This window comes from Erinaceus europaeus, chromosome 2 (assembly GCF_950295315.1).
Source record: "Erinaceus europaeus chromosome 2, mEriEur2.1, whole genome shotgun sequence".
Classification (NCBI taxonomy): Eukaryota; Metazoa; Chordata; class Mammalia; order Eulipotyphla; family Erinaceidae; genus Erinaceus; species Erinaceus europaeus.
The window spans coordinates 185780672-185852760 of NC_080163.1; the positions used below are offsets into that span (position 1 = coordinate 185780672).

General features: G+C 42.4%; 1 protein-coding gene and 1 pseudogene across 1 annotated transcript; both read left to right on the forward strand.

Moving 5' to 3' along the window:
• The first annotated feature begins 17942 nt into the window (after nt 1-17942).
• On the forward strand, nt 17943-19523 carry LOC132537040 (parafibromin-like; annotated as a pseudogene).
• Nucleotides 19524-43361: 23838 nt separating this feature from the next.
• Nucleotides 43362-44980, forward strand: LOC132537041 (parafibromin-like). Its single transcript, XM_060186475.1, is given in 2 exon segments — nt 43362-44784; nt 44787-44980. Coding segments are annotated over 2 exon segments (1617 nt in total).
• The last annotated feature ends 27109 nt before the right edge of the window (nt 44981-72089 follow it).

The following is a 72089-nucleotide window of genomic DNA, read 5'->3' on the forward strand; positions in this document are numbered from 1 at the left end:
TCCTGTGTCCCACTTCAACATACCCATGTCTCCCCCCATGTTATTCCCATATATATCTTTTCTGAGAGCATCATCATTCAGGAGAGTGCTGAGGAAGGGGAGGAGATAATAGATTCCTGGGAGGGAGTAAGGTGGAGGTTGAGCCCTGGTTGAGCACATGTTACAGTGTGAATGATCACACTGGCTCATGGGATGTGTGGAGATGAAACTGGAAATTGTTCTGTTTTTGTCCTATATTTTAACCATGAAAAAAATTCCTTACTGCAAAAAAAAGAGAGAGAGAGAGATTTAAAAAATTATTATTATATTAACAGGGCAGCATATTTCCTGTTTGCACAAGAAAAGCTCCTGGGTTACAGGAGCTTGTTGGGTTTCTTTCTAAGTCCCACCTGGGTGTTAACCAGAAAAAGAAGAATGAATGTCAAAGGACCTCTACCACATTCTGTACAATTTCATTCTCAGCTCTAGCTTCTAGTGGGGCCTGGGAATAAACCTGGCACCTCTGTGCCTTAGGTGGGCATGCCTGTAGCACTCCTGATGCTACAACCACAGGCCTACCCTCCAGCTTGAAGATTTTCCTTTTTTTTTTTTTTTTTTTTTTGTTTGTGCCGCTGCTTTGTGTACTTTTTCACAGGCTGAGGCAGTCATAAGCCATGGGCATGTTCCAGGAGGTGGAATTGTGTACCTTTCCTTCTCCCAGCAACCCATTGTCCCCTGGGTGACCTTCAGATTACAGGGTGCATCCTCTCAGCTCCAGTGTGCCCTTTTTCCTCCAGGTGGAGTGCACAGCAGCTAATCTACTTTAGTCATTAAGCCTAAACTGTGCTACTGGTTCTTCCTCAATGACAAAAAAAATATTTCTTTGAACTGGAGGATCTCTCACCTCTGACCCAGGGGCTACTGAGGACAGAACCTGAAAATCACTGCCTCAGGTATGAAAGTTATTTCTGTAAGGAGTGGGCGATCGCAGCCTTGTGATGGATTCCTCCTGGGCATGAATGAAGATTATACAGACTTCTCAAGGTCTAGTCCATACTCAAACGACAACAGTGCCGTTTTCAAAATCATTGTTGGAGTCAAGAGCTCCAGTACTATTGTTTCATGTGGGGAAAAAGAAGAGAGAGAAACCCTGGTATCAAAATGGCGTGCAGGTGGGCGTGAACCCAACAAAGGGCTGCCTTCTTGAGGACCAAGAATTCTGCCCCTAAGAGACCCCGCAGGCTCGGCAGTGTCATCTAGGCACTGACAGCTTAGTCAGTGGATTCTCAGAGGGCAGAGGCTGTTCTGGATTATTGCCCCTGCTGTTGTTGTTATTGCTGCCATTGCTGTTGTTGGATAGGACAGAGAGAAATCAAGAGAGGAGGGGAAAACAGAGAGGTGGAGAGAAGGATAGACACCTGTGGTCCTGCTTCACCCCTTGTGAAAGACTCCCCTGCAGCTGTAATGCTGGGGGTTTGAAATGGGATCCTAATGTTGGTCCTTGTGCTTCCTGACCTACATGCTTAGTCCACTGTACTACCAACCAGCGCCCCCCCTCAGTGTCAGTTTTAATCTACCCCTTCCCCATCACTACCATAAACCAGAGCGGAGTAGTGCTCTGGTTAAAAATAAAATAAAAATGAACAAATGACAAGAAGGACACAAGTCAAATTTCTAGAGATGAAAACGACAATCTGAAAAAATGATCCATTCACTGGCTATTACTGATGGCAAGACAGAAGAATTTGCAGATTAGTTAAATTGAGAACTTGGTCATACGAAGTTTCCAGGGCAGGGAAGAGAGCATAACGTATGCAAAAGTCTTTTCATGGCTGAGGCACTGAAGCCCCAGCACCTCCTTATATTCTGGGGCGGGGGAAAGAAAGAAAATTCTGAGGTTGTGGGGTCAAAGGAACCTCCTGCACTGCTGGTGGGAATGTAAATTGGCTCAACCTCTGTGGAGAACAGTCTGGAGAACTCTCACAAGGCTAGAAATGGACCTACCCTATGACGCTGCAATTCCCCTCCTGGGGATATATCCTAAGGAACCCAACACACCCATCCAAAAAGATCTGTGTACACATATGTTCTTGGCAGCACAATTTGTAATAGCCAAAACCTGGAAGTAACCCAGGTCTCCAACAATAGATGAGTGGCTGAGCAAGTTGTGGTATATATATGGTATATAATGGAATACTACTCAGGTATAAAATATGGTGACTTCACCATTTTCAGCCGATCTTGGATGGACCTTGAAAAATTCCTGTTAAGTGAAATAAGTCAGAAACAGAAGGATGAATATGGGATGATCTCACTCTCAGGCAGATGTTGAAAAACAAGATCAGAAAAGAAAACACAAGTAGAACTTGAACGGGAATTGGCGTATTGCACCAGAGTAAAAGACACTGGGGTGGGTGGGTGGGGAGAATACAGGTCCAAGAAAGGTGACAGAGGACCTAGTGGAGGTTGTATTGTTATATGAATAAATGGGAAATGTTATGCATGTACAAACTATTATATTTACTGTTGAATGTAAAACATTAATTCCCCAACAAAGAAATTTAAAAAACAAGAAAGAAAAATCTTCCAGAGGGCCAGGAGAGAGCTCAGTGGCACAGCACAAGTCACCATGCACCAGAACCTAGATTTCAGCCCCCAGTCCCCACATAGGCAACTGTGCAAATGGACAGCAGACAGGCCAGCTTCTGAGCAGCTATTTAAGAATGCACCCACCCCCCACCTTCTTCATCCTCCTTCCCTACCTCCCCCTCCCCCCCAGACACATCTCGTGGACATTGTAAAGGCCAGGCCAAGAGTTCAGGTGTTTGGAATTAGGAGGTAAAGAGAAGTAAATAAGGCTTGGTCTACTTTAGGGCAGCAGGCTTTGAAATGGCTGCCTCCAGAAGAAATTGCAACCTAGTCACAGATACAGGACTTGGGGTGAGTGACAGCCTTGCCACAGGAGTTTATGATGTTTGTAAGACTCAGAACTCCCTCTTTGTCCACCATCGATGTTTCTGAGGATCTTGTGAGCTGCAGAACTGAGCACATAGGACCAGAGCTTTTAGATGCAGTGTTTTCTGACTCGTCTGTAGCCTTGAATACCAGCAGCACCAGCAGGTGATAGCTCGGCTGTAGGTGGGTTTCTGGGTCTGGTGTGTGCCGTGGAGGTGTTTTTGCTTTGTGGATGTCTGGAGATCCCTGACTGAGCAAGTGGATGAGAATTACAGCTGAGGGTTTGTGGTGGGCCTGTGCTCCAGAGGTCTCTGAGGTGGGGGCTCCTATGTGTGTCTCTGTTTGGAACTGCTATTGGGAGTTTCCTATTCCTTGCTGATTGATGTTTGTTTGTTCATAATTTTGATAGCTTTTATTGCTATTTTTATTTCTTTATTGGGGAATTAATGTTTTACATTCAACAGTAAATGCAATAGTTTGCACATGCCTAACATTCCCCAGTTTCCCATATAACAATACAACACCCACTAGGTCCTCTATCATCCTTCATGGACCTCTGTTCTCCCCACCCACCCACCCCAGAGTCTTTTACTTTGGTGCGATATGCCAATTCCATTTCAGGTTCTACTTGTGTTTTATTTTCTGATCTTGTTTTTCAACTTCTGCCTGAGAGTGAGATCATCCCATATTCATCCTTCTGTTTCTGACTTATTTCGCTTAACAGGAATTTTTTAAGGTCCATCCAAGATTGGCTTAAAACGGTGAAGTCACCATTTTTTACAGCTGAGTAGTATTCCATTGTGTATCTAGACCACAACTTGCTCAGCCACTCGTCTGTTGTTGGAGACCTGGGTTGCTTCCAGGTTTTGGCTATTACAAATTGTGCTGCCAAGAACATATGTGTACACAATCTTTTTGAATGGATGTGTTGGGTTCCTTAGGATATATCCCCAGGAGAGGAATTCCAGGATCATAGGGTAGGTCCATTTCTAGCCTTGTGAGAGTTCTCCAGACTGTTCTCCACAGAGGTTGGACCAATTGACATTTCCACCAGCAGTGTAGGAGGGTTCCTTTGACCCCACACCCTCTCCAGCATTTGCTGCTGTTACCTTTTCTGATGTATGACATTCACACAGGAGTGAAGTGGTATCTCATTGTTGTCTTTACTTGTATTTCTCTGACAATCAGAGACTTGGAGCATTTTTTCATGTGTTTCATGTGTTTCTTGGGCTTTTGGATCTCTTCTGTGGTGAATATTCTGTCCAAGTCCTCCCCCCATTTTTGGATGGGGTTATTTGTTGTCTTGTTGTTGAGTTTGGCAAGCTCTTTATATATGTTGGCTATTAAACTCTTATCTGATGTATGGCATGTAAAGATCTTCTCCCATTCTTTGAGGGGTCTCTTGGTTTGGGTAGTGGTTTCTTTTGCTGTACAGAAGCTTTTTAATTTGATGTAGTCCCATAGGTTTATACTTCCCTTAGTCTTCTTTGTAATTGGATTTGTTTCATTGAAGATGTCTTTAAAATTTATGTGGAAAAGAGTTCTGCCAATATTTTCCTCTAAGTATTTGATAGTTTCTGGTCTAACATTGAAGTCCTTGATCCACTTGGAATTTACTTTTGTATTTGGTGAAATACAGTGATTCAGTTTCATTCTTCTGCATGTTTCAACCCATTGTTTCCAACACCATTTGTTGAAGAGACTCATTTGCCCCATTTAATAGTCTGGGCACCTTTGTCAAAGATTAGGTGTCCATAGGTGTGGGGCCTCACTTCTGGGCTCTCAATTCTATTCCACTGGTCAGTGTGTCTATTGATGTTCCAGTACCAAGCAGTTTTGATGAAAATGGCCCTATAATACAGTTTGAAATCTTGGAGTGTGATGCCTCCGGTTCTGTTCTTTTTTCTGAAGATTGTTTTGGCAATTCTAGGTCTTTTCTGGTTCCAGATAAACATTTGTAGCATTTTTTTCTATTCTCTTAAAAAATGTGCTTGGGATCTTGATGGAGATAGCATTAAATTTGTAGATGACTCTGGGTAGTATATTCATTTTGATGATGTTAATTCTGCCAACCCATGAACATGGAATGTCTTTCCACTTCTTTGTGTCTTTTTCAATTTCTTTGAGGAGTGAGTCATAATTTTCAGTATACAAGTCTTTCACTTCTTTGGTTAGATTTACTCCTAGATATTTTATTGTTTTTGTTGCTATAGTAAAAGGAATTGATTTCTGGATTTCAATTTCTTCTAACTTAGTGTTTGCATAGAGGAATGCCACTGACTTTTGAATGTTAATTTTATAGCCTGATACCTTACTGTATTGCTTGATGATTTCCAAAAGCTTCTTGCTGGATTCCTTAGGTTTTTCCATGTATACTATCATGTCATCTGCAAATAAGGAGAGTTTGGCTTCTTCTCTTCCAATCTGTATGCCTTTAATTCCTTGCTCCTGCCTGATTGCTATGGCAAGAGCTTCCAACACTATGTTGAATAGTAATGGTAATAGTGGGCAGCCCTGTCTAGTACCTGATCTGAGGGGAAATGCTTCCAGTTTTTCACCATTGAGTATGAGGTTGGCTGTAGGTTTGCTATATATAGACTCCACTATCTTCAGGAATTTTACATCTATTCCCATTTTTTGTAGTGTTTTGATCATAAAGGGATGATGGATTTTGTCAAAGGCTTTCTCTGCATCTATTGATATGACCATATGGTTTTTGGTCTTGCTTTTGTTGATGTGGTGGATCACATTAATTGATTTACATATATTAAACCAACCTTGCATGCCTTGGATAAACCCCACTTGGTCATGATGAAAAATCTTTTTAATATACTGGTGTATCTGGTTGGCTAGAATTTTGTTCAATATTTTAGCATTTATGTTCATCAGAGATACTGGTCTGTAGTTTTCTTTTTTGGTTGTGTCCCTGTCTGCTTTTGGTATCAGAGTGATGTTGGCTTCATAGAAGCTGGCAGGGAGTATTCCAGTGTCTTCAATCTTCTGGAAGACTATTAAAAGTAGAGGTATTAGTTCTTATATAAAGGTTTTGTAGAATTCATTTGTAAAACCATCTGGTCCAGGACTTTTATTTTTGGGGAGATTTTTTATAACTGTTTCAATTTCATTAGCTGTGATGGGCCTGTTTATGTTATCTACTTCCTCTTTACTTAGTTTTGGAAGTTAGTAGGTATCTAGGAAATCTTCCATTTCTTCCAGGTTCTTTAGCTTGGTGGCATATAGTTGTTCCTAGAAGCCTCACATGATATGTTGAATTTCTGCAGTGTCTGTTGTGGTAACTCCTTTTCCATTTAGTATCTGATTTATTTGAGTCTTCTCCCTTTTTTGTTTTGTGGGTCTGGCTAAAGGTTTGTTGATTTTGTTCACTCTTTCGAAGAACCAAGATTTACTTTCATTGATCTTTTGTATGGTTTTCTTATTCTCAATGTTATTTATTTCTGCCCTAACTTTAGTGATTTCTGACCTTCTCATTGCTTTAGGGTTCCTTTGTTCTTCTTCTTCTAGGTCTTTAAGATGTGCAATCAGGCTGTTTATTTGTGCTTTTTCTTGTTTCCTAATGTGTGCTTGTATAGCTATGAACTTCCCTCTTAGGACTGCCTTCGCTGTGTCCCAAATATTTTGATATCTTGTGTCTTCATTTTCATTGAATTCTCGAAACATTTTGATTTCTTCCTTTATTTCCTCTTTGATCCAGAAGTTGTTAACAAGTGTACTGTTGAGCTTCCATATTTTGGGACTATTACTAATCTTTTGTTGATTGTTAAGTGTTAGTTTAATTCCACTGTGGTCTGAGAGGATGCTTGGGATGATTTCAATGCTCTTGAATTTGCTGATGCTGTCTTTGTGGCCTAACATATAGTCTATCCTTGAGAATGACCCATGTGGATTTGAGTAAAATGTGTATTCTAGTTTCTTGGGATGAATGACTCTGAAAATGTCCAATAGTTGTAGTTTATCTGTCTCCTCTGAAAATGTCCAATTGTTCTAGTTTATCTATCTCCTCATTTAGCTCCCTTATGTCTTTATTGATTTTCTTCCTGGATGATCTGTCAAGTTGAGAGAATGGCATGTTGAAGTCCTCTACTATGATTGTGTTGCTGTTAATATATTGCTGTAGCTCTTTCAGTAAAAGTTTGATGTATTTAGATGGCTTCTCATTGGGTGCATAGATATTAATAATTGTTAAGTCCTCTTGATTGACTGATCCTCTGAGCATTAAGTAGTGTCCATTCCTATCTTTTTTAATCTTATCTATTTTAAAGTCTATCATGTCAGATATGAGAATAGCTGTTCCTGCCCTTTTTTGTGGGCCATTGGCTTGTATGATAGTTTTCCATCCTTTCACTTTAAGTCTGTGTTTGTCTTGTTGAGTTAGGTGGGTTTCCTGTAGACAGCATATTGTTGGGTTGTATTTTCTGATCCATCTTCCTACTCTGTGTCTTTTAATAGGTGAATTCAGGCCATTGACATTTATTGACATTTATTGATATCAAAGATTGAAGATATTTTAACGCCATTCTTGTAGAGTTTTAGAGTGTTCTGATATATGTCCTATTTATGGTGGTCTGATTGTTTATAGGAGACCTTTCAGAACTTCTTTCAGGGCAGGCTTGGTGATAGTTGATTCCTTCAACTGTTGCTTGTCTGAGAAGGTTTTGATGCCTCCATCTAGTCTGAATGACAGTCTAGCAGGATATAGTATTCTTGGCTGAAAGCCTTTCTCATTGAGCACTCGACAGATATCTTGCCATTCTCTTCTGGCCTGTAGTGTTTGTATGGAGAAGTCTGCTGCTAATCTTATGGGTTTTCCTTTGTAGGTGACTCTTTGTTTTTCTCTTGTAGCCTTCAGGATCCTTTCTTTATCCTTATTCCTTTCCATTCTAAGTATAATATGTCTTGGTGTCTTTAGGTCTGGGTTTATTCTGTTTGGGACCCTCTGGGCTTCTTGAATCTTTATGTCTTTGATGTTGTCTAGACTAGAGAAGTTTTCAGCTATTATGGCCAGGAAAATGCTTTCTTCCTCTCCTTCTCTTTCTTCCTCTGGTATGTCAATAATGCATATATTGTTTCTTTTGAAGTCATCCCATAGGACTCTGTTGTTGTTCTCAGCATCTCTTAATCTCTTTTTGAGATCTCTTACTTCTTTTTTAGTTGTCTCTAATTCGTCCTCGATCTTGCTAATTCTGTCTTCAGCCTCATTGATTCTATTCTCTCTGCCCTCTACTGTTTTCTGGAGTTTATCTATTTTGTTGCCCTGTTCTGATACTGTTTTAGCTTGTTCAGTTAGTTGAATTCTTAGCTCAGCGATGTCATCTTTCAGCTCTCTAATAACGATGAGATAATTAGTATTTTCTTCCATAGTCTCATTTGTTGTTCCTGTATTTCTGATTACAATTTTTTCAAATTCTTTACTCACTCCTGTGATTATTTCCTTAGCTGGTGTTTGGATGTTGAACTCATTATTTTGTGCTTCACCCTCTGGGGAACTTTTAGCTGGACTCTTGTCCTGGTTCGTTTCTCCAATATTTCTTCTTGTTATTTTAACCATTTTATATATTATGTTATGAGTTCCCTCTCTCAGTACTTTTCAAATTACGGATCACTACTGCCTGGATTGACTTATGTCTAAGTAAGTTAATTAAAGGGTTCACAGTGGTGGAAGTTAACAGTTGTTTCACTAGTATTTTAATCCCTGAGTTGGAGCTCATTGGTTTAAAAGCCTCTTTTTTTTCTTCTTCCCTGTAGGCTATGGGAGCCTGAGGGCTTTTAAACTATCAATAGGCTTCTTAGCTTAATCACTGACTCCTGACCAAGAGATAAGGCAGAGTGTGGCAGAGATAATCCAGTGGTTATGCAAAGAGACTCTCACAGCCCCACCACTAGGCCACAGAGGTATAGGTCTTCTCCTGAGTTTCCTGGTTAGATCTCTGTCCCCTGGTGTCCCTCCCTGTCGCTGCTCCAGATCTCAGGGCAGTGGCGATGGAGACTCAGAGTTGCACTTGGTGAGTCTCTGGGGAGTCCTACTCCTCCCTTCAGCTGTCCCTTTGTTGGTGGAGCAGACTGGAGGTGGTGTTTCAACTGGTAAACTGCTGGACTGTTAGCAGTCACTTAATCTCTCCCTACACTCATCTCAGTCACCAGCCACACGTGTTTGTACTCAGCAGTGATTTAGTGGGTTCCTGTGGTCATTCTAGTCCTGTCTTGTTTTGATCCCGGGTGGTCTCCTTTGGTATTCCTAGTTGATCTGGGAGAGGAGAGGAGAGGAGAGGAGAGAAAGAGATCTGCTGCTGCTCGTAGCTCCGCCTCCGGAAGTCTCCCGGTACACCCGCTTTTATTGCTATTAATTTAATTGTAAGTTGCAAAATGATAAGATGTCAAAGGGTATATAGTAACATGCATACATGGTGTGTGTAAGTCACACATTCTCCACCAACATCCTGTGCCTAACCCCCTCCTTAAAACCATGATGTACTTACACACTCTAAGAGACAGTTTAATTCTCTTTTGTGTTGTAGATTTGTATGCTTTGGTCATATAAGTTCCCTACAAGCAACACTATCGAGTGTTTGTCTCTCACCTCTTACTGGCTTAGCATAGTCATCTCCAGTTTATCTATTTTTGTTTTAAATGATGCTGCCTCATCATTTTAAATGTCAGGCTTATATTCCATTGTATCTCTGCAGATTTTATTTTTACTTTAATAGAGACCAAGAGACAGAAAGAGAGACAGGGGAAGGTGAAAGAGAGGGAGAGTAACCACAGCACAGCAAAGCAGCACACTAGTCAAGTGAGCTATTTCAACAGCTCTCCTTATTGATTTTAAAATCACACTTTATTGTTTTATTTTATTATATCCCCCACCCGCAGCAAATACAAATTGACATTTTTTTAAATTTTATTTTCACTTCTGATTTTACTAGGGTACTGCTCAGCTCTACCCTACCTTATGGTGGTGTGAGGGCCTGGGTCTGAGACTTGGGAGCCTCAGGCAGCACCATTTACTTGCATTTGCATAACCATTATATTAACTTCTCTACCCCAAACTTGTTCTTTTCTAAAACTGTGATTTTGGAGGTGGAGAAGACTCATTGCTAAAGCATTCAGAGACCTGAGTTCAACTCCTCTCACATCTTCCCCCACCCCCACCCCATGTAATATTTCTGTATCTCAGGAGGTTCCCAAGCAGTGCTGTGAATTCTGCCCCCCTCCCCCATCTTTGTCTCTCTCTCTCTCTCTCCCCCCTCTAAAATAAGATTCCACTGGGAGTATAGAAGTCACAGTAATACACATTATTTTTTATAAATTTCACTGTTTTATATTTGGTAGGGCAGAGAGAAATATAGGAGACGTTAGAGGAGGATAGAGACATTTGCAGCACTGTTCCACCACTCATAAAGCTACCCCTTGCTAAAGGGTCCCAGGAGCTTGAATCCAGGCCACTGTGCTTGATAACATGTCCTCTCTACCAGATGTGCCACCACCCAGCCCCCACATATTATTTCTTATAGTTCACTGTTATCTATGGGTGCGTTTAGGTTAACAAAATCATTTTTATTTTCCATCTCCTATTCTACCACTTAAAATATTTATTGGAGACCTGGCATTAGCACACCTGGTTAAGCACACAATTACCCTGTGCAAGGACCCAGATTCAAGCCCCTTTCCCCACCTGCTGTGGGGACATTTCACGAGTGGTAAAGCAGGTCTGCAGCTACTTCTCTTTCTCTCCTTCTAGGTTCCCCTCCTTTATCATTCTCTCTCCTTCCTAGCCAATAACAGATAGAAAAATAGGGGAAATGGCAGCAAGGAGCTGTGGATTTACTGTGCTGGTACTGAGCCCCAGCAGCAACCCTGGCGGCAATTAAAAAATAGTTCTGAAATGTTGTAAATGACCTCCAATTAAAATTACTTGTCAAGGCAAAACATAAGGAGTTGAAGCTAGACATTTATTCTTTTGCAAAAAGGGGTTCCGCCAACCACAGCAGTCAGGCAGCAGCACACCCCACTCACCCTTTCACCCTTTTCCCATCTTTAATACCTGATGCAGAATTGTCTCCTCCACCCCTGGGCTGGACTTCAGAGTTCACAATCTCCCCGTTGTCTAAATAAGGAAAGGAAGAGAATCTGTGGGTCTCTGCTGGAGGATTAGTGAGCACTGCAAGGAACCATTATCTGACTTAAATAATACAAAACTACTGGCCACAGGTGGTCATAGATAACAGTTTATAAAAAGAATTTTTGTACTAAACAGTTGTTCTAGTCATGTTCCATTGAAGAGAAGACCTAACCAAATCGCACATGAAAGAAATAGCAGAGAAACCAAAAGCACCACTCACCACATGCTTTGCCAGGGACCAAACTGGGGACCTCATGATTGAGTGTCAAATACTCTGTTCACTGCACCACCTCCCTGACTACCACAACACATTTTTCCTTATACCAAAACACTGCTGCCCTTGAGTATATGGATTGAACCTGGGGCCAAGGAGCCTGAGGCAAGAAAATTTTTTGTAGAACCCCAGCCCTTAATCTACTATTTGAAACCTTCTTTCTGGGAAGTGGGTTTTATTTGTGCTGGTGTGGTTATTTCTTCCATTACTTGAAGACACACTGGACCTGTTTTCACAGGAAGAATGGAGAGAACAAATGCAGTCTTTTTTTTTCCTGGGCCAGGTCATCTGTTATCCTGACTCTTGCCTCCCACTCATGTACAATTTGACTGGTTTAGATTTAATGATGACCAGGGTAATGATGTATTTATTTTACTTTATTTTTTGATTTATTTATTGGGGAATTAATGTTTTACACTTGACAGTAAATACAATAGTTTGTACATGCATAACATTTCTCAGTTTTCCACTTAACAATACAACCCCCACTAGGTCCTCTGTCATCCTTTTTGGACCTGTATTCCCCCAGACTCACCCCAGAGTCTTTTACTTTGGTGGAATACACCAACTCCAGTCCAGATTCTACTGAGTTGTCTCTTCTGTTCTTGTTTTTCAATTTCTGCTTGAGAGTGTTATCATCCCATAGTCATCCTTCTATTTCTGACTTATTTCACTTCACATGATTTCTTCAAGCTCCATCCAAGATGGACTGAAAATGATGAAGTCACTGTTTTTAATAGCTGAGTAGTATATTTATCACAACTTGTTCAGCCACTCATCGGTTGTTGGACACCTGAGTTGCTTCTAGGTTTTGGCTACTACAAATTGTGCTGCTAAGAACATATGTGTACACAGATCATTTTGGATGGGTGTGTTGGGTTCTTTAGGATGTATCCCCAGGAGAGGAATTGCAGGGTCATAGAGTAGGTTCATTTCTAGCCTTCTGAGAGTTCTCCAGACTGTTCTCCACAGGGGTTGGACCAATTGACATTCGCACCAGCAGTGCAGGAGGGTGCCTTTGTCCCCACAACCTCTCCAGAATTTGTTGTTGCTACCTTTTCTAATGTATGACAGTCTCACAGGAGTGAAGTGGTATCTTATGGTTATCTTTATTTGCATTTGTCTGACAATCAAAGACTTGGAGCATTTTTCATGTGTTTCTCAGCCTTTGGATCTCTTCTGTGGTGAATATTCTGTCCATGTCCTCTCCCCATTTTTGGATGGGGTTATTTGTTTTCTTGTGGTTGAATATGGCAAACTCTTTATATATTTTGGTTATTAAACTCTTGTCTGATGTATGGCATGTAAAGATCTTCTCCAATTCTGTGAGGGGTCTCTTGGTTTGGGTATATACAGAGGGGATGGGACACAGGACTCTGATGTTGGGAACCGTGTAGAACTGTACTCCTTTTCTCTTACAATCTTATTAATCATCATTAAATAATTATATATATATATATATATGTATGTCCAGTGCTCATTTATTGGAAAAATGAACACTGTCAAAATCATCATCGGGAGAGAGAAATTTTTAGAGAAAGTCCTCAGCACTAAGGAGGGTCTACAAGAAATCCATTCCAGGAGCAGGGGAGGGGTGCATGGAGCACCCTTAAGCAGGAGGATCTGAGACCCATCCCCAGCTTTGCATGTGCTAAAGTGATGCTCTGGTTCTTTTTCTGCCACTCCCAGTAACTCAGTAAAGCTTTTCCTTTAAAAAGTAGAAGTCGCCCAAAGGATTAAATGGAAAAGGAGGCTCTCTTCAATAAATGGTGCTGGGAAAACTGGGTTGAAACATGCAGAAGAATGAAATTGAACCACTTTATCTCACCAGAAACAAAAATCAACTCCAAATGGATCAAAGACCTAGATGTCAGACCAGAAACAATCAAATACTTAGAGGAAAACATTGGTAAAACACTTTCCCACCTACACCTCAAGGACATCTTTGATGAATCAAACCCAATTGCAAGGAAGACTAAAGCAGAAACAAACCAATGGGACTACATCAAATTGAAAAGCTTCTGCATATCCAAAGGAACTAGTAAACAAACAAAGAGACCCCTCACAGAATGGGAGAAGATCTTCACATGCCAGACATCAGACAAGAAACTAATCACCAAAATATATAAAGAGCTCAGCAAACTTAGCCACAAAAAAGCAAATGACTCCATCCAAAAATGGGCAGAGGATATGAACAAAACATTCACCTCAGAGGAGATCCAAAAGGCTAACAAACATATGAAAAACTGCTCTAGGTCACTGATTGTCAGAGAAATGCAAATTAAGACAACACTAAGATACCACCTCACTCCTGTAAGAATGGCATACATCAAAAAGGACAGCAGCAACAAATGCTGGAGAGGATGTGGGGACAGAGGAACCCTTTTACATTGCTGGTGGGATTGTAAATTGGTACAGCCTATGTGGAGAGCAGTCTGGAAAACTCTCAGAAGGCTAGACATGGACCTTCCATATGATCCAGTAATTCCTCTCCTGGGGTTATACCCCAAGGACTCCATAACACCCAACCAAAAAGAGGTGTGTACTCCTATGTTCATAGCAGCACAATTCATAATAGCTAAAACCTGGAAGCAACCCAGGTGCCCAACAACAGATGAGTGGCTGAGAAAGCTGTGGTATATATACACAATGGAATACTATGCAGCTATCAAGAACAATGAACCCACCTTCTCTGACCCATCTTGGACAGAGCTAGAAGGAATTATGTTAAGTGAACTAAGTCAGAAAGATAAAGATGAGTATGGGATGATCCCACTCATCAACAGAAGTTGATTAAGAAGATCTGAAAGGGAAACTAAAAGCAGGACCTGATCAAATTGTAAGTAGGGCACCAAAGTAAAAACCCCGTGGTGAGGGGTAGACATGCAGCTCCCTGGGCCAGTGGGGGGTGGAAGTGGGCGGGAGGGATGGGTCACAGTCCTTTGGTGGTGGGAATGGTGTTTATGTACACTCCTAGCAAAATGTAGACATATAAATCAGTAGTTAATTAATATGAGAGGGGGAAAATTTATTGTATGTCTCAAAGTTTCTCAAAACACAAACTGAATCCTTTTAATATATAGGCTGTGTATTTGATATGCAGACTCTCTCAAAAGCCTAGGCCAAGTAGATTAGAAGCATCCAATAGCACAGCTATATACAAGATACTGGGTACTGTACAGCAAACCATAACAAAAGGACTTTTCAAAGTTAACCCAATTAACAAATAATGTGATGATAAAATTAACTATCAATTGTCTTTTTGAACCCTAAGACAGCAGGAACCTCACATCTCCACTATAGAGCCCCTACTTCCCCCAGTCCTGGAACCCTTGGATAGGGCCCACTTTCCCGTATGCATCTCCCAATCCAAACCAAATAATATTGCATCCGCCGATTACAACCTAACCAACGCAACGATTGCCACCTCAACATGCTTCACCTCAGACTGTGTCCAGAGACTTCATGTGTGGAATGACAACCCTTCAGCTTCATTACTCGGGTTCCAGATGCCACCAGGATGCTGGACTTCCCTGGATTGAAGACCCCACCAATGTGTCCTGGAGCTCAGCTTCCCCAGAGACACACCTTACTAGGGAAAGAGAGAGGCAGACTGGGAGTATGGACCGACCAGTCAACGCCCATGTTCAGCAGGGAAGCAATTACAGAAGCCAGACCTTCTACCTTCTGCAACCCTCAACGACCCTGGGTCCATGCTCCCAGAGGGCTAGAGAATGGGAAAGCTATCATGGGAGGGGGTGGGTTATGGAGATTGGGTGGTGGGAATTGTGTGGAGTTGTACCCCTCCTACCTTATGTTTTTGTTATTTAATCCTTTCTTAAATAAAAAATAAATAAATAATAAAAAAAAATTTTTAAAAAAAGTAGAAGTCAGGGGGCTTCTGCTGGAAGGTGGTGCACCCACTGAGCAAGGATCAGGGTCTGTGCCCTTCTCCCCAGCTGAATGGGAATGCGCCACACGCAGTGAAGCAGGTCTGCATGTGTTGCTAGCTGTCTCTCCTGCTCTGCATCCCCCCTTCGATTTCTCTTTCTTATCTAATAGAATGGTGGAAGGGGGGAGGAAAAATTAAGTGTCTCCAGTGTCTGTGGATTTTTTTTAGTGCAGGCCCCTAACCACAGCAGTATACTGGTTACAATTCTTTCTACTTAAAGGAAGGAATTCTCACACTTCTTTGGCCTCAGTTATAAGAGGTGTCACTTCAACACATAAATTCTTAGCACTCAAAACTCACTATGTGTATGTGGTCTCAGCTGACTTCAGGTTTGAATAATTAGAGCAGTGTAGTTCTGGGTGGGGAGGCAGACAGCATGGTGGTTATTATGCAAAGAGACTCTTGTACCTGAAGCTCTGGAGTCCCAAATCAATCCCCTGCACCACCATAGAGCAGAGCTAATCAGGGCTCTGTTAAAAAAAAAAAGTAGTTCTGAGGAGACGGCATAATGGCTATGCAGATGACTGACGTGCTTCAGACTCTGAGCTCCCAGGTTCTACCCCAAGCACCAGAATAGGATAGTGAGAGCAGTGCTGTGTCTTTATATCTCTTCTTTATCTTCATCTCTATACCTCTCACGATAAAATAAGTAGATAAACCAACAAAGAAATGAAGAACAGATTTTCTTTAAAAATAAGATAAAAAAAAAACACTCTTTAGGGTATATACCCCCAGGAAGATAAGAACGCTACTTCTAGAAACATATGTTCCCCTCTCTTCCTAGTTGTGCTGTTCTCTGTAGCCAAGAAGATGAAGTCTTGAATTAATCAATAGTCTGAGCATGTTCCCTGCATGATTCCAATACTCTTGTAGACATTGTAAACAAGTTACCATTTTTGCAAAATGTTATGGTTATTTTGTAAGTGCAAGGTAGTGTTCCACTTAACCCCTTCCTCGCTGCCCCTTCACATTTCTATGGCCTTGATTCTAAAGGGTGTCACTTCAAACGCCATGTAAGTTCTTTTGACTCAAGATTTACTATGTGGTGGCCACAGAGGACCTCAGGTTTGAATAATTAAAAATGTAGTTATGAGGAGACAGCTTAATGCTTATGCAAATGACTTTCATGCCTGAGACGCTGAGCTCCCAGGTTCTCCTCAGCCCAGCATTAGAGAAAAATAGGCCCTCAGCTTCCCCAGAGCCCCGCCCCACTAGGGAAAGAGACAGGTAGGGAGTATGGATCGACCTGTCAATACCCATGTTCAGCGGGGAAGCAATTACAGAAGCCAGACCTTCCACCATCTGTACCCCACAATGGCCTTGGGTTCATATTCCAGAGGGATAAAGAATAGGAAAGTTATCAGGGGAGCATATGGGAATTGTGTGGAGTTGTGCCCCTCTAATCCTGTGGTTTTGTCAGTGTCTCCTTTATATAAATAAAAAATAAATAAAAATAATTTTAAAATAGGCCTTCTATAACATCCCTGAGAAGCTGAGATTTCTGTGGTTGCTGTCACTTCCCCATCTCATCCTTTGTGTACTTTGGGGAAGAATAGGCCTCCCTGGGTGTTAGGCCCTGAGGGTGCATCTCTTCGTGCCTGCAGGTCCTGCATTCTACAACAGTCTCCCTTGAGTTCCAGCCAGAGCCTCTCCTGCTGCCTCCCTGTCAGTGCCTGGCCCCCTGCCTCCTTCATACCCATCATCCTATTTCCACTCATTTATATCGATAATCCTAATCACAACAAAAATATGCACAGGTATAAAAGGCTACTGACAAAAATAAAATGGGCGCAAGTAACAGACTTCAATAAACAAAGGATCAGTATGTATTTATTGGGTTTGATGGAATTTATAAAAAGTCTCAACTGAGCTCCAATATGAAACTATGAAGAGGTAATAAGGATGCAGTACTAAGCACAGAAAGGGGGTAATTGTGGCAAACTTTCAAAGTTTAATTCAGGGTGGGGTGGATATCACGATGCTTATGCAAACACACTCTCATGCCTTAGGCTCCAAAGTCCTAGATTCAATCCTCTGCACCACCATAAGCCTGAGCTGATCAGTGCTTTGGTTAAAAATAATGATAATAGTGGTCCGGGAGGTGGCACAGTGATAAAGCCTTGGACTGTCAAGCATGAGGTCCTGAGTTCAGTCCTCAGCAGCACATGTGCCAGAGTGATGTCTGGTTCTTTCTCTCTCCTCCTATCTTTCTCATAAATAAATAAAAGGTCTTAAAATTTTTTTAACTAGAATAATAAATTATAAGAAATAAATAATAATAATAAAAGGGGGTTGCATTGTTATGTGGAAGACAGAGAAATGTTATGCATGTACAAACTATTGTATTCAGTGTCAAAAGTAAAACATTAACCCCCCAATGAAGTAAAAAATGTTCAAAAAAAAAAAGAAAGAAAGAACGTGAACCATCAGGACAAGGACCACTTTAGGGTGGGGCAGAGTTGTCTTCAGTAAGAACTGGGTGAGGATTAATCTTCCATAGGACTCCTGGTGCCTGATTGGATTTGCAGACACCTCTTCAGATTGGCTGAAACCAGAGCTCAGGGTGGGAAGTAGTGGGGGTGAAGGGTATAAAAAGCTTCAGAAGCAGTGGGAGGATGCATTGGAGTTGCAGAGGACTGGAGTTGAAGATGGCAGACGTGCTGGGCATCCTGCAGCAATTCCACATCGAGCAGAAGGTGATTGTGGTAAGAGGAGATTATGTGACTTTTGGAGAATTCTCATGGCCCAAGAGCGTGCAGACCAACTATGTGGCCTGGGGAAGTGGCAAGGATGGAGAAGCCAGAGAGTACTACATGCTGGAGTGCCTGCTATTCTTTCTGATGCATGCCCAACTGCCTCACGTTGTGTATGTGAGAAAGGCAGCCAGTGAACACATTCCTGTGGTGAGAAGACCTGACAGAAAGGATCTGCTGAGCTACCTGAATGGGGAAGTATCCACATGCATGGGCCTAGAGCGCACTGGCCCTGTGCAAATGCATCTTGGGCAGGTGGCTCCAGTCAAGCGAGGTGCAGAGGCAGTCCTCCCAGAAGCCAAGAAGGCACGAGTGGAGGATGAAGAGGCTGTGAGGCAGGACAGGAGAGACTGGCTGCTCTTCTGCAGGCTCCTAAGGAAGCCAGTGTCTGCACTGAACGCCTCAAGCCACTGTCTGAAGCCGTGTCCGTGGACAAGATTGCTGAGATTAAGGCCAAGAGGATGGCTAAGAAGAAGACTGCCATCAAGGTGGATATTGAGGGGCCTGGAGGAGCTGCCCTGACAGCCAGGAGATTCGTGGATGCTGATGTGGAAGCCACCCGAGAGATTGTCAGCAGAGAGAGGCTGGGAAGGACACGCACCACCATCCTACAGAGCACAGGCAAGACTTTCAGAGACAGCATCTTTGCCATCCTGGACTCTGTCAAAGCCAGAGAAGCATGCCAGGCCCCTGAACAGCCAGCAGCTCCAAAGGTGGCAGCAGCCAGGCCTCCAGCTGCCTATGACAGATATGACCAAGAGAGATTAAGACACAAAAGGACACCGGAGACTTCCACATTGACACCAGAGGTACCTACCGTGGCCTGAGTCTCCCTTCCATACAGCCTCTGTCTGCCTTCCTCAGCCTCAGGCTCAGCCTCCATCTCAGACTCCAGGAGGCCAGGCTGTGCCAAGACCCCTTGTCCAAGCCAGGCCTCCCCCACAGCAGAGCAACAGAGGCTCTGGCACACCCATCATCCTTATTCCGGCAGCACCCACCTCTTTAATCACCATGCTGAATGCCACAGACCTTCTCCAGGACCTGAGCTTCGTGCCTTCTGAGGCCAAGAAGAGACAAGGCTGCCGGCCCGCCAAGGAAACTCTCATCCAGAGAAGCAAGAGCCCGAGGCCAGCGTGGGACTCTGCCAGCACTGTCAGGGTTCACTACCGAGTCGTGGACCAGCCCCTGAGACTCAGCCCTGGAGACTGGGATCGAGTTGTAGCCGTGTTTGTGCAAGGCCCCACCTGGCAGTTCAAGGGCTGGCCCTGGCGCCTGCCTGATGGCTCTCCAGACCACATCTTTGCTCACATGAAGGCCTTCCACCTCAAGTATGACCATCTTCCTCTCGAGCCCAATGTGCACAAGTGGGACATCACAGTCTTGGAGGTCAGCACTCACCAGCGCCATTCCAACAGACCCGTTTTCCTGCGCTTCTGGGAAACACTGGACAGCTATGTAGCTCACTTGCAATTCTGAAGCACGGCCTTGACCCAGGAATTCTGGATGGAGAAACTTGTCTGGCTAAGGCAGACAGATAAAAGCCATTTGGATGGTGTCTTTCCAGCAGTGACAGAGACTGGGCACTGTTAGAGGCAGTAACTCTAGCATAGTTTTAAGTGTAGTTTTAAGTATAGTTGCTTTTTGCCCTCCTGCCCAGTGAGGTGGAAACATTCCCTGCCCTCGACAAAAAGGACCTAAACAGTGAAGGCCATCAGTTATTTTGCAAGCTGCTTGAAAGACCCTGCATCTGGCAAGCCTTATCAGGGCCTTTGCATAGGGTTTGAGAAATGCTGTTACCGAATAGTTACAGCAGATGGCTGGATAAAATTGCAAACAGATGGCTGGGTGGTCCCAGCAGATAACAAAAGAATGTGGTGACCACCACTTTGGCCAAGTCTTATTGGTCTGGTTCATGGTGTGATGTTTAGAACTAGCTCATGCTTTGCTCTGAATGGATCATGCTTTTGCTGAGTTTGAAATGATTGGATTTTGCGTTTTCTTTTTTTTAAATTTTTTAAAATATTTATTTTATTTATTCCCTTTTGTTGCCCTTGTTGTTTTATTGTTGTAGTTATTATTGTTGTTGTCGTTGTTGGATAGGACAGAGAGAAATGGAGAGAGGAGGGGAAGACAGAGAGGAGGAGAGAAAGATAGACACCTGCAGACCTGCTTCACCGCCTGTGAAGCGACTCCCCTGCAGGTGGGGAGCCACGGTTTGAACCGGGATCCTTATGCCGGTCCTTGTGCTTTGCGCCACCTGCGCCTAACCCACTGCGCTACAGCTGGACTCCCGGATTTTGCGTTTTCTATAGCATGTTATTGGATATAGGCTGATAAGGTGATGTGTTCCCCCTCCCTGAGTGTAGTCTGAATTCCTATAAATTGTGTGGTTTGAGCCTTGTTTAGGGTCAAGCTGGTGGGCTGCTGCCAGTTGCCACTCGGCCCGGATTCGAATTCGTTAATAAAATCTTTTGCTTCCTTGCAGTGGATGGTGGTTTGATTTTGCTTGCTAACAGGCACCAGACTCCTGGTGTGGGCTCTCCCCCTCTGTATAATGTACTGACTACATTGTTCCCTTTATCTTGTATGGGATGCAGTGAATGACTGAATAAAGCATCTAAAAGGCAAATCTCTCATGTCATCCGATATCATTGTATTTATTTATTTTTATGTGAACCATAACTCACGGAAACCTACCAATGTTCTTGATAGTTCTTTTTTAATTCATGTAGATTAGTGGTTTACAGTAAATACATTTTTTGATAAATGTATAAAATTTCTGTTTTCTAAAAACACTCTCAACCCCAGCCTAGGTATTCCTCCACCATCATTACACCATGGCCTGAGCTCCACCCACCTCTGCCTGAACCCTTTACTTTGGTACAATATACCAAACGCAGTGTAAATTCTACTTTGTGCTTCCCCGTTCTGTTCTTCACACTGAAATTTCTGGATCTCTGACGTGGCCTCAGAACATGGGGACAGTTGATTTTGGGGGAGCCTGAAATGTGGGCCCTCCCAGACCTGCACAGGTGCTCTTCGTGTCCCGACTTGGTCTCCCATAGCCTGTTTTTAGCCTGTTTTTCTAAAAAAAAAAAAAATTAAAGAATATATATTATATTTGTATGGAGACAAAGCCAAATACAGAGGGCACAAGAAATACAGGTGAAAACAGATGTGAGGGAAGGAGGGAGAGAGAACAAAGAAGTGAGATACACATGCAGGCATGCTTCATGCTGATGAAGCTTCCCACCCCTGCAGGACTGAGGCCTTGAACCCATGTCTGTAAGACTGCAATGTGGGTCCTAACACAGGTCCTAAAACCAGAGCTGAACAGTGTTCTAGTCTCTCTCTCTTTCTCTCTGTGTGTATCTTTTTCTCTGTACCCGTCTCACTGAAATAAATAAAATATATTAAAAGCAACAGCTCCTGGGAAGACTGAGTTTGTGCCCAGAGCATATTGCCCTGATAACCCTGATGACAACAAAAATATCTAATGTGTGCATAGGTATTAAAGGACAAGTGATAAACTTCAATAAAGGATCAGCTTGAATTTATTGGGTTTGATGGAATTTATAAAAACTCAGAAATGAGCTCCACTATGAGACGAATATAGAGTCAATCAGAATGCTGTGCTAGGCACATAAAGAGGTAATTATGGCACACTTTTAAAGTTGAATTGGTGTGGAGTTGTATCCCTCTTATCCTATGGTTTTTGTCAGTGTTCCCTTTTTATAAATAAAAAGTAAAAAAAAACTCAGTTGAGAACTTGCTATAGTAGTTAATATATACAGATGGTGTTTTATAATGATGAACACCTGAGACCTATACACCACTATAATGCAGTGCTGTTATGATAAAATTTACAAAAATGTCAAGCTAATTATTTTGATGGAATGAAAATAGTAATAAATGAAAAACAATCTTTTAAAGACTAAAAATTAATTTTTATTGATGTGAGAGATAAAAGAGGAGCTAGTGAGAAGCAGAACTTCCCATAAGATATCAAATTCTAGATTTCGGAGCTTATTCAGATAGTGTGCTTGCTCCAAGTGGCTTTGTATGATTCTCCTCTAAGAGATCATTTTTCATGTCTAAATCCAGGGAGAAAGAGAGAGTGTTGATATCTGAAACCAACTCAGGGTTCTCTCTTCATCAAGGACCAATGCAAACTGCTGTTCTTCTACTGAAAAATCCTGTGTCCCACTTCAACATACCCATACCCTCCCATGTTATTCCCATATATATATTTTATTTTATTTTTAAATTTTTTATTTAAGAAAGGATTAGTGAACAAAAGCATAAGGTAGGAGGGGTACAACTCCACACAATTCCCACCACCCAATCCCCATAACCCACCCCCTCCCATGGTAGCTTTCCCATTCTCTATCCCTCTGGGAGCATGGACCCAGGGTCGTTGAGGGTTGCAGAAGGTAGAAGGTCTGGCTTCTGTAATTGCTTCCCCGCTGAACATGGGCGTTGACTGGTCGGTCCATACTCCCAGTCTGCCTCTCTCTTTCCCTAGTAGGGTGTGTCTCTGGGGAAGCTGAGCTCCAGGACACATTGGTGGGGTCTTAAATCCAGGGAAGCCTAGCCAGCATCCTGGTGGCATCTGGAACCTGGTGATTGAAAAGAGAGTTAACATATGAAGCCAAACAATTTGTTGAGCAGTCATGGATCCCAAGCTTGGAATAGTGGAGAGGAAGTGTTAGGGAGGTACTCACTGCAAACTCTAGTGTAATCCTGCTTTCAGGTATATATTTTGCAGTAGTTTATGGATACGTGTGCACATAAGCTCTCTCTCACAGAAACTGGTGTATATCTAGGTTATGGGACTTTGTTAGAAAGTGAACTACCTGAGATGAAATTAGAGTGTACTATTAAAGGAAAGGTCTCACCCGAGTAATGAAGCTGAAGGGTTGTCATTCCACACATGAAGTCTCTGGATACAGTCTGAGGTGAAGCATGTTGAGATGGCAATCGTTGCTTTGGTTAGGTTGTGATCAGCGGATGCAATATTATTTGGTTTGGATTGGGAGATGCATGCGGGAAAGTGGGCCCTATCGAAGGGTGCCAGGACTGGGGGAAGTAGGGGCTCTATAGTGAAGATGTGAGGTTCCTGCTGTCTTAGGGTTCAAAAAGACAATCAATAGTTAATATTATTATCACATTATTTGTTAATTGGGTTAACTTTGAAAAGTCCCTTTGTTATGGTTTGCTGTACAGTACCCAGTATCTTGTATATAGCTGTGCTATTGGAAGCTTCTAATCTACTTGGCCTAGGCTTTTGAGAGAGTCCGCATATCAAATACGTAGCCTATATATTAAAAAGATTCAGTTTGTCTTTTGAGAAACTTTGAGACATACAATTGATTTCCCCCTCTCATATTAATTAACTACTGATTTATATGTCTACATTTTGCTAGGAGTGTACATAAACACCATTCCCACCACCAAAGGACTGTGACCCATCCCTCCCGCCCACTCCCACCCCCCACTGGCCCAGGAAGCTACATGTCTACCCCTCACCAGGGGGTTTTTACTTTGGTGCCCTACTTACAATTTGATCAGGTCCTGCTTTTAGTTTCCCTTTCAGATCTTCTAAGTCAGCTTCTGTTGATGAGTGGGATCATCCCATACTCATCTTTATCTTTCTGACTTAGTTCACTTAACATAATTCCTTCTAGCTCTGTCCAAGATGGGTCAGAGAAGGTGGGTTCATTGTTCTTGATAGCTGCATAGTATTCCATTGTGTATATATACCACAGCTTTCTCAGCCACTCATCTGTTGTTGGGCACCTGGGTTGCTTCCAGGTTTTAGCTATTATGAATTGTGCTGCTATGAACATAGGAGTACACACCTCTTTTTGGTTGGGTGTTATGGAGTCCTTGGGGTATAACCCCAGGAGAGGAATTATTGGGTCATATGGAAGGTCCATGTCTAGCCTTCTGAGAGTTTTCCAGACTGCTCTCCACAGAGGCTGTACCAATTTACATTCCCACCAGCAATGTAAAAGGGTTCCTCTGTCCCCACATCCTCTCCAGCATTTGTTGCTGCTGTCCTTTTTGATGTATGCCATTCTTACAGGAGTGAGGTGGTATCTTAGTGTTGTCTTAATTTGCATTTCTCTGACAATCAGTGACCTAGAGCAGTTTTTCATATGTTTGTTAGCCTTTTGGATCTCCTCTGAGGTGAATGTTTTGTACATTTCCTCTGCCCATTTTTGGATGGGGTCATTTGCTTTTTTGCGGCTAAGTTTGCTGAGCTCTTTATATATTTTGGTGATTAGTTTCTTGTCTGATGTCTGGCATGTGAAGATCTTCTCCCATTCTGTGAGGGGTCTCTCTGTTTGTTTAATAGTTTCTTTGGATGTGCAGAAGCTTTTCAAATTGATGTAGTCCCATTGGTTTGTTTCTGCTTTAGTCTTCCTTGCAATTGGGTTTGATTCATCAAAGATGTCCTTGAGGTGTATGTGGGAAAGTGTTTTACCAATGTTTTCCTCTAAGTATTTAATTGTTTCTGGTCTGACATCTAGGTCTTTGATCCATTTGGAGTTGATTTTTGTTTCTGGTGAGATAAAGTGGTTCAATTTCATTCTTCTGCATGTTTCAACCCAGTTTTCCCAGCACCATTTATTGAAGAGAGCCTCCTTTTTCCATTTAATACTTTGGGCCCCCTTACCAAAGATTAGATGCCCATAGGTGTTGGGATTTACTTCTGGGCTTTCAATTCTGTTCCACTGGTCTGTGTGCCTATTTTTGTTCCAGTACCATGCTGTTTTGATGATGATGGCTTTATAATATAGTTTAAGGTCTGGGAGTGTGATGCCTCCATTTCTGTTTCTTTTCCTTAAGATGGTTTTGGCAATTCTAGGTGTTTTCAGGTTCCAGATAAATGATTGTAGTGTTTGTTCTATTCTCTTAAAGAAGCCTGGTGGAACTTTGATGGGTATTGCATTAAATTTGTATATGGCTCTGGGGAGAATATTCATTTTGATGATATTTATTCTTCCAATCCATGAGCATGGGATATCTTTCCATTTCTTGGTATCAGTTTCTATCTCCTTGAGTAGCGACTCATAGTTTTCAGCATACAAGTCTTTCACTTCTTTGGTCAACTTTATTCCTAGGTATTTGATTGATTTTGCTGAAACAGTAAATGGGAGTGATTTCTGGATGTCTTCTTCTTCAGATTTAGTGTTTGCATAAAGAAATGCCACTGATTTTTGTACATTGATTTTGTAGCCTGATACCTTGCTATATTGTCTAACAACTTCCAGTAATTTTCTACTGGATTCTTTAGGTCTTTCTATGTATACTGTCATATCATCTGCAAATAGTGAGAGCTTGACTTCTTCCCTTCCAATCTGTATCCCTTTGATTTCTTTCTCTTGCCTGATTGCTATGGCAAGAACTTCCAATACTATGTTGAAGAGTAACGGTGACAGTGGACAGCCCTGTCTAGTCCCCGATCTGAGGGGGAATGCTTTCAGCTTCTGTCCATTGAGTATGATGTTGGCTGTAGGTTTGCTATATATAGACTCCACTATCTTGAGGAATTTCCCATCTATTCCCATTTTTTGTAGAGTTTTGAGCATGAATGGGTGTTGGATTTTGTCAAAGGCTTTCTCTGCATCTATTGAGATAATCATGTGGTTTTTGGCTTTGCTTTTATTGATGTGATGAATGACATTGATTGATTTACGGATGTTGAACCAGCCTTGCATTCCTGGGATGAATTCCACTTGGTCATGATGAACAATCTTTTTGATGTGTTGCTGTATCCGGTTGGCCAAGATCTTGTTTAATATTTTGGCATCTATGTTCATCAGAGATATTGGTCTGTAGTTTTCCTTTTTTGTTCTGTCCCTATCAGCTTTTGGTATCAGGGTGATGTTGGCTTTATAAAAGGTGGAAGGGAGTATTCCTGTTTCTTCAATCTTATGGAATAGCTTAAGAAGTATGGGTATTAACTGTTTCCTGAAAGTTTTGTAGAATTCGTTTGTGAAGCCATCTGGTCCAGGACTTTTGTTGTTGGGGAGATTCTTAATAACGGTTTCAATTTCTTTGTCTGTGATTGGTGCATTTAGATTTTGTAGTTCTTCTTGGTTCAGTTTTGGAAGTGCATAGGTTTCTAGGAATTGTTCCATTTCTTCCAGATTCTCTAGCTTGGTGGCATATAGTTCTTTATAGAAGTTTCACAGAATTCTCTGGATTTCTGTGGTGTCAGTTGTGATATCTCCTGTATCGTTTACAATTCTATTAATTTGAGTCTTCTCTCTTTTTTGTTTGGTGAGTCTGGCTAGGGGTTTGTCAATTTTGTTTAGTCTTTCAAAGAACCAACATTTGGCTTCATTGATCTTTTGTATGGTTCTTTTATTTTCGATGTTGTTTATTTCTGCTCTAACTTTAGTGATTTCTGTCCTTCTGGTTGCCTTAGGGTCCCATATATATTTTTTCTGAGAGCATCATCATTCAGGAGAGTGCTGAGGAAGGGGAGGAGATAATAGATTTTTCCTCCAGGTGAGTACACAGCAGCTAATCACAATGGTGATGCAAAGACACTTTTATACCTGGAGCTCTGAAGCCCCAGGGTCAGTGCACCACACCAACAGAAGCCAGAGCTGATTAGAGCTTTGGTTAAAAACAAAAAACAGAAACAGAAACCCAAAGAAAATTAAATAAATAACGGAAAGCAGAGAGGAGTACAGTGAATGAATGAAAGCAAGGAAGGAAAGAAGGATAGAAAATGGAGGAAAAGCAGACTCTGTATCTCTAGTTCTCATGAGTAAACATAACAATACAGTAAAATATGTAAAATAGTAAATCAAAAAGGAGAGCTTGGGCTGAAATGAGTGACATTACTAAAAATAATAACAAAATAAAGTAAAATAAAAATGATTTAAAAAGAAGACCTGGGCTGTGAGAGAGCTCAGTAGCTAACACCTCTCTCTCTCTCTCTCTCTCTCTCCAGGGATGTGGAGGGTTTGCATTTGCTGTGCTGCACAGGAAGCTACTTTTCTTTTGTTTCTTTTTTTAATTTTTTTTTTTACCAGAGCACTGCTCAGCTCTGGTTTATGGTGGTGTGGGAGATTGAACCTGGGACTTGAGAGCCTCAGGCCAGAAAGCCTCTTTGTATAACCATCATGCAGTGCCCCCACCTGGAAGTCACTCTTTTCTACAGGCAGAGAAACAGGTTTCTGTATTTAGCCAAGTAGGTCAAGAGAGGAGGTCACAGCAGTGAGGGCAGGGGGTCAAACTGGGGCTCTCAGGTGTAAGATAATCACTGTCCTACTTTGGGCCATCTGGAAGGCTGCTGCATTCTTGGCCTGATTCAACAATGTGGGGACTCGTGTTGAGAGAAGACCCTGGGGCTGGGGAGTTATGTTCATGGTTATGTCAAAAGCTTTCATGCCTGAGGGTCCAAGGCTTCAGGTAGAATCCCCAGCTCTCCAGCACAAGTCTGAGCTGAGCAGTACTCTGCTCTCACTCTGACTTTTTAAATTTTTATTTATTTATTCATTTACTTTCTTTTTTCCTTTATCAGAGCCCTGCATCATGGTGAGGCAGGAACCTCAGAGCTTCAGGTAGGAGAGTCTCTTTGCATCAGCATTATGATATCTACCCCTGTCCATCTCACTGTCTCTGTTACATCTAATTCTCATGACTAAACATAACAATAAAATAAAATATGAAAAAAATAGTAAATCAGAAAGGAGAGCTTGGGCAGAAGTGACTGCCAAGTAGTTATGACTTAAAAATTAATATTTATTTTCCCTTTTGTTGCCTTTATTATTTTATTGTTGTAGTTATTATTGTTGTTATTGATGTCGTTATAGTTGAATAGGATAGAGAGAAATGGAGAGAGAAGGGAAAGACAGAGAGAAGGAGAGAAAGACACCTGCAGAGCTGCTTTACCGCTTATGAAGCAACTCTCCTGCAGGTAGGGAGCCAGGGGTTCGAACCAGGATCCTAATGCTGGTCCTTGTCCTTTGCACTGTGTGCCCTTAACCTGCTGCACTACTGCCCGACTCCTATGATCTTTTTTAAAACCTATGTCACATACTAAAAATACTTGCAAAGTAAAGTAAGTAAAGATGTTTTAAAACAAGATCTGGGCTGGTGCTCGGGCAGTAGCACAACGAGTTAAGCTCATGAAGCTCGAAGTGCAAGGACCAGCATAAGGATCCTGGTTCATGACCTGGCTCCCCACTTACAGGGGGGTCGCTTTACAGGCAGTGAAGCAGGTCTGTCTTTCTCTCCCCCTCTCTGCCTTCCCCTCCTCTGTCTATTTCTCTCTGTCCTATCCAACAACAATTACTTGAACAACAACAACAGTAACTACAACAACAATAAAAAAAAGAGCAACAAAGGGGAAAATAAATAAATAAATGGAAAACCTGTACTGTGAAAGATCTCAGTAGACAGCATCATTTTTTCTCTCTCTCATTTTCTCTGTCTGTCTGTCTCTCTCTGTGTGTGTCACTGTTCATTTCTCTGTCTCTCCATGGTTTAACTCTGGAGCCCTTTGGTTGGGTCTACTCTCTGACAGTTGCATTCTGCTCTGTGTCTACAAGGCAGTGACGTGATGTCTCATGGCCCCTTTGCTTTAAAAATAATTCAAGAATATAATACAATAACATAAAAATACAATAAAAAACAAATATTTAAAGTAAGCAGACTTTGGGCTTAGGAGCCATCTTAGGAGTTTTGCCAAACACTTTCATGCCTGTAGCTTCAAGAACCGATGTTCAACCCACTATCATCAAGAGCAGTGTTTTGCTGTTAATCTTTGTGTTGCTCTTACTAGTTCTGTGTTGAGAAAAGATCAGGAAGAGAATATTTGGAGAAATGCGAGAGCCCTTTGGTTGGGTCTATTTCCTACAAGGTGGCAACATAAAATAGCGGGGCCCCTGCTGGGCGGGCTTTCTGCCACTGGTTTCTGTCACTGGTTTGTCCCAGCTAGTTGTTGATGTGGGCAGGCTGTTTGCAGTCTGTTCCCAGGTCTTTTCTTGGAAGCTTCTTCCCAGGAGCTAGAGAGAGGCAGGAGACAGGGTTCACTGGACAGAGCACCAGACTTGCATGGCTGAGGTGTCAGGTTCCCTGGCCTGGTGGGGTGGCCACAGAGACAGAACGGTCCTGGAGCTCTGCCTTTGCTCCCCCTCTGTCTGTGTCATGGGTCAGTCCCCTTCTGTTTCCTGCTCTGCTCAACCCCTGTCAGGATAAAGCTCATGTGATCACCTGTGCTGGGCTGCTCCAGTTACAGGCCTGCTGGGGTTCCCAGACTCTCATGCACAGGGACCAGGGATGGAGCCCCATTCCTCACCTGCGGGGGGCTCAGAAGTGAGACAGGTCAGGTTTGCAGGGGTCTCTCTTTCTCCCCACCTCTTTACCTCACCCTCCCCTCCCGTCTCAATTAATTCAGTGTACTTTCATATCAAAGAGGAAAAAAAGGGAGGGCATTGCAGGTGAGGGAGTCAGATAGCCTCTGATATCCCTGGATGCCTAGTGCGGTCAGGGAGCCTCAGCTATCAACCTAGTAGTAACCAAACTAGAAAGAGGGTGTGGTAGATAAGACAATGGTGATACAAAGGCACTCTCATGCCTGAGGCTTAGAAGTCCCAGGTTCAGTGCCCCACAACACCATAAGTAATGCTCTGCCTAAAAACAAACAAACAAGACCAAAAAATATCCCAAAGAATATAAATACATAAATAACAGAAAAGTGAAAGTAGTACAGTCAAGATGAGATTTAACATGAATGAATAAATGAAAGCCAGCCAGCAAGGAAGAAAGGAATAGAAAATGGAGGGAAAGCAAACTCAATCTCTAGTTCTCATGACTAAACATAATAATAAAATAAAACATGTAAATATAGTAAATCAAAAAGGAGAGCTTGGGCGGAAGTGACTGCCAAGTAGTTATGATCCTTCTTTGAATCTATGTCACATTACTAAAAATATTAACAAAGTAATGTAAAATAAAAATGGTTTAAAAAGAAGATCTATGATGTGAGAAAGCCCAGCAGCTAGCATCTCTCTCTCTCTCTCTCTCTGTCTATCACTTGTTACTGTATGTCTCTCTCCCCATAGTTTTGCTCTGTAGCCCTCTGGTTGGGTCTAGTCTCCCGTAAGGTGCATTCTGCTCTGTGTCCACAAGGCAGCGACATACTGCAGCTACATACAGAGTTCTAGTGGTGGGAATTGTGTGGAATTGTTCCCTTCTTATCCTATGGTTTTTGTCAGTGTTTCCTTTTTAAAAACAAAACATTTTTGGGAGGCGGGCGGTAGCGCAGTGGGTTAAGCGCAGGTGGCGCAAAGCGCAAGGACCGGAGTAAGGATCCGGGTTCCAGCCCCCGGCTCCCCACCTGCAGGGGAGTCGCTTCACAGGCGGTGAAGCATGTCTGCAGGTGTCTATCTTTCTCTCCCCCCTGTCTTCCCCTCCTCTCTCCATTTCTCTCTGTCCTATCTAATAACAACCACATCAATAACAACAACAATAATAACTACAACAACAATAAAAAAAGACAACAAGGGCAACAAAAGAGAAAATAAATAAAATTAAAAAAAACATTTTTAAAAAGAGGAAGGTATCTCAGGAACTGAGCATAAAGATGACAAAAAATAAATTTTATTTAAATAGCATGCATAACTAGCAACCGAAGTAACTATTTTTAATTGAAGAGAGATTTTTCTTTTGTGTACATTCTAAATTTTATGACTTTTTTCTTCTAAAAAATGATAGATTGATCGATGATAGATACCTCCTCTAGCTAGCTGAGTGCAGAGTGAACTGTAATCCTGCAGCCTAATTGTAGGCCATTCTTAAATCACTAAAATGAAAAAAAAAAAACACTAGGATGGGCGGTAGTGCACTGTGTTAAGCACACATGGCACAAAGCGCAAGGAATGGAGTAAGGATCCCAGTTTAAGCCCCAGCTCCCCACCTACAGGCGGGTCACCCCACAAGTAGTGAGGCAGGTCTGCAGGTGTCTATCTTTCTCTCCCTCTCTTTGTCTTCCCCTCCTCTCTCCATTTCTCTCTGTCCTATCCAACAAAAATGACATCAATAATAGCAATAATAATAACCACAACAACAATAAAACAACAAGGGCAACAAAAGGAAAAAGTAGCCTTTAGGAGCAGTGGATTCGTAGTACAGGCACTGAGCCCCAGCAATAACCCTGGAGGCAAAAAAAAAAAAATTCAGATATACATACAGTAAAATGTATGCACGGCTACTAGAAATTCAAGCTTTAAAGGCAAGTATATTTTAACATCACATGTTATATTTTTATTGTTATTAGTGATTTTCAAGATTAGAAGATAATAGGGGCACAGTGCCACACAACACCCACCAACAAAGTTCTGTGCACCTGCCTTAAGAATATTTCATATGCCAGAACTAAGCAGTACTTTGGTAAAATGAGAAACAAAAACAAATAAAATAAGAAACTGTGATTTAAAAATCAGCAAGGAGTGTTGGTGACATAGCTCACTTGAATAGTGTGCTTCTCCGCCATGTCAACAGCCCAGGTTTGAGCTCAGCCCCCACTGTATTGCAGAAAGTGTCAATGCTGTGCTATGGTGTCCTCCCTCCCTCTCTCTCTGTCTCTGTTAAAATGAAACTAACACCTTCAAGGATGCAATAGAATAAAACCCGACCACTTAAAAAGATGAGGCTGTGTCATCTGAAATCAAAAATGGATAGAATCAATGTCTATGCTAAGCTAGTAAGACGTGAACGACCTAGATCATATTACTTATATATAAACTTGTTTGACTAAAGCAAACAAATTTACAACTACAAAAACATAACCAAACTTTTTCTTAGATTGGTGAGTACTTCTGTGGTTTAAAGAGGGTGGCAGGGCACAGGACATTGGTGGAGACTGATTGACATATACCCTGTATGGGTGTGAAAATATACCCCAGAAATCTTATCATTTTGTAACCCACAATTAAATCAGTAACAATAAAAACTATCCAAATTGTAAACAAACAAACATAGTTCAACAAGAAACAAGAAACTCCCAATAGCAGTCACCCTAGACTTACACAGAAGACCCTGCCCCAGAGATCCCTGGAGCACAGGGCCAGCCAGCACTCGCAGATGGAATTCTCACCCACTTGCTCAAGCAGGGACCTCCAGACCTCCAAAGCGCTCTCCAGACTCCGAGACCCACCCAGAGCCTGGTTCTGACCTGCGGGTGTGTGAAGTATTCATGACTGCAGACCAATCAGGAAAACCCTTCTGTTTACTCTCTATGGCCAGCTAGCGATTTCTTCTGGGGCAGCCATGTCAAAGTTGGCTTGCCTCTCCCTGGAAAGCTAAAGTCAGATGCCAGTCAGGAAGACTCCACTTACTTCCCAGTTCCAAACACCTGAACTCCTGATCTGGATTTTACGTCGTCCATGAGGTGTGGGGAGGGGCGGAGGAGAGGGAAGGGGGCGGAACTGGGGGGTAGAAGTGTCCTGGAGGTGGGACTTGGGTTCTTTCTTTCTTTCTTTATTTATTTATTTATTTATTTATTTAAGAAAGGATAAATTAACAAAACCATAGGGAAGGAGGGGTACAACTCCACCCAATCTCCATATCCCATCCCCTCCCCTGATAGCTTTCCCATTCTCTATCCCTCTGGAGCATGGACCCAGGATCATTGTGGGTTGCAGAAGGTGGAAGGTCTGGCTTCTGTAATTGCTTCCCCGCTGAACATGGACGTTGACTGGTCGGTCCATACTACCAGTCTGACTCTCTCTTTCCCTAGTAGGGTGGGTCTCTGGGGAAGCTGAGCTCCAGGGCACATTGGTGGGGTATTCAGTCCAGGGAAGCCTGGCCAGCATCCTGATAGCATCTGGAACCTGGTGGCTGAAAATAGAGTTAACATACAAAGCCAAACAAATTGTTGAGCAACCATGGACCCAAAGCTTGGAATAGTGGAGAGGAAGTGTTAGGGGGGTACTCACTGCAAACTCTAGTGTACTTCTGCTTTCAGGTATATATTTTGCACTAGTTTATGGATAAGTGTGAACATATGCTCTCTCTCACAGAGCCTGGTCTATATCTAGGTTTTGGGACTTTGTTAGAAAGTGAACCACCTGGGATGGAATTAGAGAATACTATGAAAGGAAAGGTCTCACCCGAGTAATGAAGCTGAAGGGTTGTCATTCCACACGTGAAGTCTCTGGATACAGTCTGAGCTGAAGCATGTTGAGGTGGCAATCATTGTGTTGATTAGGCTGTGATCGGCAGATGCAATATTATTTGATATGGGTTGGGAGAGGCATGTGGGAAAGTGGGCCCTATCCTAAGGTTCCAGGATTGGGGGAAATATAGGCTCTATAGTGGAGATGTGAGGTTCCTGCTGTCTTAGGGTTCCAAAACTGTAGCAGCTCAGTAGCTAGTGTAATTTGCTTCCCCTTTGCACAGACTCCCAGAGTTGAGCGGTGATCTGGTAAATATTAGTAAATAAATAAGTAAATAAATAGTTAAGTGGAGATATTCAGTTACTATAAATATTTTTAACATTTAGTATTTATATTTTATCAAACCTCTTGTATTTATGTAGAATTAGACTATCCAGTTTAGTATTAAAAAATAAACAATTGTGGTCCGGGAGGTAGCACAGTGGATAAAGCATAAGACTCTCAAGCATGAGGTTCTGAGTTTGATCCCTGGCAGCATATGTACCAGAGTGATGTCTGGTTCTTTCTCTCTCTCCTACCAGTCTAATAAATAAATAAATAATCTTTAAAAAAAACAAAATAAAGAAAGTTTCGTCCCTCCTTTACACACTCCCTCCCACCCAAGGAGGGGTAAGAAGAAGGTATTTATATTTATATAGGCATCACTCAGATCTGAGTTTAGTTCACAGACTGTCTTCCATATCTAAGACTTTTTGTCTTAACTCCAGAGTGAAGGTCTCCTCTTCTCCACTCCAAGCCCCCCTCAAGTGCCTGGGGCCCTTTTCTCCAGGAATGAATCCAGAAGTGAAGCCCCTCCTTCCAGTTCTGACCATCAGACCTGTGCAATCATTATACTGTTCCCTGCACATTGTAAAATTTTCTCTGATGTTTCTGTCCATCAACATACCTGATGCTATCTTAAATACTAGATAAGATGCAGAAAAACTAGAGCTGGTGGGAAAATTTCACCTCCCCTCTGACACCAGTGACTTACAACATTTAACTGCTAAAAGGAAGCAGAATTTACACTTCAGAATGTGTCACTTGCCACAGGATTTCTTAATCTCACCTTTTAAAAATTATCTGTATTTATTTGTTGGATAGAGACAGAAATCAAGAGGGAAGAGGGGATAGAGAAGGAGACAGAGAAACACCTGCAACCCTGCTTCACCACTCGAAAAGCTTTCCCCCTGCCGGTGGGACCAGGGGCTTGAACCTGGGTCCTTGTGCACTGCAACACGTGTGCTCAACCAGGTGTGTCACCACCTGCCCCCAACCCTTTTTTATTGGATCAGTGCTCAGTTCTGATATAGTAGTGCTGGGGGTTGAACCTGGGACCTTTGGTGCCTCTGGCTTAAATATTTTTTTGCATGGTCGTTATGCTATCTATCTCTCTAAACCTAGGCTGATGAATCTTTTTTAAAGATTTTATTTGTGAAAAAGACACATTACCCTCTCACCACTGTGCAGGTCTTTGAAGCACTGAGGCAGAGTGGAGTAGTGTGTGGAGTGCTGAGCCCGTGACATTGCTTATAACTCATTAGACACCGATTTTCAATTCCTTTGTCAGCACCTCTTAGGCAGAGGCCCAGCACTGTTACCTCTCTCTCTCTCTATCTCCCTCTCATATTTAACTTATTGCAGCTTGGCAAAACAGCATGACAGTGAGGAGATTTAGAAAGAGAAGCCGGGTCAGTTTTGCAGCACATATCACAGGGCTGAATGATTCAAGAGACTCAGAGACATGAGCCCCATGTTCTCCAGGTCACTTATCTCACCTGCCTCTCTGGCTTCTGAGATGAAGGAATGATTAAAATAGTGTCTGGGGGCTGGGCAGTGGTGCATCTTATTAAGTGCACACATTACCAAACTCAATGACCCAGGTCTGAGCCCCAGCTCCCCACCCGCAGAGGGTGGGGAATGTATCGGGAGTGACCGAGCAGGTCTGCATGTGTCTGTCTCTCTCTTCCTCCTTCCCTCTCAATTTCTCTATTCTATTAAATAAAATATCAAAAGAGAGAAATGAAGAAAATGGCTGCAGGGAGCAGTGGATTTGTTGTGCCTGCACTGAATCCCAGCCATGACTCTGGTGGCAGTAAAACAAAAAGGTGAAAATCAGGGGCTGGGTGGTATCACAGTGGGATAAACACATATAGTGCGAAGCACAAGGACTGACACAAGGATCCCAGTTCAAGCCCCCAACTCCTCACCCGCCAGCAGAGGGGGGGTGGTCACTTCACTAGCAGTGAAGCAGGTCTGCAGGTATCTTACTTCCCCCCTCTCTATCTTCCTCTCCTCTCTCTCTCAAATTCTCTCTGTCCTAACCAACAACAATAGCAACAGCAACAATAACAGTAACAATAACAGTAACAATAACAACAAGAATGGGGAAAAGATGGCTTCCAGAAACAGTGGATTCATAGTGCAGGCACGGAGCCCCAGAGATACAGCTGAAAGCAAAAAAAAAAAAAAGTGAAAATCAATTATCTGAGAACATCATAGTCAAATGAACAGCTGGGCAAGAAACCTGCAGAGTTCAACCGCATGTACAATGCAGTGCTGTCACCTTCTTGTGGACACAAAGTAGAATGCTCTCTCCCAGTTGTGGGGTCAAAGGAACCCTCCTACACTGCTGGATTGGTCCAGCCTCTGTGGAGAACAGTCTGGAGAACTCTCAGAAGGCTAGAAATGGACCTACCCTATGATCCTGCAATTCCTCTCCTGGGGATATATCCTAAGGAACCCAACACATCCATCCAAAAAGATCTGTGTACACATATGTTCTTAGCAGCACAATTTGTAATAGTCAAAACCTGGAAGCAACCCAGGTGTCCAACAACAGATGAGTGGCTGAGCAAGTTGTGCTATATATACACAATGGAATACTACTCAACTGTAAACAATGGTGACTTCACCGTTTTCAGCCGATCTTGGATGGACCTTGAAAAATTCATGTTAAGTGAAATAAGTCAGAAACAGAAGGATGAATATGGGATAATCTCACTCTTAGGCAGAAGTTGAAAAACAAGATCAGAAGAGAAAACACAAGTAGAACCTGAACTGGAATTGGCATGTTGCACCAAAGTAAAAGACTGTGGGGTGTGTGTGTGTGTGTGTGTGTGTGTGTGTGTGTGTATGTGTGTGTGTGTGCTTGAGGGGAGAATACAGGTCCAAAGAGGATGATAAAGGGCCTAGTGGGGGCTGCATTGTTATATAGAAAACTGGCAAATGTTATACATGTAGAAACTATTGTATTTACTGTTGATGTAAAACATTAATTCCCCAATAAAGAAATTTAAAAAAAAGAATACTCTGTCCCAGACAATATTTCATACTCTGGGCCTTTTTTATTATTTTTCATTGGAGGGATTAGTGTTTTACAGTCAACAGTAAATACAGTGATTAATACATGTGTAAAATTTCTCAGTTTTCTGAAAAACACTGTACCCACCCCCCTTAGGTCTTCTTACACCATCATGCTCCAGGACTTGAGCCACCACCCCCAAGAGGCATTTATTTTGTGCAATATACCAAACACAAAGTTCTCCTCTGTGTTTTCCCTTCCATTCTCATTTCTCAATTTCTGTCTATGAGTGATATCATCCCATGTTAATTTTTCTCTCTCAGGCTTATCTCAATTCACATGATTCCTTCAAGCTCCATCCAACATGAGGTGAAGAAGGTGAATTCACCATTGTTGATATCTGTGTAGTATTCTAATGTGTGTACAGACCACAACTTACTCAGCCACTCATCTGTTGTTGGACACCTGGGTTGCTTCCAGGTTTTGGCTATTACCAATTGTGTTGCTATGAACATAGTTACACAAATCTTTTTGGATATGTTTGGCTTATTAAATTATATCCCCAGGAGAGGATTTGTAGGTCATAAGTAGGTCCATTTCTAGCTTCTGAGAGTTCTCAAGACTGCTCTGCACAGGGGTTCAACCAATTTACATTCCCAGGAACAGAGGCATCCTTTGTCCTCACAACCTCTCTAACATTGGTTGCTGTTACCTTTTCTGATGAATGGCATTCTCAAAGCAGTGAAGTGGTATCTCATTGTTGCTTTTATTTGCATTTATCTTGTAATCAGTGACTGGGAGTTTGGTTGTTTTTTTTTTTTTTCATGTCCATTGGCTTTTGATTACCTTCTTAATCTCTTCATATTCTGTCCCCATGTTTGGATGGGGTCATTTGTTTTTCTGTTGCTGAGTTCTGTGAGCTCCCTCTCTAGATGGGTTACTAACCTTTTGTCTGATGTATGGCATGTAAAGGACTCCCATTCTGTAAGGAGTCTCTTTGTTTGGGTGGTGATTTCTTTGCTGTGCAGAAGCTTTTCAGTTTTATGCAGTCCCATTGGTTGATTTTTGTTTTTAGTCTTCCTTGCAATTGTGTTTGTATAATTGAAGATACCTATAAAATTTAGATGGAAAAAGAATGCTACCAGTATTTGACAGTTTCTTATCTAACATCCAAGTCTGTGATCCATTTGGAGTTTACTTTTTTTAAGTCCATAGAAAACCATGTAGGAGGGGGTCGGGCGGTGGCACAGTGGGTTAAATGCATGTGGCACAAAGCGCAAGGACCTGTGTAAGGATCCCTGTTCGAGCCCCCAGCTCCCCACCTGCAGGGGAATTGCTTCACAGGCAGTGAAGCAGGTCTGCAGGTGTCTATCTTTCTCTCCCCCTCTCTGTCTCCCCCTCCTCTCTCCATTTCTCTCTGTCCTATCCAACAACGAACAACATCAACAATGGTAATAATAATAACCACAAAGAGGCTACAACAACAAGGGCAACAAAAGGGGGAAAAATGGCCTCCAGGAGCGGTGGATTCATGGTGCAGGCACCGAGCCCAGCAATAACCCTGGAGGAAAAAAAAGAAAAGAAAAGAAAACCATGTAGGAAGCTTTTTGAAAAATATTTTATTTATTATATTTACAGTGAAAGAAAGATGTCAGAGCACTGCACAGCTCTGGTTTATGATGGTGCTGGGGATTGAACCTGGGATCCTGAACCTTCAGGCATGAAGGTCTTTTTTATTTTCTTACTGGGGGATTAATGGTTTATGGTCAACAGTAAAATACAATAGTTTGTACATGTGTAACATTTCCCAGTTTTCCATATAACAATTCAACCCCCACTAGGTCCTCCTCTGCCATCATGTTCCAGGACCTGAACCCTTCCCCCACCCTCACCCTGGCACCCAGCACCAGAGCCTTTTACTTTGATGCAATACATTATAAGTTTAATTTTGTGTTTGGTGAAATGCAGTGGTTCAGTTTCTTCTTCTGCAAGTTTCAACCCAATTTTCCCAACACCATTTGTTGAATAAGAGACTCTTCTCCATTTAATAATTTAGCCATCTTGTCAAAAATTAGATGTCCATAGATGTGGGGTCTCTGGGCCTCTTATATGCAGGCCGGGTATACCTGAATTGAGGAGGTGTCCAAAGTAATTTTATGAGAGTGTTTACAACAGTGCTGAGGAAGGAGAGCACAGAATAGATTCACTTCACTGCAGGTATGGCAGGCCAGGAATTTGTAATTGCTTCTGTCCCCAATAGACTGTAGACCACTGCCAGAGACTAAGCCTCAGACACACAAGACAGTGCTTTTCACTCTGTAATTTCACCTGCCTCTCTGGCTGTTGATATGAAGGAATGATCTTTTAAAAAGTATAAAAGTCAGGAGACAGGGGTAGATAGCACAATGGTTATACAAAGAGACTTTCAATCCTGAGGCTCCAAAGTCTGAGGTTCAATCCCCTGCTCCACCATATGCCAGAGCTGACCAGTGCTCTAGTAAAAAAATATATATTTATATTATTTATTTAATTTTATTTATAAAAAGTAAACACTGATAAAACCATAGGATAAGAGGGATACAACTCTACACAATTCCCATCATCAGAACTCTGTATCCCATCCCATCCCCTGATAGCTTTCCTATTCTTTATCCCTCTGGGAGTATGAGCCCAAGGTCATTTTGGGATGCAGAAGGTGAAAGGTCTGGCTTCTGTAATTGCTTCCCCACTGAACTTGGGTGTTGACAGGTAGATCCATACTCCCAGCCTGCCTCTCTCTTTCTGGGGTTCTGGGGAAGCGGAGCTCCAGGACACATTGGTGGGGTTGTCTGTCCAGGGAAGTGTGGTTGGCATCATGCTAGCATCTGGAACCTGGTGCTTGAAAAGAGAGTTAACATATAAAGCCAAACAAGTTGTTGACTAGTCATGAACCTAAAGGCTAGTACAGATTTATATTTATATTATTTTTATATACATAAGTGCTCTGGATACATGCAAGTCATATCAAGAACTGGGCAAGAAATTCAAAGGGTCCCTTTGGCCTAAAGGCAAGGGAACCACGTGTAATGCAGTATTATGCCGCCCCCTTGTGGGCACATGCTAGAATGCACCCTTTCTGCAAATTCTTCATTAAATTCAAATGTAGTCCTTATACATGTGAATTCATTCAATAGAACATAGCAGCACAGCAGGGATGGTAGATCCTTGGAGAGTGTCTGTTAATTAAAAATAAAATGAGGGGAGCCCAAGCGATTGTGCAGTGTTTATGCAAAAGACATTCATCAAGTCTGTCAACGCCCATGTTCAGCTGGGAAGCAATTACAGAAGCCAGACCTTCCACCTTCTGTACCCCACAATGGCCTTGGGTTCATATTCCAGAGGGATAAAGAATAGGAAAGTTATCAGGGGAGCATATGGGATATGGAGTTCTGGTGGTGGGAATTGTGTGGAGTTGTGCCCCACTTATCCTATGGTTTTGTCAGTGTTTCCTTTTTATAAATAAAAAATAAATTAAAATAATTAAAAAATAGGCCTTCTATGACATCCCTGAGAAGTTGAGATCGCTGTCACTTCCCCATCTCATCCTTTGTGTACTTTGGGGAAGAATAGGCCTCCCTGGGTACTAGGCCCTGAGGGTGCATCTCTTCGTGCCCGCAGGTCCTGCATTCTACAACAGTCTCCCCTGAGCTCCAGCCAGAGCCTCTCCTGCTGCCTCCCTGTCAGTGCCTGGCCCCCTGCCTCCTTCATACCCATCATCCTATCTCCACTCTCATTTATATAAAGTGTTGGAATATTTTCCCTCCCCTTTTTATTTTTTTAAAATATTTATTTATTCCCTTTTGTTGCCTTTGTTTTACTGTTGTCGTTATTGTTGTTGTTATTGATGTCATTGTCGTTGGATAGGACAGAGAGAAATGGAGAGAGAAAGGGAAGACAGAGAGGGGAAGAGAAAGAGAGACACTTGCAGACCTGCTTCACCACTTGTGAAGCAACTCCCCTGCTGGTGGGGAGCCAGGGGTTCAAACTGGGATCCTTACACAGGTCCTTGCGCTTTGTGCCACGTGTGCTTAACCTGCTGCGCTACTGCCTGACTCCCCTTCTCTCTCTTTTAAAAAATATATATATTTATTTATCATTGAATCGCAGAGAAAAATTGAGAGAGGAGGGGGAGGTCGAGAGGGAAAGAGAGGGTGGGGTTGATAGCATAATGATTATGCAAAGAGACTCTCAAAGTCACTGGTTCAATCCCCCACAACCACCATAAACCAAAATTGAACAGTGCTCGGGTAAAAGGAGAGGCAGAAAGAGAGGGAAGGAAAGGGAGAGGGGGAGAGAGAGAAATAGAGAGAAATAGAGAGAGAAATAGAGAGAGGGAAGGAAAGGAAGATGGAGAAGGAGAGAAGGAGAGGGAGGGAGAGCAAGACAGAGACCTACTTCACAACTCCTGAAGCTTTCCCCCTGCAGGTGGGGACCAAGGGCTTGAACTTAGGACATTGCACACTGTATTGTGTGCTCTTCACCAAGTGTGCCACTGCCTGGCCCTGGAATATTTTCTCCATATACTTTTTGCTGGTTTCCCTCCCCTTCATGAGGAGAGTGAATATTTCTTTGGTCCTTCTGAACCCTGCCTTCTAAGGGCTGTAGGGGCTGTGTTGATGCTGAAGGAGTGCATACAAATTAATAACTGCTTGTACCAAACGCCTTTTAACCACCTGTGAATCCTAAACCTAACCCCTCTGCCTCTTGGTATTTGTAAAATCCTTGGCAGATTTAAAGTTAGCTTCTGGTATTTGTAAAAGTCCTGACAGCCTTTGACCTTTGCGACCTCTGCCCACCTGTTAGTCCTTGTATGCATATTGTGAATCATTTTATTTTGAAACCTTTCTTTATCTGTAAAAGGGAAATCTTATAGTACACAAGGGCCCAGAAGCTTTTTGGTATTAGCTGATCCTGGATCTTGCAAGCCAAAAAAACCCCTCTGTTTTCCAGTAACCCCAGGGTGTCGTGACTTTTGTTCAGATTCCCGAGTTTACAATGCCTGTTGTGAGGGAGGGGTGCCCAGGGGCCTGATTCCATTACCTTCTCCTGAATATTGTTTCCTCTCTTGTGCTGAAGACATTTATTTGTATTAATATTTAATACACCTAAATTCGGTGCCCTACCTACACTTTTCCCTAATGATAATCTCCAGCACTCTCACAGTCTCAACTAGGATTTTGACTCAGTACAATTTTTGTTGTTATTTTGGTACAATTACTATAGAATCCATCTCAGATCCTCACAGTAGGCATGAGTGGGAGCCAACTCCTATGCTGATGGGAATGTATATATTTATTTTGATACATTTTATTAGTAATAACCTAAACTGCTATAAAGTGACAGAGGTAAAAGTACTACTCCAAAACATTAATTCCCCATAAAGAAAAATTTTTTTAAAAAGTTCTACTTTAAACACAACCTTCACGATAGCCTCCGTAGTTCTCACAAAGGACAATTTGAAATATTTGCAGGGGATTCAAGAACCAGGTAGTGTTTTGCTCCATAGAACACACATACTCCCATGCCTGATACCTGTGTTTGATTCCCAAATACCACAGCAGGTGGGGAAATTCACAAGTGATGAACAGTGATGCAGATGCCTCTAATTTCGGCCACTCTCTTTCTCTTTTCAATAATACATCTCCAATTATACAAAATTAGCCTTTAGGGCATGGGAGACAGCATAATGATTATGCAAAAGACTCAGGCCTGAGGCACTGAGATCTCAGGTTCAATCCCTGCACCACCATAAACCAGAGCTGAGCAGTGCTCTGGTCTCTCCATCATTCTATTTCTCTCTCCGTAAAATAAATAAAATATTTAAAAAATAAGAGTATGTGGGTACAGTGGATTTTTATACAGAATTTGACCCACCAATAATCCTAATCACAACAAAAATACGCACAGATATAAAAGGCTACTGACAAAAATAAAATGGGGGCAAATGACAGACCTCAATAAACAAAGGATCAGTATGTATTTATTGGGTTTGATGGAATTTATAAAAACTCTCAGCTGAGTTCCAATATGAAACTATGTAGAGTTAATAAGGATGCAGTACTAAGCACAGAAAGGGGGTAATTGTGGCAAACTTTCAAAGTTTAATTCAGGGTGGGGTGGATAACACGATGCTTATGCAAACACACTCTCATGCCTGAGGCTCCAAAGTCCTAGATTCAATCCTCTGCACCACCATAAGCCTGAGCTGATCAGTGCTCTGGTTAAAAATAATGATAACAGTGGTCCGGGAGGTGGCACAGTGATAAAGCCTTGGACTGTCAAGCATGAGGTCCTGAGTTCAGTCCTCAGCAGCACATGTGCCAGAGTGATGTCTGGTTCTTTCTCTCTCCTCCTAGCTTTCTCATAAATAAATAAAAATCTTTAAAAAAATTAAAAATAATAATACACAAAAATAAATAATAAATAATAATAAAGGGGGTTGTATTGTTATGTGGAAAACTGAGAAATGTTATGCATGTACCAACTATTGTATTCACTGTCAAATGTAAAACATTAATTCCCCCAATGAAGGAAAAAATGTTCAAAAAAAAAAAAAGTGAACCCTCAGGACAAGGACCACTTTAGGGTGGCGCAGAGTTGTCTTCAGTAAGAACCGGGTGGGGATTAATCTTCCATAGGACTCCTGGTGCCTGATAGGATTTGCAGACACCTCTTCTGATTGGCTGAAACCAGAGCTCAGGGTGGGAAGTAGTAGGAGTGAAGGGTATAAAAAGCAGCAGAAGCAGTGTGGGGATGCATTGGAGTTGCAGAGGACCGGAGTTGAAGATGGCAGACGTGCTGGACATCCTGCGGCAATTCCACATCGAGCAGAAGGTGATTGTGGTAAGAGGAGATTATGTGACTTTTGGAGAATTCTCATGGCCCAAGAGCGTGCAGACCAACTATGTGGCCTGGGGAAGTGGCAAGGATGGAGAAGCCAGAGAGTACTACATGCTGGAGTGCCTGCTATTCTTTCTGATGCATGCCCAACTGCCTCACATTGTGTATGTGAGAAAGGCAGCCAGTGAACACATTCCTGTGGTGAGAAGACCTGACAGAAAGGATCTGCTGAGCTACCTGAATGGGGAAGTATCCACATGCATGGGCCTAGAGCGCACTGGCCCTGTGCAAATGCATCTTGGGCAGGTGGCTCCAGTCAAGCGAGGTGCAGAGGCAGTCCTCCCAGAAGCCAAGAAGGCACGAGTGGAGGATGAAGAGGCTGTGAGGCAGGACCAGGAGAGACTGGCTGCTCTTCTGCAGGCTCCTAAGGAAGCCAGTGTCTGCACTGAATGCCTCAAGCCACTGTCTGAAGCCATGTCCGTGGACAAGATTGCTGAGATCAAGGCCAAGAGGATGGCTAAGAAGAAGACTACCATCAAGGTGGATATTGAGGGTCCTGGAGCTGCCCCGACAGCCAGGAGATTCGTGGATGCTGACGTGGAAGCCACCCGAGAGATTGTCAGCAGAGAGAGGCTGGGAAGGACACGCACCACCATTCTACAGAGCACAGGCAAGACTTTCAGAGACAGCATCTTTGCCATCCTGGACTCTGTCAAAGCCAGAGAAGCAGGCCAGGCCCCTGACCAGCCAGCAGCTCCAAAGGCAGCAGCAGCCGGGCCTCCCACAGGGTGCACCCAGCCGCAGCCTCCAGCTGCCTATGACAGATACGACCAGGAAAGATTCAGACACAAAAAGGACACCGGAGACTTCCACATAGACACCAAAGGTACCTACCGTGGCCTGAGCCTCCCTTCCATAACAGCCTCTGTCTTCCTTCCTCAGCCTCAGGCTCAGCCTCCGTCTCAGACTCCAGGAGGCCAGGCTGTGCCAAGACCCCTTGTCCAAACCAGGCCGCCCCTGCAGCAGAGCAACAGAGGCTCTGGCACACCCATCATCCTTATTCCGGCGGCACCCACCTCTTTAATCACCATGCTGAATGCCACAAACCTTCTCCAGGACCTGAGCTTCGTGCCTTCCGAGGCCAAGAAGAGACAAGGCTGCCGGCCCGCCAAGGAAACTCTCATCCAGAGAAGCAAGAGCCCGAGGCCAGCGTGGGACTCTGCCAGCACTGTCAGGGTTCACTACCGAGTCGTGGACCAGCCCCTGAGACTCAGCCCTGGAGACTGGGATCGAGTTGTAGCCGTGTTTGTGCAAGGCCCCACCTGGCAGTTCAAGGGCTGGCCCTGGCGCCTGCCTGATGGCTCTCCGACCACATCTTTGCTCACATGAAGGCCTTCCACCTCAAGTATGACCATCTTCCTCTCGAGCCCAATGTGCACAAGTGGGACATCACAGTCTTGGAGGTCAGCACTCACCAGCGCCATTCCGACAGACCCGTTTTCCTGCGCTTCTGGGAAACACTGGACAGCTACATGCTGAAGCACAAAGCTCACCTGCAATTCTGAAGCATGGCCTTGACCCAGGAATTCTGGATGGACAAACTTGTCTTGCTAAGGCAGACAGATAAAAGCCATTTGGATGGTGTCTTTCCAGCAGTGACAGAGACTGGGCACCAGAGGCACCTTGGGACTCCTGGTGTGGGTGTCTCCCCCTCTGTATAATGTACTGACTACATTGTTCCCTTTATCTTTGTATGGAATACAGTGAATGATTGAATAAAGCATCTAAAAGGCAAATCTCTCATGTCATCCGATATCATTGTATTTATTTATTTTTATGTGAACCATAGCTCAGGGAAACCTACCAATGTTCTTGATAGTTTTTTTTAATTAATGTAGATTAGTGGTTTATAGTAAATACATTTTTTTATAAATGTGTAAAATTTCTGTTTTCTAAAAAACACTCTCAACCCCAGCCTAGGTCTTCCTCCACCATCATTACACATGACCTGAGCTCCACCCACCCCTGCCCGAACCCTTTACTTTGGTACAATACACCAAACGCAGTGTAAATTCTACTTTGTGCTTCCCCATTCTATTCTTCACATTGAAACTTCTGGATCTCAGTTGATTTTGGGGGAGCCTGAAATGTGGGCCCTCCCAGACCTGCACAGGTGCTCTTTGTGTCAGGACTTGGTCTCTCATAGTGTTGCTGAGGAATTATTCTGATGCAGTCTCCGCCCCCAGGTTTTACCACGCCCCGTGAAATCCTAGCAGTGCCCCCTTCAACCAATCCTGGCCCCCCACGGCACCCCTGGTTGCCGCCCAATAAAAAGCCCCCTCACCTTCCCCCCTCTGGGCTCTCAGCTCCCCCTTCTGTCAGATCTCTCCCCCTTCTCCCACCCCTTGGTCAGGTAGTGGGACGGCCATTGTCGGCTGACTCCACGTGGTCTGAGCCCCCCGTCCTATAATAATGATTTGTGTACCCCTTTGCTCCGGACGTTTACTCTCTTCTCCGCGGTGCAGCCCGACACCTGACCGCTACAACACCATAGACTGTCATTGGACTGTTTTTCTAAAAAAAAAAAACTTTTAAAAAAGAATATATATTATATTTGTATGGAGACAGAGCTAAATACAGAGGGCACAAGAAATAAAGGTTAAATCAGTTGTGAGGGAAGGAGGGAGAGAGAACAAAGAAGTGAGATACACATGCAGGCATGCTTCATGCTTATGAAGCTTCCCACGTCTGCAGGACTGAGGCCTTGAACCCATGTCCGTAAGACTGCAATGTGGGTCCTAATACAGGTTTACCACTAACCAGTCCCTACCTAGAAGTATAAATATAATCTGTAGATGCAAAGAACCCCCAAATGTTTCAATGCAGTTTGTTTATAAACACAGAAGGGTAAACATGAGTTAGAAGTAAAAGCAGGCAATGTCCACATAGAGGAGAGGGGACAGATGGGCCTGGAATGGAAGGTTCTGCCTGGAACCTGGGGGACCCTCCAGTAAGTAGATTTTTTTTAGCTTAATCATTCATTCCTGACCAAGAGATAAAACAGGGTGAGGGAGAGATAGCACAGTGGTTATGCAAGGAGACTCCCATGCCCCAAGGGTCCAAAGCCCCGGGCCTAATTGAGCTGCTCAGACAGCAGCCAAAGCCAATCCAGGCAACACTCCTTTGCCCTGTGAGTCTCTTTAAAAAACCTGTTTGTACTCTGTGGGTTCGAGGAAATTATTCAACACAACTCCCCATTCATCAGGAGAACAATGTGGAAAGGCTGCCACTAAACAGCCCCACTTGCAGACCACCAGTCTGTTGCCAGTCACTCCCGAGTAGATACGGACTTTTAGCCGTATCTCTCCTTAGGCACCTCTCTGTCCACGAGTCAACCGTGTTAGCACTCACTTGTGACTTGGTGGGCTACCAAAGCAATCCTGGTCTTGTCTTACTGCATTCTCAGGTGATCTTCTTTGCTGTTCCCAATACTGGCAACAATTCTAGAAAGGGCAATAGGGGCCTGAGAGATAACGTGCTACTTATGCAAACGATTTTGCTGCCCACCACTCTGAGATCCCAAGTTCACTCACTGTCATCACCATAATCCTGACCTGTGCAGCACTCTGAATAGGGAATGAAAATAGAACGAGCAGTATAGCACTAAGGGGTGTGTTCGGATGCCAGTGTGAGGGCTCACTCCAAGCATGAGAGAGTGTGGTTATCAAACCTCAGTAGGATCACAAAGCTATTATTTTCCAAAAGCACCTTTTGCAGGTGAAGATGATTGGAAACTAAAGGAGCTAATCCTGAATCAGACCCTTGATTCTCTACACTGAGCAATTATCTCCTCAGTAAACTGTAGTCATTTTTCAAGACCTGGTCAGAAAGTGATTAGTTTGAAGGGGCCATAGGTGATGTATCCATTGACCACAGGCATGTCTGTGCTTCAGAATCCAGGCTCCTACCAGGAGAGATGGTGGATGCACGGAGCAGAGCAAGACTTGCATGGAAGAGATGCCAGGATCCATTCCTGCCACTCCTAGGTCTGAGTTGTCTAAGCCTTCTGTCCTTTTACAACATTGGTAAGACCTAGTTGACAGGATGTACATTTGCCGTTTGTGAAAAATGGAGAATCTGGAGTCAGATGGTTGCAGTGGGCTAAGCACACATGGCGCGAAGCTCAAGGACCAGAATAAGGATCCCGATTCGAGCCCCCCCGTCTCCTCACCTGCAAGGGTGTTGCTTCACAAGCAGTGAAACAGGGCTGTAGGTGTCTATCTTTCTCTCCCCCTCTCGGTCTTCCCCTCCTCTCTCCATTTCTCTCTGTCCTATCCAGCAATGACATAAATAATAACAACAATCATAACTACAACAATAAAACAACAAAGGCAACAAAAGGGATTAAATAAATAAATATTTTTAAAAAAGAAAGAAAGTAAAATGGAGAATCCCCAGAAACAGAGAAAGGAGGGAGAGAGACCCTGCACACCCCACCATGGGCTCTGGAGTCAGAATTCCCAGGCATTCTGGACAATGTACAGAGAGCCTCAGACAACCTCACTCCTCTCAAGGTGACCTTCTTCTTGACTGCAAAGAGACCACGCCTGAAACCTCAACAATCTTAGAAAACTCTGTCTGTGATCACAGTGGAATGAGAATCAGCAGTTGGAAGTCTTTTGAAATACCCTGATTTTGTTTTAGGTTGTTGGCTTGTTGATTTCTTTTTAACCAGATCACTGCTCAGCTCTGGCTCTGGAGGTGCAGGAAATGGAACCCAGGACTTTGAAGCCTCACGCACGAAAGTCACTGTGCATAACCACTGTGCTCCTTCCTTGCCCTGCCTGCTGCTTCTTTTGGCCTTCAGTCATCAACTAGCATTTCTCAGAGCTCTGGAGCATGGAAGACCTCTATCAAGATGTTAGCTTCCTTGGTAGCTAAGCAGTGTCCATTGCCTCCCTCCCAGAGGACTGCCTTCTTGCCTTCATCTGAAGGAAAGAGGCAGCACCTTATTTCATTGGATGCTCTCCTCCAACTTGTACTTAAGGGAGTGAATGAGAACAAAATGGAAGGAGAGAGTGATGATGATGATGATAATGATGGCTGCTCAGCTCTGGCTACTGGTGGTGGCAGGGATCCAAGCTGGGTACTTTGTTGTACAACACTTGTGCTACACCATGCTTCATCTCCTGTCTGCGTTCCCCTCTCTTTCTCTGTCTCTGTCTCTCTCTTTCTCTCCCATCTATCTCATCCATATCTCTCTCTCCATCTCGAGTTCCAACCCACAAGGTTTCCTCCTTTTGTGCGTCCAATCTCTGAAGCTTGTTACTTGTAACAAGCATTGTAGTTTCCTCAGTCTCCAAAATGTCTTCTGTTGTTGCCAAAGCAAGTAAAGAATCCTTCCTCTCTTCATGGAGAGACAAAAAACCAGCTAAAGTCAGCCAAAAAGAATATGGAGAAAATGCCCCAATATTTCATCCTAAATGAGAGTAGAAACCGGATAAAGGGCATGAAAGAGGCAGGATACCAGACACTGACAGGGAGGCAGCAAGAAGGACTCTGTGCTGGGAGCTCAGGGGAGACTGGAGTGGAGTGGAGTGGAGTGGAGTGGAGTGGAGTAGAGAGGGGCACCAGACGAGAGGGGAGATGCAACCTCAAGGCCTCACACAGTGATGCCAAAGCACACAAAAGATGAGAGGGAGAAGCGATGGCAACCAGAGTTTCTCAGGGGGTCACTAAAGGCCTATTTATTCTAATGCTTGGTTGAGTTCAAACATATGAAACAATGATTATTGCTCTATAAAATAGAAACAAAAAACATCTAGGAAGGATGCATCCACAACTCTAAATTTCTCTTGTTGACTCATAACTTTGAAGATTTTTTTAAATTTCTTTATTGGGGAATTAATGTTTTACATTCGACAGTAAATATAAGTTTCTACACGCATAGCATCTCCCTGTTTTCATATAACAATACAACCCCCACTAGATCCTCTGTCATGCTTTTTGGACCTGTATTCTCCCCCCACCTACCCACCCGAGTCTTTTACTTTGGTGCAACATGCCAACTCCAGTTCAGGTTCTACTTATGTTTTCTTTTCTGATCTTGTTTTCAGCTTCTGCCAGAGAGTGATAGCGTCCCATATTCATCCTTTTGTTTCTGACTTATTTCACTTAGCATGAATTTTTCAAGGTCAATCCAAGATCGGCTGAAAACGGTGAAGTCACCATTTTTTATAGCTGAGTAGTATTCCATTGTGTATATATACCACAACTTGCTCAGCCACTCATCTGTCGTTGGACACCTGGGTTGCTTCCAGGTTTTGACTATTACAAATTGTGCTGCTAAGAACATATATGTACACAGATCTTTTTGGATGGGTGAGTTGTGTTCCTTAAGATATATTCCCAGGAGAGGAATTGCAGGACCATAGGGTAGGTCCATTTCTAGCCTTCTGACCGTTCTCCAGACTGTCCTCCACAGAGTTGGGACCGATTTACATTCCCACCAGCCGTGCAGGAAGGTTCCTTTGACTCTGCAACCTCTCCAACATTTGCTGCTGTTACCTTTTCTGATGTATGACATTCTCACAGGAGTGAAGTGGTAACTCATTGTGTCTTTATTTGCATTTCTCTAACGATCAAAGACTTGGAGCATTTTTCAAATGTTTCTCGGAATTTGGATCTCTCCTATGGTGAATATTCTGTCCATGTCCTCTCCCCATTTTTGGATGGGGTTATTTGTTTTCTTGTGGTTCAGTTTTGCAAGCTCTCTATATATTTTAGTTATTAAACTCTTGTCTGGTATATGGCATGTAAAGATCTTCTCCCATTCTGTGAGGGGTCTCTTGGTTTGGCTAGTGGTTTCTTTTGCTGTGCAGAAGCTTTTTAATTTGATGCAGTCATATAGGTTTATGCTTGTCTTAGTCTTCTTTGTAATTGGATTCGTTTCATTGAAGATGTCTTTAAAATGTATGCGGATAAGAGTTCTGCCAATATTTTCCTCTAAGTATCTGATAGTTCCTGGTCTAATATCCAAGTCCTTGATGCACTTGGAATTTACTTTTGTATTTGGTGAAGTATAGTGGTTCAGTTTCATTCTTCTGCATGTTCCAACCCATTGTTTCCAACACCATTTGTTGAAGAGACTCATCTTTCCCCATTTAATAGTCTGGGCACCTTTGTCAAAGTATAGATGTCCATAGGTTTGGGAGCTTACTTCTGGGCTCTCAATTCTATTTCACTGGTCAGTGTGTCTATTCATGTTCCAGTACCAAGCAGTTTTGATGACAATGGCCCTATAGTACAATTTGAGATCTGGGAGTGTGATGCCTCCATTTCTGTTCTTTCTTCTCAAGATTATTTGGCAATTCTAGCTCTTTTCTGGTTCCAGATAAACATTTGTAGCATTTGTTCTATTTTCCTAAAAAAAAAATGTGGTTGGGATCTTGATGGGGATAGCATTAAATTTGTGTATGGCTCTGGGTAGTATATTCATTTTGATGATGTTAATTCTGCCAACCCATGAACATGGAATATCTTTCCACTTCTTTGTGTCTTTTTCAATTTCTTTACTAGTGACTCATAAATTTCAGTATACAAGTCTTTCACTTCTTTGGTTAGGTTAATTCCTAGATATTTTATTGTTTTGTTGCTATACTAAAAGGAATTGATTTCTGGATTTCCACTTCTTCTAACTTAGTGTTTGCATAGAGGAATGCCACTGACTTTTGAATATTAATTTTGTAGCCTGACACCTTATTGTATTACCTGATGATTTCAAAAAGCTTATTGCTGGATTCCTTAGTGTTTTCTATGTATATTATCATGTCATCTGCAAATAGGGAGAGTTTGACTTCTTCTCTTCCAATCTATATCCCTTTAATTCCTTGCTCCTGCCTGATTGCTATGGCAAGAACTTCCAACACTCTGTTGAATAGTAATGGTGACAGTGGGCAGCCCTGTGTAGTACCTGATCTGAGTGGAAATTCTTCCAGTTTTTCACCACTGAGTATGATGTTGGCTGTAGGTTTGCTCTATATAGACTGCACAATCTTCAGGAATTTTCCATCTATTCCCATTTTCATAGTTTGTTGATCCTAAAGAGATGTTGTATTTTGTATTTTGTTGTATTCTGTCTCTGCATCAACTAATATGACCATATGGTTTTTGGTCTTGCTTTTGTTGACGTGGTGGATCACATTGATTGATTTACATATATTAAGCCAACCTTGCATGCCTGGGATAAACCCCACTTGGTCATGATGAACAATCTTTTTAATATACTTCTGTATCCAGTTGGCTAGAATTTTGTTCAATATTTTAGAATTTATGTTCATCAGAGATACTGGTCTGTAGTTTTCTTTTTTGGTTATGTCCCTGTCTGCTTTTGGTATCAAAGTGATGTTGGCTTCATTGAAGCTGTAATGGAGTATTCCAGTGTCTGCAATCTTCTGGAAGACTATTAAAAGTAGAGTTATTAGTTCTTATATAAAGGTTTTGTAGAATTCATTTGTAAAACCATCTAGTCCAGGACTTTTATTTTTTGGAACGTTTTTGATAACTGTTTCAATTTCATTAGCTGTGATGGGCCTGTTCATGTTATCTAGTTCCTCTATACTTAATTTTGGAAGTTCATACGCATCTAGGAAATCATCCATTTCTTCCAGGTTCTCTAGCTTGCTAGCATAAAGTTGTTCATAGAAGTCTCGCATGATATGTTGAATTTCTGCGGTGTCTGTTGTGATATCCCCACTTTCATTTATGATCCGATTTATTTGGGTCTGCTCTCTTTTTTGGTTTGTGAGTGTGGCTAAAGGTTCTTCAATTATGTTCACTCTTTTGAAGAATCAATCAACATTTACTTTCATATGGTTTTCTTATTTTCAACGTTATTGATTTCTGCCTTAACTTTAGGGATTTCTGTCCTTCTGGTTGCTTTAGGGTTCCTTTGTTCTTCTTCTTCTAGGTATTTAAGATGTGAAATCAGGCTGTTTATTCATGCTTTTTCTTGTTTCCTAGTGTGAGCTTGTATAGCTATGAACTTACCTCTCAGTACTGCCTTAGCTGTGTCCCAAATGTTTTGATAGCTTGTGTCTTCATTTTCACTGAACTCTCAAAACATTTTGATTTCTTTTTGTATTTCCTCTTTTATCCAGTAGTTTTTAGGTATTGTACTGTTGAGCTTCCACGTTGTGGGACTCTTACTAATCTTTTGTTGATTGTTAAGTGTTAGTTTAATTCCACTGTGGTCTGACAAGATGCTTGGGATGATTTCAATGCTCTTGAATTTTCTGATGCTGTCTTTGTGGCCTAACATATAGTCTATCCTTGAGAATGACCCATGTGGACTTGAGTAAGATGTGTACTCCAGTTTCTTGAGATGAATGACTCTGAAAATGTCCAATAGTTCTATTTTATCTATCTCCTCATTTAGGTCCCTCATGTCTTTATTGATTTTCTGCCTGGATTATCTGTCAAGTTCAGAGAGTGGGGTGTTGAAGTCCCCTACTATGACTGTGTTGCTGCTAATGTATTGCTGTAGCTCTTTCAGTAGATGTTTGATGTATTTAGATGGCTTCTCATTGGGTGCATAGATGTTAATAATTGTTAAGTCTTCTTGATTGACTGATCCACTGAGCATTAAGTAGTGTCCATCCCTACCTTTTTAAATTTTATTTATTTTATGTACTTTCTGCTTCTCTCCTTTCTATCTCTCTATAATAAAATATCCCTAATTAAAATGAACTCTGGGCAGAGGAGAACATAATAGTTGCGCAAAAGACCCTCATGCCTTAGACACTAAGGTCTCAGGTTCAATCCCTTGCATAACCATAAACCAGAGATGAATAGTGTTCTAGTCTCTCTCTCTCTCTCTCTCACTCACTCTCTGTGTGTGTATCTTTTTCTCTGTACCCCTCTCACTGAAATAAATAAAATATATTAAAAGCAAATGTTCCTAGGAAGACTGGCTTTATCCCCAGAGCATATTCCACTGATAACCCTGATGACAACAAAAATATATAATGTGTCCATAGGTATTAAAAGACAAGTGACAAACTTCAATAAAGGATAAGCTTGAGTTTATTGGGTTTGATGGAATTTATAAAAACTCACAAATGAGCTCCACTATGAGAGGAATGTAGAGTCAGTCAGAATGCTGTCCTAGGCACATAAAGGGGTAATTATGGCACACTTTTAAAGTTGAATTGGTGTGTAGTTGTGCCCCTCTTATCCTATGGTTTTTGTCAGTGTTCCCTTTTTATTAATAAAAAGTAAAAAAAAAACTCAGTTGAGAACTTGCTATAGTAGTATAATATATACAGATGGTGTCTTATAATGATGAACATCTGAGACCACTATAATGCAATGCTGTTATGATAAAAATTACAAAAATGTCAAGCTAATTATTTTGATGGAATGAAAAGAGTAATAAATGAAAAATAATCTTTTAATGACTAAAAATTAATTTTTTATTAATGTGAGAGTTAAAAGAGGAGCTAGTGAGAAACAGAACTTCCCATAAAATATCAATTTCTAGATTTCGGAGCTAGTTCAGACAGTGTGCTTGCTCAAAGTGGCTTTGTATGATTCTCCTCTAAGAGCTCATTTTTCATGTCTAAATCCAGGGAGAAAGAGAGAGTGTTGATATCTGAAACCAACTCAGGGTTCTCTCTTCATCAAGGACCAACGCAAACTGCTGTTCTTCTACTGAAAAATCCTGTGTCCCACTTCAACTTACCCATGTCTCCCCCCATGTTATTCCCATATATATATTTCCTGAGAGAATCATCATTCAGGAGAGTGCTGAGGAAGGGGAGGAGATAATAGATTTTTCCTCCAGGTGAGTACACAGCAGCTAATCACAATGGTGATGCAAAGACACTTTCATACCTGGGGCTCTGAAGCCCCAGGGTCAGTGCACCACACCAACAGAAGCCAGAGCTGATCAGAGCTTTGGTTAAAAACAAAAAACAGAAACAGAAACCCAAAGAAAATTAAATAAATAACGGAAAGCAGAGAGGAGTACAGTGAATGAATGAAAGCAAGTAAAGAAGGAAGGATAGAAAATGGAAGAAAAGCAAACTCTCTGTATCTTGAGTTCTCATGAGTAAACATAACAATACAGTAAAATATGTAAAATAGTAAATCAAAAAGGAGAGCTTGGGCTGAAATGAGTGACATTACTAAAAATAATAACAAAATAAAGTAAAATAAAAATGATTTAAAAAGAAGACCTGGGCTGTGAGAGAGCTCAGTAGCTAACACCTCTCTCTCTCTCTCTCTCTCTCTCTCTCTCTCTCCAGGGATGTGGAGGGTTTGCATTTGCTGTGCTGCACAGGAAGCTACTCTTCTTTTCTTTCTTTTTTTAATTTTTTTTTACCAAAGCACTGCTCAGCTCTGGTTTGTGGTGGTGTGGGAGATTGAACCTGGGACTTGAGAGCCTCAGGCCAGAAAGCCTCTTTGTGTAACCATCATGCTGTGCCCCCACCTGGAAGTCATTCTTTTCTACAGGCGGAGAAACACGTTTCTGTATTTAGCCAAGTAGGTCAAGAGAGGAGGTCACAGCAGTGAGGGCAGGGGGTCGAACTGGTGCTCTCAGGTGTAAGATAGTCACTGTCATACATTGGGCCATCTGGCAGGCTGCTGCATTCTTGGCCTGATTCAACAATGTGAGGACTTGTGTTGAGAGAAGACCCTGGGGGCTAGGGAAATAGGTTCATAGTTATGTCAAAAGCTTTCATGTCTGAGGGTTCAAGGCTTCAGGTAGAATCCCCAGCTCTCCAGCACAAGTCTGAGCTGAGCAGTGCTCTGCTCTCTGACTTTTTAAATTTTTATTTATTTATTCATTTACTTTCTTTTTTCCTTTATCAGAGCCCTGCATCGTGGTGAGGCAGGAACCTCAGAGCTTCAGGTAGGAGAGTCTCTTTGCATCAGCATTATGATATCTACCTCTGCCCTTCTCACTGTCTCTGTTATATCTAGTTCTAATGACTAAACATAACAATAAAATAAAATATGTAAAAATAGTAAATCAGAAAGGAGAGCTTGGGCAGAAGTGACTGCCAAGTAGTTATGATCTTTCTTTAAACCTGTGTCACATTCTAAAAATATTAACAAATTAAAGTAAAATAAAAAGGTTTTAAAAAGAAGACCTGGGCTGGGGGTCGGGTGGTAGCACAGCGGGTTAAGCACACATGACACTAAGTGCAAGGACTGCCATAAGGATCCTGGTTCTAGACCTGACTTCCCACCTGCAGGGCGGTCACTTAACAGGCAGTGAAGCAGGTCTGCAGGTGTCTCTCTTTCTCTCCCGCTCTGTCTTCCCTCTTCTCTCTATTTCTCTCTATCCTATATAACAACGATGACATCAATAACAAAAATAAAAATACAAGGGCAACAAAAGGGAAAATAAATAATAAAAATAAATAAATAAAAAGATGTGGGCTGTGAAAGAGCTCAATAGTATCATTCTCTCTCTTTTTCTCTATCTCTCTGTCTCTCTATCTGTCACTGTTTCTGTCTCTGTCTCTCTATTGTTTAGCTCTGGAGCCCTTTGGTTGGGTCTAGTATCCTACAAGGTGCATACTGCTCTGTGTCCACAAGGTGGCGACATAGCATCACATGTCCCCTCTTGGGCAGGTCTTGCTTCCACTGATTTGTGTCTTGTTCTGGACTAGTTGTTGTTTTTGGCAGGGTGTTTGCAGTCTGTTCTCAGGATCTGTTCTTGGATACTTCCTCCCCAGGAGTTGAACAGAGGCAGGAGACAGGGTTCACTCAGCAGAGCACCATGCTTGCATAGATGAGGTGCCAATTTGCCTGACTTGGTGAGGTGCCCAACAAGATACAGTATAATAAAATAATATGACAAAATACAAATATTCATGCAATAAACATAATAATATAATATATAATATAATACAATGACTATAATAATATAAGACACCAATTGTATAATAATATAATATACAATAATATATCATATGATAATATAATGTGATATATCAACATTATTTATTAATGATTTTATTAAATAACATTGTATAATTACATTATATTGGTATCATATATTAATTATATTGATATTTTAAATGAATATAAAATATAATATAATAATATACATTAGTATGCTATATTGTTTTACTACATAATAATATAAATTAATGGCACAAAAATGTTAAATGTAATATGATAATATTACTGAAAATACAAATATAATAATATAATAATACAGTTCAACAATAGAATATATAATTTAATAATAGGCGGTCTGAGAGGTGGCACAATGGATAAATCATTGGACTATCAAGCATGAGATGCCAAGGTCCCGAGTTCAATTTCCAGCAGCACATGTACCAGAGTGATATTTGGTTCTTTCCCTCTCTCCTCCTATCTTTCTCATAAATAAATAAATAAATAAATATAAAAAATTAAAATAGGGCGACTATAAAAATGCTTTAAAAATAATTTAGTAATTTAATACAATAACATAAAAATACAATAAAACACAAATATTTAAAGTTAGAAGAATTTGGGCTTAGGAGCCATCTTAGGAGTTTTGCCAAAGACTTTCATGCCTGTGGCTTCAAGAACCAATGTTCAATCCTCATCACCACTTTATATTGAGCTGAGCAGTGTTTGGTTGTTTCTCTGTGTGTTTTTCTCAATAGTTCTATTTTGGGAAAATTTAAGGAAGAGAATATTTGGAGAATTACGGTAGCCCTTTGGTTGGGTCTAGTCAGCTACAAGGTGCATTCTGCTCTGTGTCCACAAGGTGGCGACATAACACAGCGGGGCCCCTGCTGGGCGGGCTTTCTGCCACTGGTGTCTGTCACTGGTTTGTCCCAAATGGTTGTTGATGTGGGCAGGATGTTTGCAGTCTGTTCCCAGGATCTGTTCTTGGAAGCTTCCTTCCCAGGAGCTAGAGAGAGGCAGGAGACAGGGTTCACTGGGCAGAGCACCAGGCTTGCATGGCTGAGGTGTCAGGTTCCCTGGCCTGGTGAGGTGGCCACAGAGACAGAAGAGTCCTGGAGCTCTGCCTTTGCTCCCCCTCTGTCTGTGTCATGGGTCAGTCCCCTTCTGTTTCCTGCTCTGCTCAACCCCTGTCAGGATAAAGCTCATGTGATCACCTGTGCTGGGCTGCTCCGGTTACGGGCCTGCTGGAGTTCCCAGACTCTCATGCACAGGGACCAGGGTCAGAGCCCCATTCCTCACCTGCGGGAGGATCAGAAGTGAGGCAGGTCAGGTTTGCAGGGGTCTCTCTCCCCACCTCTTTACCTCACCCTCCCCTCCCGTCTCAATTAATTCAGTGTACTTTCATATCAAAGAGGAAAAAAAGGGAGGGCATTGCAGGTGAGGGAGTCAGATAGCCTCTGATATCCCTGGATGCCTAGTGTGCTCAGGGAGCCTCAGCCATCAACCTAGTAGTAACCAAACTAGAAAGAGGGTGTGGTAGATAAGACAATGGCTATACAAAGGCACTCTCATGCCTGAGGCTTAGAAGTCCCAGGTTCAGTGCCCCACAACACCATAGCGAGAGCTGATCAGTGCTCTACCTAAAAACAAACAAACAAACAAAACCAAAAAAAGTCCTAAAGAATATAAATACATAAATAACAGAAAAGGGAAAGAAGTACAGTCAAGAGGAGATTTAAATTGAATGAATAAATGAAGGCCAGCAAGGAAGAAAGGAATAGAAAATGGAGGGAAAGCATACTCGATATCTAGTTCTCATGACTAAACGTAATAATAAAATAAAACCTGTAAATATAGTAAATCAAAATGGAGAGGTTGGGCGGAAGTGACTGCCAAGTAGTTATGATCTTTCTTTAAACCTATGTCACATTACTAAAAATATTAACAAAGTAATGTAAAATAGAAATGTTTTAAAAAGAAGACCTGGGATGTGAGAGAGATCAGCAGCTAGCTTCATTCTCTCTCTCTCTCTTTCTCTCTCTCTCTCACTCACACTTACTGTATGTCTCTCTCCCCCCATAATTTTCTCTGGAGCCCTTTGGTTGGGTCCAGTCTCCTGTAGGTGCCATTTTGCTCTGTGTCCACAAGGCGGCAACATACTGCAGCAGGAACCCTGCTGGTCCAGCCTTGCTACCACTGGCTTGTCCCTTGGTCTGGACTATTTGTTGATGTGGGTAGGGTGTTTGCAGTCTGTTCCCAGGATCTGTTCTTGGAAGCTTCCTTCTTGGAGCTAGAGAGAGGCAGGAGAGGTTTCACTGGGCAGAGCACTGGGCTTGCATAGCTGAGGCTCTAGCTTCCCTGACATTGTGGGGTGGCCATGGAGATAGACTATAATAAAACAATATGATAAAACACAAATATTCATGCAATAGATATAACAATATAAGATATATTATATAATACATTTAATATCTTAATATAATAATACAATAGTACAATATATTATAATATTAACATTTATAGTAATGTCAAGCAAGAATACACTAAAATACAAATATAATACAATAAAGTACAAATGTAATATAATAGTAATACAATAAAAGGAAAATATAATAATATAATATAATTTAATAATAAAGTATAATAATATAAGCATATAATAATCCAAATAAAAATAAAAATAAAAATTTTTACATATAAAAATACAAATGTTTAAAGTAAGAAGACCTTGGGGTTAGGAGCCATCTACAGAGTTCTTTGAAAGACTTTTATTCCGGTGGCTTCAAGAAACCAGTTTCAATCCATGTCATCACCTTATCTGGAGCTCAGCAGTGTTCTGGTGTTTCTCTGTGTGTTTTACTCACTAGATCTGTGCCAGAAAAAGAACATGAAGAGAATATTTGGAGAGATACGGGAGCCCTTTGGTTGGGCCTAGTCTCTCATAGGTGCATTCTTCTCCGTGTCCACAAGGCGGCGACATAATGCATAGGAACCCCTACTGGACAGACTTTGCTGCCACTGGTTTTCCCTAGGTCTGGACTAGTAGTTGCTATGGACAGGATGTTTGCAGTCTGCGCTCAGGATCTATTCTTGAAAGCTTCCTTCCCAAGAGCTAGAGAGAGGCAGGAGACAGGGTTCACTGGGCAGAACACGAGGCTTGCATCGCTGAGGTGCCAGGTTCCCTGGTCTGGTGGGGTGGCCACAGAGTCAGAAGGGTCCTGGAGCTCTGTCTTTGTTCCCTCTGTCTCTGTGCCATGGGTCAGTCCTCTTCTGTCTCCTTCACTGCCCCAACCCACTTCAAGGAAACAGGTGATATAAGCACCTGTGCGGGGCTCTTAGCAATGTTGAATTGCTGGAATTCCCAGAGTCCATGCACAGGGACCAGGGTTGGAGCCCCGCTCCACACCTGCAGGGAGTGTAGAGACGAGGAGTGAGGGTTCTCTTTCTCTCCACCTCTGTATCTCACCCTCCTCTCCCCTGTTAATTTCTCAGTGTACTTTCCAATCAAAGAGAAAGAATAAATGGGAAGGAATTGTATGGGAGGTGCGGGAGTGGGGGGAGTGGTGGATAGCTGCTGGCATCCCTGGATTCCTACTGATGGCACAGAACTTCATGCAATGGTATCCAAACTAGAAAAGGGGGTTGGGTAGATAGCAGAATGGTGATGAAAGGACACTCTCGTACCTGAGACTCTGAAGTCCCAGGTTCAGTGCCCCACAACACCATAATCCAGAGCTATCAGTGCTCTGGTAAAAAAAATATATAATAAACACTAAAGAAAATAAATGACAGAAATGTGAAAAGAGAATATTAAAAATGAGTGAATGAATGAATGAGTGAATGAATGAATGAATGAAAGCAAGGAAGAAATAGAAAATGAAGGGAAAGTAGTCAAGCGGTAGCGTAGCGGGTTAAGCGCAGGTGTTGCAAAGCACAAGGACCAGCATAAGGATCCCAGTTCAAGCCCCTGTCTCCCCACCTGCAGGGGTGTCGCTTCACAGGTGGTGAAGCAGTTCTGCAGGTGTCTGTCTTCTCTCCCCCTCTCTGTCTTCCCCTCCTCTCTCCATTTCTCTCTGTCCTATCCAACAATGATGACATCAATAACAACAACAATAAATAAGGGCAACAAAAGGGAATAAATAAATAAATATTTTTTTAAAAAGAAAATGGAGGAAAAGCATATATGCAGGCACCCTCACAGGTGGTGCGGGGGATTGAACTGGGAGAATGAAGGGCAAGCCTGGTGCTTGTCATAGGGGCCAGCCATCAGAAACTGCATCAAAGTTTCCAAGCTGCGCACAGTGCCTGGGGTCAGGTTGAGGTCATCCCAGCAGGAATCTTCTGAGCTGTCCCCCTCATTGATACAAAGGTCTCTGGTGTCCCAGGACGTGGATGAGTGCCCAGCGTCTTGGATGGCGATACCTTTGCTTCTCTGACCTTTGTCTGAGCAAGAAATGCTCTGAATCTCTCTGTCTGTCTCTATTTCTCTGTCTTTGTCTCTATTCCTGTTGGTGTGTGATAGGTAATAAATAGCTTCTTGAAAATGTTGCATCCTAAATTGATGTAATTTGAAAAAAAATATCAGAGAGGGCTAGATAGGAATCGTGTTGGCTTGGGAATTGCTCAGTGCTAGAAAAATGGTAAATCCATCCAGCAGGAGTAGAGTTTACTCACTGAAAGGGGACAGGAGTCAAGTCTTCGTCTTTGGCCAGGGATATGGAGAGTTTGCTGTGCTGCACAGGAAGTCACTCTTTTCTTTTAAAAAAATTTTTTTACCAGAGTACTGTTAAGCTCTTGCTTATGGCAGTGTGGAGGTTTGAACCTGGAACTTGAAAGCCTCAGGCTTGAAGTCCATAATGTATAACCATTATGCTGTACCCCCACCTGGAGTTCACTCTTTTCTGCAGGCGGAAAAACACATTTCTGTCTTTAGCCAAGTGAGTCAAGAGAGGAGGTCACAGCAGTAAGGCCTGGCAAGGGCAGTGGATCGAACTGGGGTTCTCAGGTGTAAGATAGTCACTGTCCTACATTGGGCCATCTGGCAGGCTGCTCCATTCTTGGCCTGATTCAACAATGTGGGGGCTCCTGTTGAGAGAAGACCCTGGGGGCTGGGGAGATAGGTTCATGGTTATGTCAAAAGCTTTCATGCCTGAGGGTTCAAGGCTTCAGGTAGAATCGCCAGCTCTCCAGCACAAGTCTGAGCTGAGCAGTGCTCTGCTCTCACTCTGACTTTTTAAATGTTTATTTATTTATTTATTTATTTTTGTACTTTTTTTCTTTTACTAGAGCCTTGCTCAGACCTACATCATAGTGAAGCAGGAACCTCAGAGCTTCAGGTAGGGAGTCTCTTTGCATCAGCATTATGATATCTACCCCTGCCCATCTCACTGTATGTTATATCTAGTTCTCATGACTAAACATAACAATAAAAAATACATATGTAAAAATAGTAAATCAGAAAGATAGCTTGGGCAGAAGTGACGGCCAAGTAGTTATGATCTTTCTTTAAACCTATGTCACATTCTAAAAATATTAACAAAGTAAAGTAACATAAAAATGTTTTAAAAGAAGACCTGGGCTGGGGGTCGGGTGGTAGCACAGCGGGTTAAGCACATATGACACTAACTGCAAAAACTGCCATAAGGATCCTGGTTCTAGACATGACTTCCCACCTGCAGAGCAGGCACTTAATAGGCGGTGAAACAGGTCTGCAGGTGTCTCTCTTTCTCTCCCGCTCTCTGTCTTCCCCTCCTCTTTATATTTCTCTCTGTCCTATCCATCAACAATGACATCAACAACAACAACAATAAAAAAACAAGGGCATGGAGTCAGGCAGTAGCGCATCGGGGTAAGCACATGTGGCACAAAGCACCAGGACTGGCTAAAGGATCCTGGTTCAAGCCCCCGGCTCCCCACCTGCAGGGGAGTCTCTTCACAGGAAGTGAAGCAAGTCTGCAGGTGTCTATCTCTCCCCCTCTCTGTCTTCCCCTCCTCTCTCCATTTCTCTCTGTCCTAAGTAACAACGACGACATCATCAACAACAACAATAATAACTACAACAACAATAAAAAACAACAAGAGGAACAAAAGGGAAAATAATAAAAAAGGACAACAAAAAGGAAAATAAATAATAAAAATAAATAAATGAAAGGAAGACCTGGGCTATGAGAGAGCTCAGTAGCATCATTATCTCTCTTTCTCTGTCTCTCTGCCTCTCTATCTGTCACTGTTTATGTCTCTGTGTCCATAGTTTAGCTCTGGAGCCCTTTGGTTGGGGTCTAGGTCTCCTACAAGGTGCATTCTGCTCAGTGTCCACAAGGCGGCGACATAATTTCGCACGGCCACTTTCGGGCATGTGTTTCTCCCACTACTTTGTGTCTTGTTCTGGACTAGTTGTTGCTTTTGGCAGGGTGTTTGCAGTCTGTTCTCAGGATCTGTTCTTGGATGCTTCCTTCCCAGAACTGGAGAGAAGCAGGAGACAGGGTTCACTGGGCAGAGCACCAACCTTGCGTAACTGAGGCACCCGTTTCACTGGCCTGTGGGGTGGCCACAGAGATACAATATGATAAAATAACACAATAAAATACACTTACTCAATAGACATTATAATATAATATAATATAATATAATATAATGTAATGTAATGTAATGTAATGTAATGTAATGTAATGTAATACAATGACTAGCATAAGGATCCAAGTTCGATCCCCTCGCTATCCACCTACAGGGGAGTAGCTTCACAGGTCATGAGGCAAGTCTGCAGGTGTCTATCTTTCTCTCCCCTGCTCTGTCCTCCCCTCCTCTCTACATTTGCTCTGTCCTACACAACAATGATGACAATTATAACTACAGCAATAAAACAACAAGGGAAACAAAAGGGTATAAATGAATATATATTAAAAAATAATACAGTAGCTATAAGAATATACAATAAAATATCAACATTATATTACTTATACCAATATTATATAATTACATTATATTAATATTATGAATCAATATAAAGTATAGTATAATAATATACAGTCATACAATATTATAAACATAATAATATACTTTAATAGTACAATAAAATTTAAGAGAATGTAATATAATTATATTACAGAAAAGAGAAAATAATATAATACAGTCTAACAATAACATATATAATTCAATAATACAATACAATAATATAAAAATAGAATAAAACACAAATATTTAAAGTAAGAAGAATTTGGGCTTAGGAACCATCTTAGGAGTTCTGCCAAAGACTTTCATGACTGTGGCTTCAAGAACCAATGTTCAGTCCTCATCACCACTTTATCTTGAGCTGAGCAGTATTCTGTTGTTTCTCTGTGTGATTTTCTCACTAGTTCCGTTTTGGGAAAAGAGAATATTTGGAGAAATACGGGAGCCCTTTGGTTGGGCCTAGTCTCTCATAGGTGCACTCTTCTCCGTGTCCACAAGGCGGCGACATAATGCATAGGAACCCCTACTGGACAGACTTTGCTGCCACTGGTTTTCCCTAGGTCTGGACTAGTAGTTGCTATGGACAGGATGTTTGCAGTCTGCTCTCAGGATCTATTCTTGAAAGCTTCCTTCCCAGGAGCTAGAGAGAGGCAGGAGACAGGGTTCACTGGGCAGAACACGAGGCTTGCATCGCTGAGGTGCTAGGTTCCCTGGTCTGGTGGGGTGGCCACAGAGTCAGAAGGGTCCTGGAGCTCTATCTTTGGTCCCTCTGTCTCTGTGCCATGGGTCAGTCCTCTTCTGTCTCCTTCACTGCCCCAACCCACTTCAAGGAAACAGGTGATATAAGCACCTGTGCGGGGCTCTTAGCAATGTTGAATTGCTGGAATTCCCAGAGTTCCATGCACAGGGACCAGGGTTGGAGCCCCGCTCCCCACCTGCAGGGAGTGTAGAGACGAGGAGTGAGGGTTCTCTTTCTCTCCACCTCTGTATCTCACCCTCCTCTCCCCTGTTAATTTCTCAGTGTACTTTCCAATTAAAGAGAAAGAATAAATGGGAAGGAATTGTATGGGAGGTGCGGGAGTGGGGGGAGTGGTGGATAGCTGCTGGCATCCCTGGATTCCTACTGCTGGCACAGAACTTCATGCAATGGTATCCAAACTAGAAAAGGGGGTTGGGTAGATAGCAGAATGGTGATGAAAGGACACTCTCGTACCTGAGACTCTGAAGTCCCAGGTTCAGTGCCCCACAACACCATAATCCAGAGCTATCAGTGCTCTGGTAAAAAAAAATATATAATAAACACTAAACAAAATAAATGACAGAAATGTGAAAAGAGAATATTAAAAATGAGTGAATGAATGAATGAATGAAAGCAAGGAAGAAATAGAAAATGAAGGGAAAGTAGTCAAGCGGTAGCGTAGCGGGTTAAGCGCAGGTGTTGCAAAGCACAAGGACCAGCATAAGGATCCCAGTTCAAGCCCCTGTCTCCCCACCTGCAGGGGTGTCGCTTCACAGGTGGTGAAGCAGTTCTGCAGGTGTCTGTCTTCTCTCCCCCTCTCTGTCTTCCCCTCCTCTCTCCATTTCTCTCTGTCCTATCCAACAATGATGACATCAATAACAACAACAATAAATAAGGGCAACAAAAGGGAATAAATAAATAAATATTTTTTAAAAAAGAAAATGGAGGAAAAGCATATATGCAGGCACCCTCACAGGTGGTGCGGGGGATTGAACTGGGAGAATGAAGGGCAAGCCTGGTGCTTGTCATAGGGGCCAGCCATCAGAAACTGCATCAAAGTTTCCAAGCTGCGCACAGTGCCTGGGGTCAGGTTGAGGTCATCCCAGCAGGAATCTTCTGAGCTGTCCCCCTCATTGATACAAAGGTCTCTGGTGTCCCAGGACGTGGATGAGTGCCCAGCGCCTTGGATGGCGATACCTTTGCTTCTCTGACCTTTGTCTGAGCAAGAAATGCTCTGAATCTCTCTGTCTGTCTCTATTTCTCTGTCTTTGTCTCTATTCCTGTTGGTGTGTGATAGGTAATAAATAGCTTCTTGAAAATGTTGCATCCTAAATTGATGTAATTTGAAAAAAAATATCAGAGAGGGCTAGATAGGAATCGTGTTGGCTTGGGAATTGCTCAGTGCTAGAAAAATGGTAAATCCATCCAGCAGGAGTAGAGTTTACTCACTGAAAGGGGACAGGAGTCAAGTCTTCGTCTTTGGCCAGGGATATGGAGAGTTTGCTGTGCTGCACAGGAAGTCACTCTTTTCTTTTAAAAAAATTTTTTTACCAGAGTACTGTTAAGCTCTTGCTTATGGCAGTGTGGGGGTTTGAACCTGGAACTTGAAAGCCTCAGGCATGAAGTCCATAATGTATAACCATTATGCTGTACCCCCACCTGGAGTTCACTCTTTTCTGCAGGCGGAAAAACACATTTCTGTCTTTAGCCAAGTGAGTCAAGAGAGGAGGTCACAGCAGTAAGGCCTGGCAAGGGCAGGGGATCGAACTGGGGTTCTCAGGTGTAAGATAGTCACTGTCCTACATTGGGCCATCTGGCAGGCTGCTCCATTCTTGGCCTGATTCAACAATGTGGGGGCTCCTGTTGAGAGAAGACCCTGGGGGCTGGGGAGATAGGTTCATGGTTATGTCAAAAGCTTTCATGCCTGAGGGTTCAAGGCTTCAGGTAGAATCGCCAGCTCTCCAGCACAAGTCTGAGCTGAGCAGTGCTCTGCTCTCACTCTGACTTTTTAAATGTTTATTTATTTATTTATTTATTTTTGTACTTTTTTTCTTTTACTAGAGCCTTGCTCAGACCTACATCATAGTGAAGCAGGAACCTCAGAGCTTCAGGTAGGGAGTCTCTTTGCATCAGCATTATGATATCTACCCCTGCCCATCTCACTGTATGTTATATCTAGTTCTCATGACTAAACATAACAATAAAAAATACATATGTAAAAATAGTAAATCAGAAAGATAGCTTGGGCAGAAGTGACGGCCAAGTAGTTATGATCTTTCTTTAAACCTATGTCACATTCTAAAAATATTAACAAAGTAAAGTAACATAAAAATGTTTTAAAAGAAGACCTGGGCTGGGGGTCGGGTGGTAGCACAGCGGGTTAAGCACATATGACACTAACTGCAAAAACTGCCATAAGGATCCTGGTTCTAGACATGACTTCCCACCTGCAGAGCGGTCACTTAATAGGCGGTGAAACAGGTCTGCAGGTGTCTCTCTTTCTCTCCCGCTCTCTGTCTTCCCCTCCTCTTTATATTTCTCTCTGTCCTATCCATCAACAATGACATCAACAACAACAACAATAAAAAAACAAGGGCATGGAGTCAGGCAGTAGCGCATCGGGGTAAGCACATGTGGCACAAAGCACCAGGACTGGCTAAAGGATCCTGGTTCAAGCCCCCGGCTCCCCACCTGCAGGGGAGTCTCTTCACAGGAAGTGAAGCAAGTCTGCAGGTGTCTATCTCTCCCCCTCTCTGTCTTCCCCTCCTCTCTCCATTTCTCTCTGTCCTAAGTAACAACGACGACATCATCAACAACAACAATAATAACTACAACAACAATAAAAAACAACAAGAGGAACAAAAGGGAAAATAATAAAAAAGGACAACAAAAAGGAAAATAAATAATAAAAATAAATAAATGAAAGGAAGACCTGGGCTATGAGAGAGCTCAGTAGCATCATTATCTCTCTTTCTCTGTCTCTCTGCCTCTCTATCTGTCACTGTTTATGTCTCTGTGTCCATAGTTTAGCTCTGGAGCCCTTTGGTTGGGGTCTAGGTCTCCTACAAGGTGCATTCTGCTCAGTGTCCACAAGGCGGCGACATAATTTCGCACGGCCACTTTCGGGCATGTGTTTCTCCCACTACTTTGTGTCTTGTTCTGGACTAGTTGTTGCTTTTGGCAGGGTGTTTGCAGTCTGTTCTCAGGATCTGTTCTTGGATGCTTCCTTCCCAGAACTGGAGAGAAGCAGGAGACAGGGTTCACTGGGCAGAGCACCAACCTTGCGTAACTGAGGCACCCGTTTCACTGGCCTGTGGGGTGGCCACAGAGATACAATATGATAAAATAACACAATAAAATACACTTACTCAATAGACATTATAATATAATATAATATAATATAATATAATATAATATAATATAATATAATATAATGTAATGTAATGTAATGTAATGTAATGTAATACAATGACTAGCATAAGGATCCAAGTTCGATCCCCTCGCTATCCACCTACAGGGGAGTAGCTTCACAGGTCATGAGGCAAGTCTGCAGGTGTCTATCTTTCTCTCCCCTGCTCTGTCCTCCCCTCCTCTCTACATTTGCTCTGTCCTACACAACAATGATGACAATTATAACTACAGCAATAAAACAACAAGGGAAACAAAAGGGTATAAATGAATATATATTAAAAAATAATACAGTAGCTATAAGAATATACAATAAAATATCAACATTATATTACTTATACCAATATTATATAATTACATTATATTAATATTATGAATCAATATAAAGTATAGTATAATAATATACAGTCATACAATATTATAAACATAATAATATACTTTAATAGTACAATAAAATTTAAGAGAATGTAATATAATTATATTACAGAAAAGAGAAAATAATATAATACAGTCTAACAATAACATATATAATTCAATAATACAATACAATAATATAAAAATAGAATAAAACACAAATATTTAAAGTAAGAAGAATTTGGGCTTAGGAACCATCTTAGGAGTTCTGCCAAAGACTTTCATGACTGTGGCTTCAAGAACCAATGTTCAGTCCTCATCACCACTTTATCTTGAGCTGAGCAGTATTCTGTTGTTTCTCTGTGTGTTTTTCTCACTAGTTCCGTTTTGGGAAAAGAGAATATTTGGAGAAATACGGGAGCCCTTTGGTTGGGCCTAGTCTCTCATAGGTGCATTCTTCTCCGTGTCCACAAGGCGGCGACATAATGCATAGGAACCCCTACTGGACAGACTTTGCTGCCACTGGTTTTCCCTAGGTCTGGACTAGTAGTTGCTATGGACAGGATGTTTGCAGTCTGCTCTCAGGATCTATTCTTGAAAGCTTCCTTCCCAGGAGCTAGAGAGAGGCAGGAGACAGGGTTCACTGGGCAGAACACGAGGCTTGCATCGCTGAGGTGCTAGGTTCCCTGGTCTGGTGGGGTGGCCACAGAGTCAGAAGGGTCCTGGAGCTCTATCTTTGGTCCCTCTGTCTCTGTGCCATGGGTCAGTCCTCTTCTGTCTCCTTCACTGCCCCAACCCACTTCAAGGAAACAGGTGATATAAGCACCTGTGCGGGGCTCTTAGCAATGTTGAATTGCTGGAATTCCCAGAGTTCCATGCACAGGGACCAGGGTTGGAGCCCCGCTCCCCACCTGCAGGGAGTGTAGAGACGAGGAGTGAGGGTTCTCTTTCTCTCCACCTCTGTGTCTCACCCTCCTCTCCCCTGTTAATTTCTCAGTGTACTTTCCAATTAAAGAGAAAGAATAAATGGGAAGGAATTGTATGGGAGGTGCGGGAGTGGGGGGAGTGGTGGATAGCTGCTGGCATCCCTGGATTCCTACTGCTGGCACAGAACTTCATGCAATGGTATCCAAACTAGAAAAGGGGGTTGGGTAGATAGCAGAATGGTGATGAAAGGACACTCTCGTACCTGAGACTCTGAAGTCCCAGGTTCAGTGCCCCACAACACCATAATCCAGAGCTATCAGTGCTCTGGTAAAAAAAAAATATATAATAAACACTAAACAAAATAAATGACAGAAATGTGAAAAGAGAATATTAAAAATGAGTGAATGAATGAATGAGTGAATGAATGAATGAATGAAAGCAAGGAAGAAATAGAAAATGAAGGGAAAGTAGTCAAGCGGTAGCGTAGCGGGTTAAGCGCAGGTGTTGCAAAGCACAAGGACCAGCATAAGGATCCCAGTTCAAGCCCCTGTCTCCCCACCTGCAGGGGTGTCGCTTCACAGGTGGTGAAGCAGTTCTGCAGGTGTCTGTCTTCTCTCCCCCTCTCTGTCTTCCCCTCCTCTCTCCATTTCTCTCTGTCCTATCCAACAATGATGACATCAATAACAACAACAATAAATAAGGGCAACAAAAGGGAATAAATAAATAAATATTTTTTTAAAAAGAAAATGGAGGAAAAGCATATATGCAGGCACCCTCACAGGTGGTGCGGGGGATTGAACTGGGAGAATGAAGGGCAAGCCTGGTGCTTGTCATAGGGGCCAGCCATCAGAAACTGCATCAAAGTTTCCAAGCTGCGCACAGTGCCTGGGGTCAGGTTGAGGTCATCCCAGCAGGAATCTTCTGAGCTGTCCCCCTCATTGATACAAAGGTCTCTGGTGTCCCAGGACGTGGATGAGTGCCCAGCGCCTTGGATGGCGATACCTTTGCTTCTCTGACCTTTGTCTGAGCAAGAAATGCTCTGAATCTCTCTGTCTGTCTCTATTTCTCTGTCTTTGTCTCTATTCCTGTTGGTGTGTGATAGGTAATAAATAGCTTCTTGAAAATGTTGCATCCTAAATTGATGTAATTTGAAAAAAAATATCAGAGAGGGCTAGATAGGAATCGTGTTGGCTTGGGAATTGCTCAGTGCTAGAAAAATGGTAAATCCATCCAGCAGGAGTAGAGTTTACTCACTGAAAGGGGACAGGAGTCAAGTCTTCGTCTTTGGCCAGGGATATGGAGAGTTTGCTGTGCTGCACAGGAAGTCACTCTTTTCTTTTAAAAAAATTTTTTTACCAGAGTACTGTTAAGCTCTTGCTTATGGCAGTGTGGGGGTTTGAACCTGGAACTTGAAAGCCTCAGGCATGAAGTCCATAATGTATAACCATTATGCTGTACCCCCACCTGGAGTTCACTCTTTTCTGCAGGCGGAAAAACACATTTCTGTCTTTAGCCAAGTGAGTCAAGAGAGGAGGTCACAGCAGTAAGGCCTGGCAAGGGCAGGGGATCGAACTGGGGTTCTCAGGTGTAAGATAGTCACTGTCCTACATTGGGCCATCTGGCAGGCTGCTCCATTCTTGGCCTGATTCAACAATGTGGGGGCTCCTGTTGAGAGAAGACCCTGGGGGCTGGGGAGATAGGTTCATGGTTATGTCAAAAGCTTTCATGCCTGAGGGTTCAAGGCTTCAGGTAGAATCGCCAGCTCTCCAGCACAAGTCTGAGTTGAGCAGTGCTCTGCTCTCACTCTGACTTTTTAAATGTTTATTTATTTATTTATTTATTTTTGTACTTTTTTTCTTTTACTAGAGCCTTGCTCAGACCTACATCATAGTGAAGCAGGAACCTCAGAGCTTCAGGTAGGGAGTCTCTTTGCATCAGCATTATGATATCTACCCCTGCCCATCTCACTGTATGTTATATCTAGTTCTCATGACTAAACATAACAATAAAAAATACATATGTAAAAATAGTAAATCAGAAAGATAGCTTGGGCAGAAGTGACGGCCAAGTAGTTATGATCTTTCTTTAAACCTATGTCACATTCTAAAAATATTAACAAAGTAAAGTAACATAAAAATGTTTTAAAAGAAGACCTGGGCTGGGGGTCGGGTGGTAGCACAGCGGGTTAAGCACATATGACACTAACTGCAAAAACTGCCATAAGGATCCTGGTTCTAGACATGACTTCCCACCTGCAGAGCGGTCACTTAATAGGCGGTGAAACAGGTCTGCAGGTGTCTCTCTTTCTCTCCCGCTCTCTGTCTTCCCCTCCTCTTTATATTTCTCTCTGTCCTATCCATCAACAATGACATCAACAACAACAACAATAAAAAAACAAGGGCATGGAGTCAGGCAGTAGCGCATCGGGGTAAGCACATGTGGCACAAAGCACCAGGACTGGCTAAAGGATCCTGGTTCAAGCCCCCGGCTCCCCACCTGCAGGGGAGTCTCTTCACAGGAAGTGAAGCAAGTCTGCAGGTGTCTATCTCTCCCCCTCTCTGTCTTCCCCTCCTCTCTCCATTTCTCTCTGTCCTAAGTAACAACGACGACATCATCAACAACAACAATAATAACTACAACAACAATAAAAAACAACAAGAGGAACAAAAGGGAAAATAATAAAAAAGGACAACAAAAAGGAAAATAAATAATAAAAATAAATAAATGAAAGGAAGACCTGGGCTATGAGAGAGCTCAGTAGCATCATTATCTCTCTTTCTCTGTCTCTCTGCCTCTCTATCTGTCACTGTTTATGTCTCTGTGTCCATAGTTTAGCTCTGGAGCCCTTTGGTTGGGGTCTAGGTCTCCTACAAGGTGCATTCTGCTCAGTGTCCACAAGGCGGCGACATAATTTCGCACGGCCACTTTCGGGCATGTGTTTCTCCCACTACTTTGTGTCTTGTTCTGGACTAGTTGTTGCTTTTGGCAGGGTGTTTGCAGTCTGTTCTCAGGATCTGTTCTTGGATGCTTCCTTCCCAGAACTGGAGAGAAGCAGGAGACAGGGTTCACTGGGCAGAGCACCAACCTTGCGTAACTGAGGCACCCGTTTCACTGGCCTGTGGGGTGGCCACAGAGATACAATATGATAAAATAACACAATAAAATACACTTACTCAATAGACATTATAATATAATATAATATAATATAATATAATATAATGTAATGTAATGTAATGTAATGTAATGTAATGTAATGTAATACAATGACTAGCATAAGGATCCAAGTTCGATCCCCTCGCTATCCACCTACAGGGGAGTAGCTTCACAGGTCATGAGGCAAGTCTGCAGGTGTCTATCTTTCTCTCCCCTGCTCTGTCCTCCCC